The following is a 72089-nucleotide window of genomic DNA, read 5'->3' as shown; positions in this document are numbered from 1 at the left end:
CTTGAATTGACTTGTTCAATTCATATAATGGTGTAGAAACTTAGAACTTTAAAGATGGGTGGTAAACTGCAAATTTGTTCAGTGTAAATGGTGAAAGGAAAATGAAAATTCAAGCCAATTTTGAAACAAGAAATTGAAAGCAAAATGGGATCCTTTTACTATTCTTTAACTGGAATTCTACAAAAATGAATTGATCAGGGGTAGGAATTTTAAGCCCTGTTCCATGTCCTTTTAGACAATTCACTTTGCTGCCCGTGACCTAGTTTTACATTTGAAATAGTGACTTAAAAAAAAAAAAACCCACAAAACTTGTATTACTATTATCTACAGTGGTTTACGTCAATCAGCTAACATCGACCAGCCAATATAAAATCAAACTCAGAAGTCACAGGCTAAAGTTATACTTTGAGGAGACATTTCTCAAATTTGTACTATTTATCATGAGGACAGCAAACAAAGCATACATTTTTCTATGGCCCATCCAGAGAAATATCTTCATACAATAATTATATAATAATATGGGGTCTAAATGACATGTACTTTTCAAATACAATACCTTTCAGAAAGAAAACCCAGTACTTGTGTTCTTATAATTTTTAAAAAGACTGTTTCAATAGAAGATATTTCAAAATGATAACCATTTGTTTTTATCTTTTCAGCTGAAATAAATATTTGGTCTAATGTTATAAGAACGCTCAAGTGCCTTGCAAATATTTCTAACTGATAGTTTCCCTGTCATCAGATAGAAATTGTCCAGCTGTCTCAGCAGTTTCTGGGCAGCAAACATGACTGTTTTAACCCTGACTGGAAGTAGGAAAAGTATTTTTTTTTCTCAGATATTAATATACCATGCTGTTTCTCAACCAACTTAAAGTCTGCAAAGAATATTATTCCTTTTTCTACTGCAGGTACTAATGATGTCATGAAATGTTGCAGGAAAACACAAAACTCTATATCCCCAGTCTTGACAGGTACATGCCTCTTATGTAGCTGCGGTCCTTTTTTTCTCTAGAAATAATCTCTTTCAGTTGTCACATGAAAACTTTAGACAAACTGAGTAGCAAGAGTGTCCAGCTTCAGTTGGTAAGAACTTTAACAAACCATGGAACTCACAATCTAAAAAGTTTGTCAGGGGAAATAAAAGGAAGTGGTTGTCATCTTTTAATGTATATTTAGGTATTACATGTATATGCTATAAAGTAATAATTTAGGTTGCTCTTAGCAGAAATGGGAAATCCCAGGTGGGCCTGCTAGCTCTAGGGTAAAATGAAAATGAATGCTGCTCATGCAAAAATGTATTGGATGCAAAAGACAAATAAACACCAATGGTATCATGTATTGTTTTGCCTATCATATTATAATTAGACAACCATATGTTTTTAAAGATTTTATTTATTTATTTGACAGAGAGAGAAATCACAAGGAGGCAGAGAGGCAGGAAGAGAGAGACGGGGAAGCAGGCTGCCCGCCGACCAGAGAGCCCGACATGGGACTCAAGCTCAGGACCTTGAGATCATGATCTGAATGGAATGCGGTGTCTTAACCCACTGAGCCACCCAGTCGCCCTAGGCAACCATATTTTTAAGTTTTTATTAAAATACCTGGAGGGAAATATATATGGAAAAGAACAGCAAGAGTTCAACTTTTCTAAGAGACCCATTATATCTAATAAAATGTTCTTCATGACTATTAGTAATAAAGTAAAATGAAAAGATAATTACTGTTCCACTGTTTAATCATATACCACAAGATAAAGATAAACACTCCAACAGAGTACCTAGAAATTCCCAAATACTGCCAGGAGCTAACCAACTCTACCACACTAGAAACACTTATCCAGTATGCTAAAAAGAAACAAGTACAAGGTAGCATTTAATCCAGCTAGTCTATAGTGCAGCTCAGCCAGAAAACTTCACAGAGGAGTTTTAGGAAAGGTTTCTGTCCTTTTTGCAGCAGTTAATTCTATTGCACTCATGTTCAAACTGCAGTTTCTTTGGTGACTATCTTTTGGCTTACAATTTCTTAGGCTAGGCAGCAAGAGCCTTGATTTTTTCAGAATTTTAACTGTACCAAGTTAATCTAACAGCCAGAAATGCTTCTTGCACTTTTATGGAAATAAAGCATTGGGACAAAAAAAGATTAATTCTGTTCTCGTTAACAGCATTAGTAAAAATGCAAAGAGGCACAAAGCTTATCTAGTCTTCTGAAACTCAACCTATTCAATGTATTTCAATCATAATTCTTTTATTCTTTTCTAAGCTTTAACCCATATGAAAAGGGGGGTTGTTTAGCAAATCACTGTCTTAATATTTACAGAAGTAAAAAATAACTTATACGTGGTCCAACTCACTGTTTCCTGAGAAAATACATATATGTACATACATGTTATATACAATATACTTCATATATGATACATTAAAAAAACTTATTTTTAAAGATAATTGTCTAGGGACGCCTGGGTGGCTCAGTTGGTTAAGCAGTTGCCTTCGGCTCAGGTCATGATCCCAGCGTCCTGGGATCGAGTCCCACATCGGGCTCCTTGCTCGGCGGGGAGCCTGCTTCTCCCTCTGCCTCTGCCTGCCATTCTGTCTGCCTGTGCTCGCTCTCTCCCCCTCTCTCTCTCTGATGGATGAATAAAAAATCTTTAAAAAAAAAAAAAAGATAATTGTCTAGAGCTTTATCTTTGAAAGAACACACTTATTGCCATCTCTTTTAATCCACTGTATAATCATGAATGATACCTAAGTCAGGTATTTATAAGATTAAAGAAATACACAAAAAAACAGGCATAGAGAGATTATAATTTGCCTAATGTCTCAAAACCAATTAGTGACAAAGGCAAGCTATCTAGAATCCAGGTGTTCTGGCCTGTGGCTCTTCCCATTAAGTAAGAGATTAATGAGGTTCAGAGAAAATAGCATTTTTTTCAACACTTATCCCAAAATATCAAAGACGCTGACTTAGTAAAAATTTTTAAATTTAACACTGTTTACTAAAAATAATGTTCAAAACCATTTTGAAGAGAAAATTCAGACTCTAGATAAATCCAAGGTAAGTGTTAGAATTTTATTTAGACTGAACTTTATTATACATCTTGATCGTATAATAATGCTATTTAAATTCTTAAAATCAAATACTGCATCTCTTTCACCAGATTACAAATTCATGGTCATGAAGAATCATTTTATTCAGGATACCTTCCCCACAACAAATACACAAACTGACAAGAATGCTTCCTTGCACAGAGTAACAAACTCAATAAATATTTTTTGAGTACATGCATATCCCAAATAAATGACCAAATAATTCCAATAATTATCTGGAATAACAGTAGATAATTACATACTATTTCTGGGCTTATTCAGAATATACTTCACTTTCATCATTTTTTTATTCACAAACTCCCCAGATTGCTGGGGTAACTCCTTATCTAACAACTAAAACATGTAGCCCATATACTCATATGAGCTTTGATTACAAGCATCATTTACTAAACCAAACAAGACGTGTTGGGGACCATACTGGGTAATGGCTTCTCTCTGCGGGAATATCCCATGTTTCCTCTTCCCTTTCCTCTTACTCTCCTAAAAAAGGTCAGATTTGGACTGTGATACAATGGACCCTATATTGGTTCAAATTTTGTTAGAGAATATGAGAATCCCCTCTGATCCACCCAACCTCTCCAGCAACAGTCAACATCAACCTAAAGTCAGATAAACAACAGGGCAAGTCAACTAAAATAGCAATAAGGTATCATTGCATTATCAACATTACCAAAGTTGCATTGTCACCAATCCCTTCAGGATCATCACTGATATGTCTGCCAAATCCATATCCGTTGTTCTACCCATCTCCACTAACTGCACTCACTTATATAATCTCTCACCTAGACAACTCAAATAGTGTCTTAACTGATTTCCGTAGATCACCATGATGTTTCCAATATATTCATCACGGTACAGTCACAACAACCTTTTGAAAATGCAAATCAGATCTTCTGACATTGTCAAGGCTTGCCTTTACAGTTCCTAACATGGCTTTAAAAGGTTTGCATTACACGACCTCCCTCTATAGAATCCTCTCCCATGTTTGCAATTATCTAATGTTGTATAACGAGGCACCCAAAACCTTAGTGGTTGAAATAACATGATCATTGATTTGTTCATAATTTTTCAAAGTGATCAGAGCTTGAAAAGGACAGCTCATCTCTGATGCCTGAGCCATCAGCTGAGGCCATTCAACTGGGGTTGGAGGATGCACTACAGAGATGGTTCACTCACATGTCTGGAAAGCTGATTTTGTCTGTAGGCGGGGAGGTCAGCTATCACTGTAGGCAAGAGGCTTCACGTATCCTTCATATATCCCGCCTTGTTGTGCTTTGGGCTTCCTCACAGCATGGCATCTAGGCTTCAAGAGGCTGAAATTGAAGCTGTCTTTCTAAATTCTATCAGAACTGGTACAACATCATTCCTACCATACTTTGTTCACCAAACTTATGGGCAGAGCTCTGATTCAAGAGAGGCAATATTTAGGACTCACCTATCAGTGGCTGTAGTGAGAAAGAATGTGCAACAATATTTAATCCCTCAAGCCCATTCTCTTCCTTCTTTCTTTCTTTCTTCAATTTTTTAGCACCTATCAGCTTTTATATGTATAAACAGTATAAGAAAAATTTATCTGAATCCACATGTGTTCTCCATAATGGTTATTCAATTTCTTTAAAGCATCAATATTTTTATTTTATTTTTTTTAATTTTTAATTTTTAATTTTTTATAAACATATAATATATTTTTATCCCCAGGGATACAGGTCTGTGAATCGCCAGGTTTACACACTTCACAGCACTCACCAAAGCACATACCCTCCCCAATGTCCATAATCCTACCCCCCTTCTCCCAACCCCTCTCCCCACAGCAACCCTCAGTTTGTTTTGTGAGATTAAGAGTCACTTATGGTTTGTCTCCCTCCCAATCTCATCCCGTTTCATTTATTCTTCTCCTACCCCCTTAAGCCCCCATGTTGCATCACCACTTTTTTACATTGATACTGTGGCCATATCATGGATGACAGGGTTTGTAAAATGTATGATAGGTTAAATTATCAATCTTAACATTACTAATGAAGATTGATCTAAAAATATAGGCCTGAGGCATAACCTAGGCTTGCTCCTCCTGTTCTTTTTCTAACTTTCTTACGCCCCTGACACTCAGTTTGTAATGTACGTGACCTCACTTTTTCATCAGCTAAAAAATGTGGAAAGATGATATACAAATAGAGAGAGAGTGGGAGAGAGAAAAAGACACAGAGAGATAGAGACAGAAAGAACATATGGAGCCCTCAGTTAAATGTTACTAATTCTGCCAAATCTTTTTAGCTGTATAACCACTTTAGCTTAAATATATTAAATTAAATGTATTCATTTTATAAAATTTCTTCTTTAAAGAGAACTACTAGAAATATTTATATGCATAATAAAATCATAATAAATAATTTCAAAAAATAGAGCCAACAAAAATGACCAGTGAAAACTGTGAACATTTAGAAATTAATTGATAATACTTTGATAAAGAAATAATTAAGAAATAATCAATTATTTGCTTTGAAAGTAGATATTAATCATATAAATTAGGTAGATATTAATTAGATAGAAAACTAGGTTTTATTAAAAAGAGATTCAATTTGTCTTCTTTTTACTTAAGAGGGATCCATTTTAAGAAGTGCCTGGTAGCTCAGTTGATTAAGCAACCAACTCTTGGTTTTGGCTCAGGGTATGATCTCATGGATCACAGGATTGAACTCTAAATCTGGCTCCCCACTCAGTGGAGAGTCTGCTTGAAAGATTCTCTCCCTCTGCCCCTTCCCCACTTCCATGCTCCCTCTAATAAATAAATAAGTCTTAAAAAAAAAAAAAAAGGATCCATTTATCCATTTCAAGAAACAATATGTATGAAAATGTATCATGACTCAACATTGGGATTAGTAAAAATGTACATGGACTGGTCAAGCCTATACATATTCCTGCAGCAAATTTTGTACATTATAAGTTGGTTCTCAATAAAATGATATCATCTATGAGTGCCCAGTAAAGAATAAAAAATAAATGCAACATCAAGCTTTATTTTTTATACATAGTTTTCTTATCCTAGAAAGATAACCTGCCATACCATATTTCATGTGTATAACTTACATGTTACACAAAGATGAGCCAGAATCTAGTTGTGATATATAAAAAATATGCAATAAGGATTTGGAAAAACTTCTAAGAGTCAAACAATCAAAAAAAATTAAATAAAAAAAAGAGTCAAACAATCACTAATTGGTTTTAGCTCATTTTTAAGTCAAGTTTTATGCAGCCTATAAAAGCACTGACCAGGTTTAAAGAAAGAAGTATGAGGTTGCCTGTGTAAGAATATTTTTCTGGGCATTGGGAAAGTTATCTGATCTTAACTAATTTGGTCAACACAGTAGTACAATATAAGGGATGCCTGGGTGGCTCAGTTGCTTAAGCCGCTGCCTCTGGCTCAATTCATGATCCCAGGGGTCCTGGGATCTAGTCCCCGCATCCAACTCCTTGCTCAGCAGGGAGCCCTCTTCTCTCTCTGCCTCTGCCTGCCACTCTGCCTGCTTGCGCTCTCTCTCTCTCTCACAAATTAAGAACAACAACAACAAAACAACAATAAAAAAACTACAATATGAAAATTTCATTAGAAAACCATTACTTACATTTTTCTGTAAAGTTGATACTTCATATTAATCTACTGAAAATATCAGTGATTTGCCATCTGCTTTTCTTGGCCAGGGAGACTGAAGAGCTTGAGGTTAGTAATCCTACAGAAGATGATGAGAAAGAGAGTTTAAGGGATACAAAAGTATTTCACAAAGATGTGGAAGACTTGTAAGAAAATCTTTGTCTTTCTTACCATATTTCTAAAACAAGTCTCAAGATAAAGCCAGTGACAAATAATCTTTTTAGATGTTATAAGATTAAATAACAAGAAGTATCAGGAAAGAAGAAGAGCAAATATTTGGTAATAAAATAATGATGAAATTATTAAACAACTTACTAGATGGAATATTTTGGACTTCATTAAAATTAAGATATGAAAAAATAAGCTTGAAATAGAGTTCATTGAACAAGCTGTAGTCACACTGATTACAACTATTATACAAATATATATATTACACATATATACAACCATATATACAAAAATATGATTATATATATGATAACACTATGATAAGCTTTTTCTTCCCATATTTTAATTATTTCAAAGCTAAATTATATTTTTTATTGATAAGAAGGAATTATGAACACCCAAAGACCACTTTTAGAGAAACATAAACACTAAAACGAACACTTGTAGCAAAACAGAGCATGAAACTGTAAAGATAGTCAGTACTTATTCTTGTTCCATCTGAAGGAAAAGTAAGCATGTTCTGAAAGGAAAATGAAGCAAGGGGCTATTTAAATTATTTGTCAAAGAATTGGCCCAGGATACAGACTTAAAAAAATAAAAACTGATTTTAGCCATGACTGTCTGCATCAGCTGGTTTTCTTCAATATTTCCAAATCCACAATTGTTCAAAATATCACATGACATTTTCTATTCCACTAACATGAAACCCTGTGAGATTTCTTCTTCTCCTATCATCCTGTCTCCCGCCCCTGCCTGGATCTGAGTCTCAATTTCATGCCAAGGTGCTGACTTAGCAGAAATGCCATGCAGAGTGGCATGGTGACTTCTACCCCTAACCATGAGACATTTTTCATTTATATTCATCAAGGAAGTACTCCACAGGCATCAAACCATGTATCCAGATTTCAGTTTGTTATTTGATTATCCCACTTAATCCCATTAGATACTGATCTTTTAAATAGCACAAAAACTGCTGACAAAACGCCTCTGCAAACATAAAAAATTCCCTATGTGAGGAGTATTCAATTTCACAATTAGCCTTAGTAAACACTGATATTTACATTTATTCAAATATTAATTGGGGGAAATGTCAAGTGAAAATGAGAAGAGTTCAGTCTTTAAAGAAAATAAAATCTTACAAGATACAGTGATACTTGGTGAGATAAAATGACCTCTTTTCCTTCCCATTTAGAATTCTGGGGATTCTCCAGGAGCACTTTCTCCATATATGACTAAATAGTTCAGTTTCTTCAGAAACCTGTATTTAAAGTCTATTCCCACCTTACAGAGAATCTTTCATTTCTGTTTTTCATGAAACCTGCATTTTGGAGGGGATACATACTGTATATGGTGGTATACACTATATAAATAAAAAACATAGGCAGAAAATGGAGTATCTATTAATGTCTAAGAATTTAAAATACTTTGAGAAAAAAGTGACTCTAACATACATACAAAAAGGCAATATGAATATTTTTTGAATAAACAAAAACAGATGAAAGTTAGCAGTTTTTAAAAATCATGTACTTCTATATAGGGAAAATAATAGGGTGATTATAGGATACTAAGTAAAATCTTCATCTAGAGAAAGATACCAAAAAATCTTGGGTGACTGATATGAATAGAGTACCAGACCAAAGTCAGAAAATCCACATCATGAACAAATCATATTGCTTACTCATGCCTCCATTTCCTCATCAGCTAAATGGATCTAATGAGAGATCTCATTAGATCTTTCAACTCACCAGGAGTTTACAGGAATTATTTTATTAATATTATTATATAAGTGCACTTGTGGAAAGCACAGCTCTATAAACGCTGAGAATTTTCTTTTCTTAACTTCATTATATTCTTTACCAAAATGATCAGGAAACAGAATAAAACAATAATTTAGAAAGCATATTGCTACATAAAAGGTTTCTACACACTTAACAGGATCTTTTGGTTTTGGAAGATAACACAAAGATGAAAAGTTCCCAGAATCAAGATAGTGTAATACTGAGGACTTTTTCCATGTAAATTAGGAACTATTAAAAAGCAAACTCCTGGAGTGCCTGGGTGGCTCAGTATGTTACGTGTCTGCCTTCAGCTCAGGTCATGGTCCCAGAGTCCTTGAATCAAGCCTCATTTCAGGCTCCCTGATCAGTGGGAAGTCTGCTTCTCCCTCCCCCTGCTTGTGTGCTCGCTCTCTCTCTCTCACATAAATAAATAAAAGCTCATAAAAACCCAAAAGACAAAAAACAAACCAAGAAACAAAAACCCTCCTAAAAAGGCAAACACAATTTTTAGTTCTGGTCCAGTGGTTTGGGAACTATTTCATGGGAGAAGAAAAGAAAGGACGGCGGGTGCGAAACTGAAGTCATTCTGTAAGTTGAATAATTTCTTCAGTTGCCCTTACTATCCGTCTCTATTTTTTTGAGGTTTGTCTTAATTGGTACTTAAACTATTGCATATTTAATCACTTACTATATACTAAGCTCTGAGCTAGGTATCTGATAAGGGGGGAGTGAAATATAGTCCTTGACTTTGAGGGTTCACTGTTCATTGGAAAATGCTAGCATGTAAATTCTTTAGAGGAGGCAATGGCAACTGTTGATGAGAGTACAAGATGATACAAACATTTTGGGAACAACTTGTTTTTTTCTTCTAAAGTGAACAGGCATCTAGTCTATCGCCCAATAATTCCAACCCTAAATATATGCCCCAAAGTAATTCTTGCACATGTTCATTCATACAATGCTCAAGCATACTCATAACAACATAATATTTAAAAAGTGAGTACCCAAGCATTAATCTTTAAGAAAATACATAAATAAATGTAAAATTGTCTCAAAATGGAATGCAATTGTGAAAATAAATTACCCTCAGCCCATGGTCAATACCATGAAAGACTATTAGGAATATTGCATTGAGTGAGCAAAACAAACTGCATAGAGCATGATCTTATTTTAATAAGGCTCAAAAACAAGACATATATGCATTATATTTCTAAAAACAGATACACATCTGGTTACATGACTGTAAAATGCGAAAGAATTATAAGCCCCAAATTCAGCATAGTGGTTTTATTTAATGGGAGGCAGGCAGGAGCATTGGGGAAGTACATCCAGGTAACTCCAATGAACTGCCATAATCTAGTTCATAAATTGTTCAGTGGTCTTACTGTTCCATTTATTATTATGCTTTTAATTTCTTACATGTTAAGAATATTTTTGCTTAGGGGTGCCTGGGTGGCTCAGCGGGTTAAGCCTCTGCCTTTGGCTCAAGTCATAATCCCAGGGTCCTGGGATCAAGCCCCACATTGGGCTCTCTACTCAGTGGGGAGCCTGCTTCCTCCTCTCTCTCTCTGCCTGCCTCTCTGCCTACTTGTGATCTCTGTCTGACAAATAAATAAATAAAAATCTTTTTTTAAAAAAAGAATATTTTTGCTTACATCAAATTTCTTAAAATAAAAATTAGATAATTAAAAGAAAACTTGCCATGTCATGAAATTGCACTAATTCTGCCTAAAGAAGTTCAGGAAGGAAGCCATTGACATTTCAACAGAGCTAGAAAGTTAAATTCATTTTCCAAAAGGAAAAGGACATTAGAGATGTGAAAAAACAATGGGGTAAGTGAGAGAAATGTATTGGGGCTGGAGCACAGGACACGTGGGAGAAGAGGCAGGAGATGATACTGACAAAGGAACTCATCACTTTTGTGGAAAGCCTTATGTGCCAGAAAGGGAAGAAGTTTATCTTGTAAGCAAGGGAATGATCCTGATGTCTTACTGTAACGCAGGTAAGTTATAAGTTATAAGATCATTTTTTTTCTGAAGGATAACCATAGTGGCAGAATTGTGGAAAACAGTCAGTACGGGAAAGACAACTGATAGCACTTAAAGGGGTGATGCAGTAGTCTAGGTGGCACAAGATGTAGATTTCAACAAAGCTTTCAGTAGGGAAGAAAAGAGACAGACATAAGGGATTTAAGGGCCAATTACACTTCAGTAAAGCTGGAATTTTAAGAAAAGACGTTTAGAGGGTAGATTTGGTGATTAAAGAGATGTAGCAGGTTAGGAATAATTAAGAGCCACAGACAACCGTAAATTCTGATAGTCCTTCATAAGTTCATGGATGATGAGGCTTGTGCTCGCTTCGGCAGCACATATACTAAAATTGGATGATAAGGCTTTTACGCAGATAACATGACAGAAGAAATGGTTTGGCAAGGGAGATGACTTAAGTGTGGGACTTGCTGGGGTTGAAAAGGTTTGGGAAGTCTATTTGGATATGTTAGTAGGCACTTGAAAATACTGCAGAAAGTTAGTATAGAAACTCAAATTTGGGGCCCCTGGGTGGCTCAGTGGATTGGGCCTCTGCATTTGGCTCAAGTCATGATCTCGGGGTCCTGGGATCACGCCTCGCATCAGGCTCTCTGGTTGACAGGAAGCCTGCACCCCCTCTCTCTCTGCCTGCCTCTCTCCCTACTTGTGATCTCTGTCTTTCAAGTAAATAAATAAAATCTTAAAAAAAAAAAAAAGAAAGAAAGGAACTCAACTTTATGTATGTTAACTGATAGCTGTAACCAACAATTAAAATAATGTCCTTTTAAGGTAGAGCAACAAGAAAAACGTGAAGAGTACCAAGGATGGATGAAACTTTGGAAAAAAAGAAATAGAGAGATTTAAAGGAGTATAAGAAGAAGGAGACGCAGCAGCAGCAGCTGCAGTAGTAGTAGTAGTAGTAGTAGTAGTAGTAGTAGTAGTTAAGAGCACTAGACTCTAGAGCCAGAGTATTTCGTAATACTCCCCTACGATCCTTGGTCAAGCCACCTAACTCCTCTCTGCTTTAGCTTCCCAACTGTAAAACAGAAATAAAAACAGTATTTCCTCATAGGATTGCTCTGTGAGTTAAATTAGTTAATATATAAAGCATCTGGCATATATCTCTCATTCATTTAACAGAATGTACTATAGACTACGCAGCTAGGCCTGGTTATGCAGGACTATAATTATCTGCTACAGGAGAAACAATTATACATATGTTGTGAAATTCCTGAAAAGACACCTTGCTGCTACCACCACAATCCCAAAACTGCCCCATATCTCCCACCTCTTGATTGATATCAGAAACCCCCTTTACTGGGACACCTGGGTGGCTCAGTCCGTTACCTGTCTACTTTTGGCTCAAGTCGTGATCTCAGGGTCCTGGGATCAAGCCCCATATCAGGCTCCCTGCTCAGTGGGGAGTCCGCTTTTCTCCTCCTCCCCTTCTGCCCCTCCCCCAACTTGTGCGCACAATTGTGCGCTATCTCCCCCTCGCAAATAAATAAATGAAATCTTAAAAAAAAAGAAAGAAAGAAAGAAACCCTCTTTACTGATGGTGAGGCATTCAAATCCACTATACTAAGGAAGTTTTAAAATACAGAGTATGGGAAAAGTAACATATGCAATAAATTTATAGGAGAATAAAGGACTAAAGGAAGAGTCTTTCCTAAAAAAAGAAATGTAGAAGGCACCTGATATGGAGTGAGGGAACTAGGCAAGAACTAGGAGGAGGGGCAGAGAGAAAGGGAAGTGGGAGAGAATCTCAAGCAGGCTCCCCATTAGGCACAGAGCCCGACACAGGGCTGTGATCATGACCCAGGACCCTGAGATCATGACCAAAGCCGAAATCAAGAGTCAGATGCTTAACCTCAAGAGTCAGATGCTTAACCCACACAAGTGCCCCCAAACTGGTAAGGAATTTAACAGTAAATTTCAGACATTATAACGAGCTGCTTCATGGTAAAATAAGAACTCAAACCCAGCCAGGTCTTCGGACTTCCATTCCAAAATCTTTTCCAAAGGGCCGCCTGCCTCTCTTCTCTGAGTCCCACAGGACCATCAGCAGACACACAGGGTGACCTCTCAGTGTAATGCCGCAGGGAATTCTACAGAGAACTCGTTCTTGTCCACAAGGGGATTTTGGCTTCTTGGCTTGTCTCAGTGGGCCTGTGTTTGCCGTTCCTGCTGGAGCTCGCTGTTCGTTCCTGCCAGGATCCACGGAGGGGTGGAGGCCGCTGCCTTCAACTCCGCCGGCGGGTCTGCAAACAGCATAGGCGGCATGGAGCACAGCACCTCCTCTAAAGAGAGGAGGCTGGAGTGAACATTCAACTCTTATTTTGCATTGAACTAATTCCTCCTGACTTAAAAGTTTTGGAGATCAGTGCTTTTCTGTCATAATAAGGAGCAGCTCTACTATTGAACCTCAGTTTTCTTCCGTGTGGATTAAGTGGGAAACTTTGCATAACATACTTAGCATAGTGCCTGTCATAAAATACATATTCAATAAATGTTGTCTACAGCAACCTATGCTTCAGGCTGCAAAAACTTGTGCTAATTCACTGTAACCCTATCCCATTCTCTACCACTGATGTGACACATGATTGTCAAGAAATGCTCTGCAGATGACTTACAAAAGTGGATTTCTGGGCTGGAGGAAGAGATGATAGTTATAAAGGAATAATAACAAGAACAAAACAAGAACAAATCCAACAATAATCAGTATTAACAAGGAGTGTTTACAGTGTGCCAGATACTATGCCATCACATTCCACACAATACTTAGGGCATAAGGTATTTGGTTTATACATTTCCTTTTTCATTACCAAATATTACTAGTTAGTTTTGGCTAAAGACATAGTTACTAATGAAAGATGGTTCTAAAAATGTGTGAAAGTACCAAATAAAAAATTAAATCAACAAATGGAGTAATTAATATGTGAGAAATGTGTCACTTCATTAACATTACCACGAAAAACTGCACAGATTACATAGGAAGAGAGTAAACTTCAGCACAATACTCTCCCTTTTACATCTTTATTCCTTCTGTTCCTCCTGAAGGTGGTAGTCATTGACTGTAAAATTCATGTTGCTTCTCAGAAAGTCAAGGATAATTGACATTTTTAGGCATTCTGCTGTTCTCTTCCTGTTTCTCATTAGTTTCAATCCCAAGATTTTCAAACTATCTAAACACATGCTTGATATTTTTAAGATTAATCATTCTACAGTAAAATGAAAGGACCATTTTTTCAAATGGCTAAAGAACAGAGATTTGAGTCTAAGAAGCTGTGTATAAAGAAGGAATAAGAAAGGGGAAAAAACAGCAGTCAGCCGCTTCCTCATTTGGTCTCAGTTCATGACTGAATTTTTCTTAAGGAGAAATGAAGATGAATAGGCACACTTCAAATGACCATTATTAGACCAGTTATTAAACACACCTAAACAGTTTGCCTAAAATCATATCTAATTTCTTAGCCAAAAGGTTTTTCTCATTTTTTTTTAATATTTTATTTATTTATAAAATAAATAAATTGAGGGAAGGAAAGAGAGAGAGAGAGCACACAAGCAGGCAGAGAGGCAGGCAGAGGCAGAGAGAGAAGCAGGCTCCCTGCTGAGCAAGGGGCCCATGTGGGACTCGATCCCAGGACCCTGGGATCATGACCTGAGCCAAAGCCAGCCGCTTAACCCACTGAGCCACCCAAGCGTCCCTTCTTCATTTTTTAGTGCCAAAATTTTGTTAAAAATTATATTCACATATTTTCTTCTAAAAATCCACATTTTATGGGGTACCTGGATGGTTCAGTCAGTTAAGTGCCCAATTCTTGGTTTCAGCTCAGGTCATGATCTCAGGGTCCTGAGATGGGCCCTCATCATCTCCACATGGGGCATGGATCCTGCTTAAGATTCTCTCTCTTCCTTTACCCTTTCCTCCCTCCAAAACCCACATTTTTTAATAGACTTTTGATGCTTTATGTACAACTGATGTATTTTTTTCAACAATTATGTATTATAATGATGGGAACATAAAATAAATGAGACAGAAAATGGTTTTACTCTGTTTTTAATTGAATTTGACAAGAATGAAACAAAGAAATCATGTCATTAAAGAGACTTCTCTCTTTTGACGTCTTAAATTACCTGCTTTAGGTAAGGTCATGTTTTTTTTATTTTCTTCTAAATATTTTTCACAATACACTTGCTTTTATTTCCTGATATTCATTTTCATTTCGTACTTTGCATAGGAAAAATCAATATCTGACTTTAAAATAAAAATGGGTTACTCAGAAATAACCACTGAGCAGAAGGTATCAGCATAAAGCAAAGAACAGATATAAAATAGACTTCTGCTGCCCTCTTTTGGAATAAATAAATGAACAAAACCGCTTCTATGTATTTTACTATTGTCTGTGTCCTACCACTGCCACATTGCTTAGGAAACAAAGGGCTAAGACACAGTTACCAAATACTCTGTTATTTAAAAATTGAAGATTTAATTTTATGGATACAAAAAATGTTACTTAGCAAAGGATTACTTAGGAGCATACTCTATATAACTGATTTAAATATATTAAACCCAATTCAATGATAACCTCACAACCTAAAATAGCAATCTTATGATCAATATTTTAGATATCAAGTAGCCTTATAAAAGGTTAAAATTTTCAGTATAAAGTTTAAAAAATAATGGATTTAATTATGAAAAACATTAGGAAAGTCTTTAGTCTACCACAATTAAGAAAAAGGTCTAGGTATATTTTATTTTCTAATATATTTATACCCATTAGGGCAATAATATTGAAACCTGACAATGATATCACTATCATTCAAAGATAGTTCCCAAATGTTTGGTACGCCTGTAGAAATTTTTAGAATTAGAAACACTCAGACAAAGCTGAGATCCGATCCTACAATTCATTACCCTTCCCTTCTACCAGAAAAACTACCAAAAAAAGGTATGAGCCCTGATATTAAACTTCAGTAGTAACTACAAATTACCTCTGATACCAAGCAAAACAAAACAAAAACTAACAAAATTAAATATATGCATATGCTTGAAATCTGAAATCTGACAACATTCCTCAGCAGTGTGAGCTCCTTTGGAAAGATGTACCTTGAAAATGTGACAAAATAAGTGACTATTATAATAATTCTAGGCAGGGACAACCTTCTATTTCAGGACATTAGAATAGACCACCAACAAGCAGAACTTAAAACAACAGCAAACAAAACAAATAAGTACACTTGGGGCAAGATAAATACGTGGCCAAAACACTCATGATAAAGAAGGAATTTCCTTGAGAAAAATTTGTCTTTGAACGCATTAAAATGGAGTTTCAGAGGAAATATTCACAAAACTAAATTCTTCCACTGCGGCCTACAAGCACCTGCCATTAGCTCCAGGTTTGGACAAAAGCCCTGCTGTCCTCATTCCAGGCAAAGAGAAAATGTCATTTCTTGGTTACAATCGAACACATCAAGAGCTAAGATCAAGAGTTTCAGATATTAGCAGAGACTAGTGTATTTTAATATATAGTTTGATGTAAATAAATGAAAATCTATAAAATATCCATGTAATATATGGAATCCTATAATCAATAGCCTTCTTCCCTTTTTAGATATTTTTGTAATCCTGCTATTATTCCATGATATTTAGATGCCTAAATCAAAACACACACTAACTGAAGTAATAATTATAACTATGGGTCACCAAACTTCCATCTTACTTTAAAATTACATGAATTTGAATTCTGTTATCATTCAAAAGTGACAGGATATTTTAACACAGATGGCAAATAAAAATTATCAACTGATTAACAAAGATTATATTATTAGTAGTAAGATTTCTGGATAAACTTTTGACTAGAAGATGGTCATGGCAATGGTATAAATGAAGCTAAATTATGTACAAACACCCAGGTGCAACTAGCCATAGTGGATACTGTAGAGTAAGCCTAGATCTATAGATAAGTAATTTGCCTGATTTGGGGTAAGAAAATTAAATAGACTTTGTCTAGACAGAATGACCTCACTGCATACATTTGCTCCCACAGAAGCCAGAATCTAATGAAAATTCTAAATTACTTTATTAAATAAATGTCTTTAGCTATGCATATATGTGGCTTTCTATTGAGGTCCTAGAGATTCTACTGTGGCAGTAGTAAGTTTCATACTGCATAAAAATTGTAGAAAATTTCTGTGACATGAACATAACAAATTGTACAGAATTCACTATACTATGATTACATTTTTGTAGTGTGGGTTTCTATTTAAATTTACTACTCTCAGCAAATAACTATGCAGTCTTAATAGGATCCTACAGACTAAATTTGGCAATTTTAGGATATATTACATAATTATTAAACAAATAAGAACTGGCAGAAATGAGATCATAAAGAAAATCCCAATTTGCTTGCATTGCCTATTTCTAATACAGCGGGTGTCTCTGTGTATGCATGCATGTTGCTTTTTTAAAAATTTAATTTAGGTTTTTGTTATTATTCTTTTGATTGTGGATTACTAGGTTGGGGAAATTTAATATTTAATTGAAGGAAGATATAGGTAAAGGTATGGATGGAACATTACAATTAGGGGTGATACTTCTCTGATTGGCTGAAGATGTCAATAACATAACTTTTTTAAAAAAGATTTTTATTTATTAATTTATTTATTTGACAGAGAGAGTGAGAAAGCACAAGCAGGCAGAACAGCAGAGGGAGAAGCAGGCTTCCCACTGACCAGGGACCCCAATGTGGGGCTCGATCCCAGGACCCTGGGATCATGACCTGATCCAAAGGCAGTCACTTAACCAACTGAGCCACCTAGGCACCCCAATAACATAACTTTCATGAGAGGTTAGCTATTTTAGAGGAGTAGGTTGGCAGCAAAACTAAACTTTGTATTTGGACCTCTCATGTTATCTTTTTATATAAGTAATATTTATTGACTCATATTCTATTAAAGGATCACATCCTTAAAAACCAAGTTCAAGTGCTGACAATTATTTGGGCTACTTTAAAATACAAATACAGCAATGAACAAATGACCATGATGAATAACTTAAAGGAGATAAAGTAATTAGTGTAGCTATTGGAGTTCTGAGAAAGATACATGGTAAAATAAATGTCTTGCAATTTTATAAGTTATAAGGATTAGGTATCGTGTTTATGAAGTGGTTGCAGTTTCTCAGAGCAGCAGTAAAGCAGTTTCCACTGTTCCATAGTTTGTAAAATAAGAATGAAAGCTGAAAAACAGCTGGCAAGATAGAAGTATGCAGGTCCCTTTATTTTAAAACAAAAAATTCTGCTGATTTTGCTACTTTCAGCAGAGCTGAAAAGTCTGTGAGTGATCAGCGTTTCAGCATTCCTCAATACTACAACTACTTAGTCTTTGTGTTGTTTTTTTTTTTTTTTCCCCTCAGTTATTGACCGCTGGCTACAATCATTTTCGATTGCCACTGGCAAGTCAAACTTACAATGCATCCATCTTTCAAGGCTTGGCATAAAAACCCAATTCTGACTTGGTACAGAGTGACTCAATCAGTTCCAATTCTCTGTCTAGCTACTTACGTTGAGAAGTTCAGAGACAAGCACAGGGAACCAGAAGCCAGGCTGGGGATGATGTGGGAAAAGGTTGTCTCTTTGGTGCCAGAGGAAATAGATTCTCACCCAAAGGGAAGTAATGTGAATGGCTGAAAAGGGGTAAGTATTATATACCATGATTTCCACACCAATACATACATGAAGCCACCAAAATTTAGCTCCTTTCTTTTGAGAACTTGGGTTTCCCCATCATGCGGCATCAGATTGATTACATCACTTTACGATTAAAAAGCAGGGTTTTAGTGGGAAACATGAGTGTCTAAAAGAGAGGTTATAATGCACCAAGGATAGCAGTTATAGAAGAGACTAACAGCAAAAAGGAGCTCATGGAGCTTCACAGTGTGAAGAAATTACAGTAACAGTCCTCCAGTCCTAGCATGGGCTAGTGGACTTTTTGGGTCAGGAAAAGGGTAAAAAATACCAGTGGTTTTTAGGTCACTCTTTATGCTGCATGATGCAGAAGAGTGTACTGGCAGCCTCGTTACCCCAAACAAATTTTGCCCAGGCAATGACTAACTACAAGTATCTGGCAGGCACTCAATCACTACGCAAAAAGCATTATCCCTTCCTTCCTTGCTAAGAAAACTCCAGTCCAGTTTGTGAGATGATGTCATCAGCCCCAAGGATAAATCATGTTAGTAATTCTATTCTCTTTTCCCTGAAGATTTGTGCAGGGTTATGTGTAAAACCTAAGTATAATCAGTTAACCTACGAAGAAAGTTGGCTGGATGTACAGGATAATAGATGGAATGAAGAATACATTCTTTTTTTTCCATTTTTACCTTCACTTTTTTGTTTTCTACCTAGGATACTGCTATAGGAAATTATGATGCTTAGAACTCTGGCCACCACTGTGACCATGGGTGGACCATTGTGATGCTGATCCACTCAGTTAGAAAGAGTAGAAAGACGAAATAATCTGGATCATTGTAACATCACTGAGCTGTTGCAATCATCTTGTACACCAGACCTTTAGTTACTTACAATAATTAAATGGCATTATTGTCTAGCCATTATTATTAGAGCATTCTGTTACTAAAGCAAAATTTAATCCTTACGGTTACATAACAGTGGTGCTGGAAGCTCAGATAAGGTAGCTTAAGTTACTGTTGGGAATGTGGGTATTACGGTTTGGGCAAACAACAAGGTTGCTGCAAGCCAAGTCCTCAGCAAATAATTGGCAGAACTGGGTGTGTTATTCTTAATGAGTCTAGAACATTGTCTCCTAACACCAGAATGCAAGTTCAAGTCTATGAAAGGAAACTAAGTGTTAGGGCAATCTGTGGATATGGACTGTGTCGTAAGCAAAGTAGTAGTGATAGGACACAAGGAAGCCCAGGTATAAGATGAAATCTGCCACTCTGATAAGGAATCCACCATTATCTACTGACAGATTCATCGGGAGATAAAGTCAGCAAGTTATTGCCCAGGCCAAGTTTTAGTGAACTAAATTTTCTCATGTCAAAGGGTTTACCAAGATGAAGAAGCCTCCACAGACTTCTCATGTTTTAGCCTTGGGAATAATAATAGGAAAAAAATAAAAACAACAATAGTCACTTCTTCTATTTGTTGAATAACTAGTATTTTCCAGACATTAGATTAATTATTATCTTGATTAACTCTAATAACAGCCACTACCCAGGAAAACACTAGGCATATAATAGGTCTTCAATAAACTTATGTTCACCGTAAAAATGAACATACGGACAAATGATATAACTCATTAATTCCATTTAACACATGAGGAAATTAAGACTAAGAAAAGTTAAGTAAATAATCCCAAGACTATATGGATAGTAAGTGGAAAGACTAAAATTTAAGATCACATCTTCCTAATCCCCAAACACATACCCTTAAGAATCTGGTCCATAGTGTCACTTCCAAGGTGCTCAGTTGATGACCAATTTTCACATTTAAAAGTAGTCAGTGCACTTATTTTGTTGTCGGTTTTCTTGGCTTTGTATTAAATGTCAAGTCTCTGAGGTTCTGAGCACTCATTTATCTGCATTATGGATGACTGAATGTTGGACAACATTATTTTCTTGATATTTTCTTTCTTCCACTTGGGTAGAGCAGGTTTCTTAAATGGCATGATCTCCAAGAGAGCTATTATGTGGGAAATGCCCTCTGCCATAATGATGTCCATTTGTTACATGGATACTGTAGTCACAGTCAACTGACCATGGCTTTGCCCATAGAAATTCTGGAAATTACAGCCTCAAATTGGAAGCAAGAGTCCACCAGCCCCAATTCCTTAGAAATAGAATATGGCCCCCTGTTCCATACTTCTAATCATGGCCATTAGGAGTAAGATTATAGAGTTTTGTGGGCCCTGATTTGTCCCCTAATATCCTGCTAGCTTGGATGGGTTCCTACAACTAGAGTTAACATCAACTGTGGCCTGATAACCAGTTTCAGAGGGGTCAATACTATTACGTGCAAGGTCACCGGGCTTCTATCTACTCTAAGATACTTATTGGGAGTACTTACTTATGATTAGCTATTTTATAACTAACTGAGTGACAAGTCTTACTGGAAAATAATTGACATGTGAAACACACAAATAATTAATATTATCCTAGCTCTGTAATGTGAAATGCACTTAATGTAGTTGCTAATAATTTTGTACTAGAATATTATATAATCTTTGATATGTAGAATACATAAATGTTCTTCCCTGTGGAATATCTTTGGTAAAGCTTCATTGTTGTCTGAGAAAAAAATCATATTCATTATAGAAATAACAATCTTTATTAGTTATTAATGGTTAATTAGTCATTAAATAATTTTAATTAAAAATGAAATACTATTAATAGTGACCAATAACCCACTATTAACTACTGGTATGAAAGATTCCAAGAACTAATAATTCTTACCTACTTAATATGAAGTTCATTTAATATAATTGTTGATTAAATATTTTCTGGAACAATCGTGTGGTCTTTAATTTCTTTATGGCATAAATTGCTTCCTTATCACACAGTATATATTCATAAAATTATTGCTTTATTCTGAAGGAAAATCCTGCTAATCATCAAATGGTAACCAGTGAGTCACTTTTCATTGAGTGGAAGCTGTGTGTGTGTGTTGAGCTTACTTAGTAGATTAGTGCTAGATTTTGGTCTATTTATCTACCTAAAGACTAACTGAAGACTCCTTTGATTCAGAATTGCTGAGAATGGAGAATTTGAAACAATTTCCAACTCTGCAAAGTTATGCAGTGGTTTCACCCATTATGGCAGTTTGAAGAATTACTCCTTTCGAGTGACCTGAATTTATGTAATGATACTGATTGGGCAATCAGCAATGCTTTTATTTTAAATTAAACAAGTATTTATTGAAAACCTTCTAGACACCAGGCACTATACTAGATCCTAGACATGTAAGGACAAATCATGGACCCTGGTATGGAGACAAAGATGTGATGTTTAGTAGGGGACAATTTTTTAAGTATTTTTTTTAAATTAAGTACAAAGTTTATATAGAAAAATGCAAAACTCACATATGATGAGTTTTTACAAACTGGACAAACTAATATAAACAGCACCTGGGACACAAAATGGATCGTTATCAGGAATAAATACATCCCTCATGTTTCCTTTCACTCGTTGTACATTCAAGGATAAACACTATTCAGACTTTCCACACCTCAGATTGCTTTTACGTCATTTTAAACTTTATATAAGTGAAATCATATAGTATATGTTTGATTTTTTTTAAATATTTTGCTTTTAAGACTCATCACATCCTTGCATGTAGTTGTAATTCAGTTCTTACTCTTGTATGGTATTTCATTAAACAATACACCACAGTTTGTTTTTATATTTTACTGTAGACAGAAATTTGGGTTGTTTCAAGTTTAGGGTCATTATAAATTGTAAGGCTGTGAAAATTCCTGTTTGTGTCTTTTGATGAACATCTTATATATTCTGAGGGAATATATATACCTAAAAGTAGGCCATAAAGTCCACACATGCTTAGTTTTAGTAAATATTACCAAACATTTCTCCAAGGTGATTGTATCAATTGGCAATCCTACCAATAATTTATGAGATTTCAACTAACTTCAGATCCTCAACATTAATATCATTGATCATTTCCATTTTAGGCATTCTAGTATATAACAGCATCTTTTTTTTTTTTTAAGATTTTTTTTAATTTATTTGTCAGAGACAGAGAGAGAGAGAGAGAGAGAGAGCGCACAGACAGACAGAGTGGAAGAGGGAGAAGCAGGCACCCTGCAGAGCAAGGAGCCCGATGTGGGACTCGATCCCAGGATGCTGGGATCATGACCTGAGCTGAAGGCAGCTGCTTAACCAACTGAGCCACCCAGGCGTCCCGGTATATAACAGCATCTTAATCAAGTTTTAATTTTCATTTTCTGGTGATTAATGTTGTAGAGCATTTTTTAACATGTTAATGGATCATTTTATTTCATAAGTACCTGTTCAAGTTCTTTGCCCATGTACCCCTCCTTCCTGACCTTATTTCTATTGAATTTTAGGAGTTCTTTATATTTTGCTGATATGAACCTTGCATCAAATATATTCTTCACACCTATCACACCCTCAATTTGGCAGCTTGCTTTTTCACTCTCTTAATTGTGTCTTGTGAAAAGAAATTACTAAGTACTTCTTAATTTTATAAATATTCCAATTTTTCAAAACTTCCTCTATAGTTAGCAACTTAAAGTCTTACTAAATACATTTTTGTCTATCCCAAGGTCAGGAAGATATTTTATTTTTCTTCTAAAAGTTTTATCTTTAAAAAATTTTATATTTAGGTCTGGAGTAGATTTTGAATACAGTTTAAGGTCAAGATAGATTTATTTAGTATTGTATTCAGTGGCCAAACACCACTTCTTAAAAATACCATTTTCCCCTCTATGGTAACAGAGTCACTTTTGGCATAAACTAGGTGCCTAATTTGTGGGTGTGTTTCTACACTCCTTATTTGTTCCATTTGTCTATTCATTTAACCTTACAGCAATACCTCACTGCCTTCAATACTATAACTTTATAATAGGTTTTTTTTATTGAATTATAATTGACATACAATATTATATTAGTTTCAGGTATACCACACAGTGATTTGATCTTTGTATACATTATAAAGTGATCAACATGATTGGCTAGTTACCATCTGTCATCATACAAAGTTATTACAGTATTACTGCCTACATTCCCTATACTGAACATCACATCCTCATGATTTATTTATTTTGTAAATGGAAGTCTATACCTCTTAATACCCCTTACCTATTTCACCAAACTGCCCTTCTCTCTGGAAACTACCAGTTTCTTCTCTGTAACTATGAATCTGTGTCTATTTTATTTTGTTTGTTCATTTGTTTTCTTTTTTTAGATTCCATGTAAGTGAAATCTTATGGTAGTTGTCCTTCTCTGACTTATTTCACTTAACATAATACCCTCTAGGTCCATCCATGTTGTCATAAATAGCATGATTAGATTCTTTTTAATGGCTAAGTAATATTCCATTGTATACATAAACTGCATCTTCTTTATCTATTCCTCTATCCATGTATACTTAGGTTGCTTCATAACTTGGCTATTGTAAATGATATTGCAATGAACACAGAGGTGCATATATCTTTACAAATTAGTGTTTTCCTTTTCTTCACATAAATACCCAGAAGTGGAATTGCTGGATCATACATATGGTAGTACTACTTGATTAGTTCTTGTCTAATTAGTTCTGGTCTGGTGGTATAAGGTATAAAATTCAAACTCTGTTATTCTTCTTGAGAGTTTTCTCAGTTCTTCTGGGCATATTATACAGCAGAGATTTTATTTAAATACTTTGACAGCAGTTTAGAGGAATTAATTAACTGCCTTTAGGTTACATGAAGGTGACACAAAAGTGATATCTAAGATGGGACTTGAAGGTTGAGTAGCATTTTGATAGATGGTGGATTTTTCAAAAAGAATAAATACATAATTGTGGGGTGCCTGGGTGACTCAGTAGGTTAAAGCCTCTACCTTCAGCTCAGGTCATGATCATGGGGTCCTGGGATCGAGCCCCGCATCAGGCTCTCTGCTCAGCAGGGAGCCTGCTTCCCCCTTCTCTCATCTGTCTGCCTCTCTGCCTACTTGTGATCTCTGTCAAATAAATAAATTTTAAAAAAAAATCTTTAAAAAAAGTATAAATACATAATTGCAAATTTAAAGAAACTCTCATTGAAGAGAGAAATTTCATTCATTTTCAAATAATGCTCCCAAACAGAGTTTGCCCTGTCGACCTCCTCTAATATTAACCAAACTGAAAACTAGAATCGGAATGATCATTAGAAATATGCCAAATGATATATTCTGCAAATGTGAAGAGATACTTCCTCTGACCTCACCATTCTTTCTTAGAATTGATAGTCATTAGACACTTATGGCTATTAATTTCCTAAAACTGACATAGTCTAGAAAAATGTGGGTGAACTAGCAGTTACTTAGTGACTAGGAGAACATATTTTATCTAGTCCTGCACTCTCATTGGTTTGCTTAGACATGGAGGAGGTGATCACTGAGTGTGAAAGATACAGAGCCTACATAGTTACACTTTGTTCCTACTTACACACAAATAAATTAAGCAAATGCAGGTGAGATTACAAAAACATCAAATCTGAGATTTCAGATTATTTGTAGATGGGGTGATAAATAGAAGAGTCAAGATAATGCTGAAAACAAACAAACAAACAACAAAAACAAATCCTTGGGGCGCCTGGGTGGGTCAGTGGGTTAAAGCCTCTGCCTTCAGCTCATGTCATGATCTCAGGGTCCTGGGATAGAGCCCCACTTCGGGCTCTCTGCTCTGCAGGGAGCCTGCTTCCTCCTCTCTCTCTGCCTGCCTCTGCCTACTTGTGATCTCTGTCTGTCAAATAAATAAATAAAATCCTTAAAAAAAAAAAAATCCTCTCCTGGAAAATATGCAGTAAACATTATCCCATTGTCAGGACCTTTAACCAGTCCTCCTGTATAGGTCCTATTTAGAAAGACTCATTAGATTCTGATTTGGGCTCTGACTTCGGCTCTGTCCAAGACCTGATTTATATCACAGCCCTTAACCAAGACGGTTTCTAGGAGTTGGAGGGAAGGTGATCAGTATATCATCTACCATTCAATGACATTTCAATTATCTACAGTTCAGGGATTGGAGGACCACTCAAACGCACATCAAGTCCCGCACAATTTAAAAAGCACAAGAAGGTCTATTAAGAGCTTTAGAGAGCAAAGTTCAGACGTATGTAAAAATCTGAAAGCCGATGTTTTTTGTAATACCTACAATGCTCGGAATGTATTCAACTTTTGTAAATAAAAGATCTAAAACTCTCACTAACCTGATCATAAATTATATGATTCATTTAAAGCCATTCTACTTTAAATATACTATAAAATAATGGATTGGAGAAAGTAAATTAATATACTATATAGTTAAAAATTGGAGCAAGGTTGTTATAAACTTTGTTGTTATAAAATTGTTATAAACTTTTTATGAACAGTAAGAAAATGAAAGCTTTTCCATGTTATTCATTTAGAAGAATTCCCTTTAACAGGATAAATTGCAGTTTAGATAATGGGTATGTTCATGTACAAAAATAACATTTAGAGTTGTTATATTATAATATATTATATATTTTGTATATTATATCACATTATATATTAACATTTTTGAGCTTAGGACTAGAACTGTACTTAATATGGCAAATTTAATTATCCTTAGAATCTGAATTCCATTTTTATGATAAAAATATTAATAAAAAAGCATAAAATAGATTCTAAGCCTAGAAAAGATGCACATAAATAAGAAAAAGTTCTCAGAATAATTTTCCACATCATGAAAATTCTGTATTTTAATGTTCTCCTATAACTTTGCTGAAATGTTCTTTAAAAAGCAGATTACTTGGTGTGAGGCAGTAATGATATCACATATACACTGTTGAATTAGAAATTTAACTTTCCACATTGTAGATATATTTTAAAGGTAAAGCATGAACACACACATACACACACACTCCACTTTGCTAGAATTATTAAATAGCTTTCTAGGCATTCATATTCTGAATAAGCTTTCAAAAGCTATACCAAATTTCTAGAGATCAAAGAAATTATATGTTCCTTGTGTCTTTAAGGCAGAAGTTTAAGAACTAGGATTTTGGATACTTCTTTGCCATGGATTCATTTTATAAATAATACACTAGCATGGTATTAGGCATCGAGTACTTAGAAATGAACAGAGCATATTTTCTATCTTCAAAAACTCTCAAGTGAGTAAGATAAGTAGAGATAAATTACTAGGCCTAGTGGCAAGGGCTTTAACAGAACGTAAACCAAATTTGCTTTAACAGACACAGAAACACTAATTCAGCTTGGAGAGTTCAGGGACCATTCCACAGAGCAAGAGTCAGTTGAGCTGTGGTTTCAATGGTAAATAATACTTGCAAAAATAAAGAAAAGAGGTGATAACTTCTGGTTCATGATGGAGACTGAGGGTATGAGTTTGCTTCATTTCCCTCCCAATATCTTATTAAATGGCAGTAAAATGACTTTTAAAAATCAGCAGGTGAAAATTTTTTATGTATTTCTGAATGGTGGAAAGTTATTCCACTTATATTTAAAAGTAACATAGAATAAAGGAAACAATGTTAGTAACATCGAATAAAGGAAACATAGAATAAAAGAAACAACCTAACATTGTTTTGAAAATTTGATATTTTCAAATATCAGCGATATTTGAAAAAAAATATATTCTTGGCAGAAGACTTCTCCACAAGTAAGTCCTACCCTGGACTATTCTAGAAAATATCCACATCTTAAACTGGCAAGCGTGGTACAAAAAAATTTGTTTTTGGACATCAATGATAGTAGTTAGTTAGGAAACGGTTTAGACAAGGGCTATGTTAGGCACCCATTCTCTTCTAACAGAGAAATTGACTGCAGTATTTATTCCTGTTGGGAAACAGGAAACAGTGATCTCATGGTGGGTACCTGGCTGATGAGAGAGACAACAGAGCCTGAAATAACTTTAGACTTCTGCAATGTACCCAGAGGAATAAAAGGAGAGACATACCCAATTAGTAGTGGAAATCTGTAAGATACTTTAACCCCAGAGAAAAGGTGTCCCTACTGTGAACTAGTTTCCCTCTGCTTTATTATTTTATTTATTATTTAGTAACCATGCACTTTATAGAGTCTACTACCTCTTCTTTAGGAGAATGGTATTTTAGGTAAACAGATCTCCCAACTAATACTTTGCTAACTAACAAGCCCTTCGTACATTATTTTCTTTTAAATTGGAAATAAGAAAGAAAAAAATGAATGGAAAGAACATAAAAAGAAAAAAGGACAATAAATTTACAAATCCCAGCTGAGGAAAAGTCAATAAATGAAAGAAATGAACAAACAAAATCACTCACTATAGAGGAAATAGACTTAATGCAAGAAGGAGATAATACCTTAAAAAATAGTTTTAACTGATATCCTCAAAGACATGTGAAAGGATAATGTATACAAAAAGAACAATAGGCTGGAAAGGAAGCCACTATAGAAAAGAAAGCCTTCCTAAATATTAAAAAAAAAAATGATATTTTTTAAAGGGGCATTTTAGCTTGGGCACATTGGAAAATACTTCAGAAAGCAAATCCAATTCATGTTAAATAACACTAAAAAGATAGTGATGGGCTTTTTTAAGACATAAACTCTCAAGAGATAATAAAAGAAGACATAAAAAATATTTTAGAATTTGGGAAAGTCTATACATGAGTTGTGACAGATTTAAAAGATCTGATACCTAAGCAAGCAATATGGGGAGCGCAGAGGCAACACTTTTGTCCTGCAGGACCCCCAGAAACACAGGAATTAGCAACAAAGTCGGGTTGAAGGTGAGGCTAAAAATGGGCATTAGATGTAATTCTAAAGAGCAGGAACTAATGATGTATTTTATGTTGGCTAAGATGAATTAAAAAAAAAAGAGAGAGAGAGAGCAGTTAAATCTCAAACTTTCTAACCTATGCAACTGTGAGATTTTCCCTGCTTCCCTCTTTAAAACTCAAAGTTTTAAAGTTTACCCCTTAGGGTGGATAAAGCAGAGAAATTCTTATTGAATGAATTCTTAGTTCATTCAAATAAAGACAGTGCCAGGAAATGAGGCTTTCCAGGTTGCTACCAGACAGGTCAAATAGTAACAATTGTCTCAGTATGTGGTTTTGACGGGCCCTCCAAATCCATTCTGTCCTCTCCAATGGCTGCTAGATTGAAAACAAGGGTTCCCAATCAAAGAAAAAGATTGGGATACCTCTATAAATTGGTCTGCATAAGTCTCCAAAAATCTTCAAGATTTCAGAATAGCTGCATTAAAAGATTCAGTGCAAAAGGCTAATGCAAAATTAAAGACACAAGAATTACCTGCAACAGAAAACTTTAAGGATGACATGACTCCTAGTCACCTCTATATTCCGCGAGTATTGACAGTCTACTAACCCTCTATCCTAATTGCCTTTCCGTTCTGAAGAGGCTGCAAGCCCATAAACAAAGTCCACCAAGTCAGTGGCCTCGAACTGTAACATCTCCGAGGCCAGAAGCCTAAAACAACACCTACGCCCCTGACCCCTCCACGGTCCCACCCATTGCATCCTCCTACGGGTCCATTATCAAAACACTGGCCCAGAAATGGATGTCTCCTTTGCAATCGACCAGCACAGTGGGGGAAAAAAATGTCCTTCAAGGTTTTGTACAAAATCCTTTGCACCAACTGCAAAGGCCCCGTATCTATCCTCAGAGGAGAGCCCATCCCGGGTTGGGGAGACTCCCGGGAGTTCTCTGGTTCTCTGCTAGGAGGTATTTATTCCCTTCAACACACCAGGGGAAACTAAAGTTAAAATTAATTTTAAAACGTTGCCTAATTCTGGTAGATACCAGGACTCCACTCTCTACTTTACACACCGCTCACTCCGGAGCCTTCACACGGGATTCTGGGGAAAGTGGAAGTAGCCAGCGATGGGAGATAATTCTTACCTAAGCCGGCTCTCCCAAATTTCGGTAGTGTCTGCTTGAGAAAGGAAGGTAAAGTGTCATGCTGTTGTTCCTTATTGGTTATCTATGCTTTTCTCTCCCTCAGACATATATATAGTGCCTTCTTGTTTGTCTCGATTTGTTTTCGAGAACTTGGCTTGGCTTTCTGCCTGCCCGGGGCACTCAGGTGGTCGTGCTTGCTAAGGCAGGCGACCTCCTGTTGGGGCACAAAAACATGGCCGGACGGAAGTGTGGGTTGCACCTCATTTGCCGCTAGATGTGGCCGGACAGAAAGGTGGGTTGCACCTCATTGGCAGCTAGATGTGGCCGGACGGCAATGTGGGTTGCACCTCTTTGCGGATGATTCTGTTACAGTAACTTTCTCAGCTCAACGTGGAGCTGCTCCTGGCCGGTAAGTCACCGCAGGAAACCGAAATTGGGTTAACATCGTGTCCCCGTAAATGCCCTCCTTGACCAGAACTGCAGTGTACTAAGTCTGCCAGTCCCCAAATGCCAAGCCAGCAGCGGGGCCTTCTCACCCGCGAATAGGTCGCGAGGTCGTTTTGCGGGTTCCTGCCAATCAGATATTTTCCATTTTTCTCATTTTTTTTTTCCTTAACCCCTGTAAAAGCTGCCTGCCTTCTGCCCCATTGTACGGTTCTCCACAGGAGACTGCCCACTACGTGAAGTGTCGAACATAGTCTGTTGGTACCACCTAAATTGTGTTTTTAAAATCATTTGTTAACAGTTTTTGGTGACTGATGGACTCTAACGCTGACTGCTCGGCCTGCGAGACAACCAGAGGCACCGGCGAGGCGCCTCCTGAACCCTCTGTGTTCACGCGCCTCTCATCCTTGGCCAGGGCTGTGGGTAAGTCTGGGCTCTGCTCTTGCCTGTAGCTTTCCGATCCAAGCAAACTTTATGTATCATAATTATATTGTATTATACTTACATCTACACATATACATATAGTTCTCAGAAAGGTTCTGGGGTTTCGGGAAGGTTCCAAAGGTTTATTAAAATTCCCCCCAAATCTTATGCATCCCAGAAAGATTCTGGGGTTTATTAATATTCCCAGAAAGGTCCTGGGTCCTGGAAACTCACCAGTGTGGTCATATAGAAAGTCAACAATGGGTGGCAGCCAGTAGGGGACTCACAAGGTATAAACTTCTTGTATTCCCTTCCTTTCCAAAGCCAGACTCTTGGGAATTTGGCGTTGGATGCCCATTGGTTATCAATTATTTCTCACTCAGTGATAGCTGTTGCCTTCTTGTTTTGTGTCTGAGACCCTGGTTTTCTTGCCTGCCTGGGGCATACAGTTGTCGGTTTTTGCCTATGCAGGCAGCTTAATCATGAGGTTGGCAGTACAAAATTATTGCCAGGCAGAAATGTGGGTTGTGCTCCACCTGTGACTAGGGTCTACGGACCGTTACCAGCTCTCTGGGAAATCTTTCTGTCTGCCTTTCTTTTCTGCCTTTGAGAGTGGCTCTGGATCTTGGGATGATGGTATCTTTTGCACCCTCTTTGGGGACACTTCTTTAATCCATGGTGTCATTCAGTACTATCTCTAGTTCTCTTTGTTTACAGGCATTTAAACACGGTCACAAAACTAGGTCTGAGAAATAGGCTGTGGGTAGAAATGACATGAATTCCAAAGCAAAGCATAGAAAAAAGCAAGGCAAGACCACCCTGACTCTTCAGGTAAGAAGGCCACAGATTCAGGGTGGTCCACTACGCTTGTATGTACAGGGACAGGAGTTGGGGGAGACAGAGAAAGGAAAGAGCCCTCCTCAGGAGTAACTAGTTGCTCTGGACAGTTACCTAGTTTGATAGCAGACTTTGCATGAGTAAGATCTCACCTGCCATGTTGAGCAACTTAGATCTGGAGGTTTGTCTAAAACAGCAACGGGCTCTAGCCTCTTCTGATATAACAACTAATTGTGCAACATGATCTGCGTGACTAATTTTTATAAATAAATAAATTCCCTTCAGTACTGGGTGAAGACCAACAAGGCCATTTCCAGTTATGTGAAGTTTAATTTGGCCGAGCTACACCAATGTTAAAATACTAGTGAACTGAATCTATATAAATTCTAAAACATAATGTAATTGAAAAATAGGATTTTAGAATGTCTCATATATACATTATAATTCTCTACTGTTTGTCAGTCAAAAAAACATTTAATGCTATTTTTGCCAACATTTAACAAAGGAGAAAATGATCAAGATTTTTAATTTTCTGCAACATTTTTTATAAAGGACGAAGTATTTCCTTCATAAGGAAGAGAATGCAGAATAAGGGTGACATTTTCATATTGAGTAGCATTACAGGTTTTTAAATCGGGGCAAATTGTAAGTGTGGACTCGGAGCCTGTCTATTTGGTGCCAATGGCAGAGTGAAAGCTTAACAGAAACTTGTAACTTTCTATACAGGGTTTCTAAATGCCTATCACTTCATCACACTGTGTAGTATATGCTCAGTTGATGTTCAGTAATGCTCAAGGGGTTAGCATAATAGGAAGGTAAGAGTCAAAGTCTGGGTTAGGGGTGGGTGGTGATCCCTGGCCATCAAGCTATTTTACTATCAATTCTAGTATCCTTAAGGGGTTTAAAACTGACACTCTATTCAAAGGTTTAAGCACTTACGACAGCCTTGGGCAGGAGAAGCTCGATTTTCTGCTATAATATTAAAATAGCACTTGTGTTGTAGTGAGCTGTACTCACATGAATTTCTGGATCTAGTGGAGTTTAATTCCCAGTGTGGCAGCTTTACAGTGACTGTTTCTAGCCTTGCCAGACTTATGATATATGTTTTTCAATATTTAAAAATTAGTCTTTTCCCCATCCCTTACAGTGATGGCTTTTTGTTTGTTTCTTTTTGTTTTAAATGAAAGCAAATAGAACAGTTGCCTTTCTGAAATGTTTTAACACTACTTAAGCAATTGATGAATGATGAAGGTCTGTATATGAAGCTAATAAACATGTCATGAGATACTCTGAAAGTTTATATATTCTAAAATGTTATTTTTTATTCTAAAAGAGTTATTGATTCCGACTTTTTCATTAAAGTATAAAAATGTCTTTATATATAGATTGAATAAAATATACTTACCTAATTATTTGCATTTGCTTTCATGGAGTTTTATTTTTTCAAATACAAATTATTATATACTTAGAGCTAAGTTTCTGCTTTGATTTAATAATTATAAGCAATAAGCATTAATCATATCATATTTTCTGATTTAATCTATACTTCCCTGATAGGTATCAAAGCTAAAAAGGAGGACAGGTATTTATAGAATTGTAGCACATATTAAAACAAAGGTGAAATATACTGCGAATTGGAAAAATTTAACTTTCTCCAATAACTGGTATAATCTACAAGGATAAAGCATTGTGAAATTATAAAACCTTGTCTGATAGTCCGTTAAATCAATAAGGTTTATAATTACAGAAATGTTTGCCAAACAAAACAAAGACATGTGGGAAATAATGTCATTATAGAAAGCTGTATCTTTAAGTTATAAGATGAATTACTTGCGGGAATCTAATATACAGCATGGTGATTATAGTTAATAATATTATATTACTGTATAATATGCTTAAAATTTGCTAAGAGAGTAGATCTTACGTGTTCTCAACAACAGAAAGAGAGACTATCTATGAACTAATAGAAGTGTGGTTAACTTGATTGTGGTAATCATTTCACAATGTATACATATATTAAATCTTCAGATTGTACACCTATAAAAATCATGTTGTATAACCTAAATATACAAGCTTTCTACTTCTCAGTCATACCTCAGTAAAGCTGGAAAAGCTAAACTGAAGAAAAAGAAGATTATATATATCTATATCTATATATAGATATAGATATATCATGAACATTTGTGAAGTTTCACCTGTTATAAAAAATAAGTTTTTACTGGCATAAAAAAATAAATCAGTTATTTACACTGCTTTTTTTGCTGCTAAAATGAAAAAAAAATTAAAACATACTAACCTTTCTTTTGTCTAACTTTAGCCAACATTGCTTCACTCTAATATACTTTTCCAAGACCATATCTTAAAAAATTATTATACTGAATATTAGCATTTCCTTTAGATAACAGTGGCAATTCTGTGGAATAGGGTGATGGTTTTGTGTGTAAAAGTTTTTGTTTCATAAACTTAGCTAAAATGCTCCTCTATTTAAATCAGGCTATTTGAAAGGACAGTCTGTGTAAGATTGGCAAGGGTGTTAACTAGGAGGAAATATATTTATGACTCATACAATGACTATATTTATCAAATCTGGAAAGTTGAAAGCAGGACAAAAGGAAGCAAGATGTGGCTTATAAAAAATGCATAAATTATCATAGCTACTTTTTCAAGCATTTAACTAGTTCCCAGACACTAGACAAAACCCTTTATGAAAATCATCTCATTTAATCCTTACCCTGTAAATAAGGTACTCGTAATCATTTTATAGCTGATATTTATAAAACATGATACATTTTTTTAAATAACATCTGTTATGTATTTCTCACAATCATACCATAAAACAAGTGCAATCACTTCATAAAGAATCTGAGAGCCATTTAGCCAGTTCATTTACCCACAATTGCTACTCTCCAAATAGAGGACTTTGCACCAACATTTTACATTGTTATTTCTATCAAATGAAAAATAATTTGAGAGCTGAAATCCTGGTGACCAAATAGGTCCCTGTGATTATTCGTCATACTGAATTTAGTGGTAATTCAGCTTCTGGTTCATAAGACTTAAATTGTATTTTTCTTCATGAGTCCAGTGACTATGTGATAATATAAAAAATAATTAGTCAATAAGTGGGGAAGTACATGGTTACATCTAATAATCCCTAGGGATATATACTAATTAAGGGAAAAGCAGTGTGGGGGTCGAGGGCCTGACCTCCAGGGTCAGAATCCCAGTCGTTAACACTTCCTCCATGTGACTTTAGGAGTAACTTACTTGGTTGAACCTCAGTTTTAACAGTACCTACTTCATAGGATTCTTATAAGGATTAAAAGGATTAATCCATTCAAAATCTTAGAACAGTGCATTTCCAAGCAGTTTTGCAATAATTCTTAAGGAGTACTTTGCAAGAAGGTGCATACATCTACACATCAATCCATGTGCTCAACTTCTGCTCTCAAGGATATAAGGAGGCAAGATTGGCTTATAAAACAATTTCTTAAAACACTATGGTTAAAATTTTTAGTGCTTCAGAGAAACCACGAAGAAAATGAAAAGATAATCCACACACTGGGAGAAAATATTTCAAATAATATATCTGATGAACAATTTGTATTTAGAATATGTAAAGAACACTTGCAACTCTGTAATAAGATGACAAACAACTCAAAAAATGAACAAAGATATAAAGATACCTTACCAAAGAATACCTAGTAAGAACATGAAAATAATGTTCAACAACATTATCTATTAAGGAAATGCATGTTTAAAACACAGTGACATACAACTTCACTCCAACTAGAAGGGTTATAATTAAAAGACAGACTAACAACTATTGTCAAAGATGTGAAAACTGAAATTGCCACACATTGCTTGTGAAAATGTAAAATAATACAACCATTTTGCAAAATAATTTGACAATTTCTTACAAAGTTAAACAGAAACTTACCATCTAACCCAACAATTCAACTCCACCCAAGAGAAATGAAAACTCATATCAACCCAAAGATTGTATGTAAATGTTCATAGCAGTATTATTCACAGTAGCCTCAAAGTGGAAATATATGTCCATCGTCTGGTGATTTGATAAAGAAAAATGTGATATAATTATTTAATGGGATACTATACAGCAACAAAAAAGAACAGACTACTCATATACATTACAACATGAGTGAACACCAAAAAATGTCAAGTGAAATAAGAAAAATGCAAAAAGTTTCATTTTGTGTATGAAATGCAGGGGGTGATGTCAAATCTATAGAGACAGAAAGAGATCAATCTAGACCTGGAGGTGTGCCCAGAAATTAACAGAAAATGAGACAAAGGAATTGGCAGGGGAGGGGGAGATGGTAGAAACTTTCTAAACTGGATTGCAGTGATAGGCGCACAGCTCTATAATCTACTAAAAAATCATTGAACTATATACTTTAAATAGGTGAATTTTATAGAAGGTAAAATATACCCCACACACACACACACATACACAGCTATAAGAAATGTGGTAAGTGAGAAGTTATGTAAAGGATATTACAAGTAGGTTATTAGAAAAGTGTTGAGGCATATCATCTCACCCTGTCAGGCGTTTTGCATAAGATGGTACCAGCACTGATCGTACAAGTGACCAAGAATTAGCAGCTGGATTTGAAGAAAATCTCGGCAAGCAGACAGCCTGAGAAAAGGCATGAGGGTTAGAAATGGAGATTGAGGCCAGAGATCAGAGACCAGAGAGAGAGCCAGAGCATGGTGTGAAATGCTCCCTGTTAGGAGTGTGCATCTTAGGCTGTTAGGTGAACTGAGAAATAATGAAGTTATTTTTCTTTGTGTTCAAGTTTGAAAGTGCATCTATTAATAACGAGACCAAAGAAACTCAACTCTGCCTTCAAATGTTGGAAAGTTTAGTGCTATACTCAAGACTCAAACACATACTGTTTGCAGCCAAGGTACTTGTGGTAGCCTACTCACAAATTAGTGAAGAGCTAAGGCTTCATTCTTAGCTTTTATGACTTTATTTTTTATGTTGCAAGAACTACCAAATCAAAATGGCCTTACTAAAAAAAAGTGAGAAATGACTACCAATATGTTGACATTCTAGGAATTTTTTATAGGCATTTGAAAACTCTTGTTGAATATACTAATGGTGTTTCAGATGACACTTATTACCTGGGTAATAATTCCGAATAATTCAGAATTATTTAGAGATATGCCAGAAATAACTACTAAGTAGAGATAGGCCTTGAGCACATTTTCCCTGGCCTTACAATACCTCAGTCACTATTATTTCACCAAAGACCTCATGAGAACTGGCAAACCACCAAGAATCTTGGAGAATATTTGTTTTTACTGTTGTTATTGTGTGTCTAGCTCCCCAAAATATATCTGTCACATAAATATGGTCCACTCAGTGCAGTGGATTTTTGTTGGAAATATATTTAAATTAAAATATATAGGACATTTTCTGCCTTCTTTTTAATAAGTACTTTTGAAAAAGCGTAAGACAAGTGAAACATTTGCTTCGTAATACAATAAACAAGTCTTGAGTATCTTCTGTGTGTCACCTCTCAAGCCTCCCATTAGGTCCTAGTATGATAAACAAAAAAAATCCATAAGATTTGGCCCATCAGTCTGTTTCCCTACTGGAATGTAGATGCAGTAAAAGGGGTCAGGAAATGGAAAGACTGACACTAAATTATGACAAAATGTGATAAGACACTCAGTGCTATGGACCTGAATTTTAGAAGTATGTCATGGAGTGTCAAATGTAGGAAAGACTAATTTTACTTAGAGTAGGTGAAAGAGGGCATCAAGGGATAGATGATAGATGCTATTTGAGTTGGGCCTTAAGTAATTAAGTCCCTGGGAATAGGGAATAAAGGCAGTCTCTGTCTCTGCAGTCACTTGTATGTTTGGCAGAAAAATCATTCTCAAGAAGCAACAATAGGATATTTTCCCTAAAACTGCTTTCAGACCCTACATGTTTTAGCATATTCTCTCCCTCCCATTTTTCCCCCTTGAAACTCACCTTTATGTACATACCGTCAGTTTCTTAACTATACATACAGGACTCTGTCTGAAGACTTTCTCTGAGCTTAGGAACACACTAGGCCTACAAGTAGAATGAGCAGGAATGCCAACTCCACCCCGCCAAGAGCCCTAAACCCTGAGCTGAATTCCACTTAGGGTACTGACGTTCAGTTACCCACAGAACCTGTTCATTGATGGATTCTATATATTGACTTCCTTCCTTCCCCTGTCCCACTTCCCTGTGCCCCCACCAGTACTTCCTTTGATCATCACCACCTGTTTGAGTTACCAATAATCATGTAACATATTACCTCAAAATGCAGTGACTTAAAATCATCACCACTTCATTTTGCTCACAATTTTGTAGATCAAAACTTTAAGCAGGACCCACTTGGATGATTCTTCTGTTTTGTTGCACCCAGTCAGTAGTCAGCTGGTAGACTGGCTGGTCTGTGGTATCTGAGATCATTCCACATGCTTAATGAATGGGTAGGGATGACTGAAAGGCTGGACGTCCCTGGGGCTGTCAACTAAAATGCTAATTTTTGATCTCTCCAAAGGGATGGTCTCAGGTTATTCAGGCTTCTTACCTAACATTGTAGAGCTCCCAAGGAAGTGCTCTGAGATTCAGCTAGTAGAAGCTGCTGATCTCTGACTTAATATATGGGCTCAGAAACTTACACAGAGTTACGTCTGCAATATTGAGTTGACACAGAAATCCCTGATTCAAGGGGGCAGCCATGGATGCCATCTAGAAATGAGAGGGGTAACAAAAATTTAAGACCAACTTCTAAGGCAACACAACCTAAAACATGGGTGTTTAGTTACTGTAAAAGTACCATGTCTCAGTGTTCATAGTTCACATAATAGTCATATACAATCCTATTTGAAAGCACGTGGGCAAGCAAGCATGCAGATGGAAATTATACGCTTCCCAGAGGAGTCCTGCTCAGTGGGAGAGATCCCACTTCTTTCTAATCCCACACCAACCCTCTTGAGAAGAGAATGCACACGCGTTGCCTGATGTTGTACCCGTTAGCATGCCAGGACCTTGCCCAACCACGGCCCAGGCATGTCTTAAGGCCATTTCTCTCACTAGCCAACCGGTGACATTGAGAAACTCAATTCTCTCTCCTACCTCAACTGTACACCTGACGTTGTCATCTCATTTTGATGTTGCCATTTGTCTCTGCTTGCGATTACTATGATGTGGGTGATCTGGGGTGTGGGGAAGTGGATGAAAGTACGGGCAGATGGTTCAAAGCTTGTCTAGGCAGGGCTCATGATTCAGTTTCTTCTAGTACATTTCTCCTAATCCTTCTACTACCTATCTCACTGGGGTGTGAAAAGATGAAATGGAGTAAGATAAGTGGAAGTGATGTGAAAACCACAGTGCACCTTAAATGTCTAAATTGTTTGAGAGCAAATATCAGTACTATGCCTGGATCATAATAAATATGCAATAACTATTTGTTGAAATAAATAAATACATTGTTATTAGTTCTGCAAAAAAAAAATAGTAGCTTATAAAAATTATACAGAAAAGATGCTTTGATCTCACAGGATAAAAACCAGCAGGTAATTAGAACCAGTAAGTAATTAACTTCAGCAAGAAGTATTATCAATTGTCTCAAACTCACAAATTCAAAGAAATTGCAACTGTACAACTCTGAAAAATACAAAGGATCCTAACATGTGCATTTCTCAGAAGGAAAATTTTGGTTGCATGGAAATAGGAAATAGTAAGGAGAGGGAATTTTTCTGTGAACCAGATGGATTATTTTTTAGCTCTTAGGAAATACTGTAGCCAGCCACCATAAAAGCCTCCGGCTGAGATGTTTAAAGGTGAGCAGTTCCAGCCTTCAGCCAGGCAGTCTGGGGGAGGGGTGAGTCACTGTGCAAAAAGAACAGGGAGTCATGTGGTCCAACTATAAAATAGAAAAATTGCATGTAATTATTTTACAAGCAGAGTGCGATGATGTGAAAGGAAGAACTAATGATGATGCACTCAGCTTGTTAGAGGCTTTTCCTTCTGGGGAACTCAAGGTTACAAGAAGTGCTGCTCACTGGAATTTTTTTCTTTTCTTCCCCTGGATGCATAATGTTACAATAAACCCTGCACACAGAGGGTTAATGCTACAAGGATGTTTTTAAATAATTTCTGTGACCAAAGCCGGAGATACAAGCCTAGCAATAATTCTCCCTGACTTCAAGCATCCTGTATTGATTGATTAATTATTCCACCAATGAACTAACAGGTATTGACCTTATCTGGTTGAGTAGCATTTAGCCAAAAGTCAGTAATCTACATCGATCACTTAATGGAACATCAAAGCTCAGCATTCTGACAGGTTTGTGTCATTCAGCAAAAATCTGTCTATGTTTTGCTGATACCTTGACCTTTTGTATCAGGCAGTCTTTACAGAAAACGAAAAGCAAAATTAAATCTTGGAAATAATGCTTTGTTATGTAAAAGGAATTTCTTCTTGGACTATTGCAAATAGCTTCTGCTAAGATCTCATTGAGGGGTTTCTTTGCAAATTGAAAAGCTTTTCTGCATGTTTGCAATGCATGGTATTCTGCTGAAGCGTGAAATTATCAAAACAATGAACTCTGAGATAATTAACAGTATAGCAGAGCTTCACAGAGGTAACACTGAACAAATCGGGTTCTCTCAGGAGAGGTCCATGTGAAGAAAACTTGGGACAGTGAATCAGAATAGGCAGGATGGAGTGCTGTCTGTCCTTGCACATTCTGAGTATCAGAATCCTGATTCAAATACTCAGTGCACTGATCCAATCAAATACCTATGTATCTGTCTCGAAGATGAGAAGTTTGTTATAAAAACAACAGAAGGATCAGTTGATAATATCTCAACCCACTTTCACAATGAGAATTATATACGTTGAGGTATCTATGTATGGTGAATATGACAAAACACAGTAGATTCTTTTTAGAGTTCCATTTCTTCTTCTCTAAAGGAGTGGTGATGAAATCCTTAACAAGCATGGCTCAGGCAGTGTTCTCTGGAGTGGCCCCTCTTGAATCTTCTTCTGTAATTCCAATACTAATATTGTTCCACCAGGCCTGGCTATGTAAGGATGCCTGCTTTTTGCTTCAAACTCTTATTATTAATTATAGCTCATGCACTTGACTGAAGCATAGTTCACTTAGTACTAAGGCTTGCCTTCTAGGAAGAGTCAGCTACTCTCTGATATGTTAAGATGGTAGTTCTTCCCATGCAGCGCTGTGTCACAGAGCAATGTACTCTCTCTGCATCTCTGCTCTAAAGGCTGCCTTGGGTCTGGAGCATTCAGCTTCTCATATCTGCTATGATCCTTCCTAAATAGGCCTCTTGGGTTTAAACCGCTTTTAGTGTGAAGCAGCTACTGCTTCTTGGAGTCTCACTTAAAATGCTTCTTATAATTGCCAGGCACCATTTTAATTCATCATTTGCAGAGCCCAATATGCCTTTTCTGTCTGCACTTGAAGACAAGTCATGCACAGTGGCTCTCCTAGTTTGATAAGCTTGGTTTGTGTTCTTGACTTGTTAATTACTTAAAACTAAAATTTCCGTTTACCCGTAATGTTTTCAATGAATGTTGACTATTTTCTACAACTAAGCTAATAATAAGTATCTATAATAAAATGGTAAACAGATTTTAGGCTGGGTTCTTATCTTTCTATTCTATATATTATTTCTGTGGCACTGAGTAAATAGTGTGCCATCAGTTTCATTATCAAAAAAATATGGGTGTTAGAACAAATTTAAGGTCCATTATATCACAGTCTATTATGCTTTTTTGAATATTAATCAAAAACTTATTTCTGGATATGTTGGAGGAAAGTTCACCAAAAAAGAAATATAATATACTAAAGTAGCTTTTCCTAAAGCTAAAATGATATCAGAAAAGCCATGAGTAGGAGAGATACTGCACTAACCTTAAATGACCACATGGAGTATTTTGATTTCTAGATAAAGTTCAATGCCTTTTGAACTAAAATTAGTTCCATTAAGAATATGACCCAATAGGCACATCTCATGTGGTGTCACAATCATTCAAGAAAAAAAATGGCATAAGACATACAGGTTCTCTGAGGAAGGAAAAAGAACTCAGACTTTCACCTGGGACTCAGGTGCTTTTGTGGTTATTAACAATGACAAGGTTCAGAGAATCATTGAAAATCTTAAATGGATAGTTTTTACATTATACTTATGTTCCCTTTAAATATGAAATGATTAAATGAAAATGGCTAGAAAAAACAAAACATCTTTTGTTGTGATTTAGAGTGTATGATGTATTTTGTCTAGAAATTGTTCTTACTTCTGACCAAGGCACATATTAATACTGACTGTTGACTGACATCTTAGTCACGTATTTGGATTTCATGTCGACTTTGTATAAACTGGAGAATTTTGTCTCCTTATATATTTTGCTCCACAATATAAACCAGTCAACTGAATTTACATTAATGCTTATTTATCTTTATAATATTCATAGAGTCCCTATATGCTAAGTGGAAAATACATTATCCTCCCAGAGAAATAAATGTTAATTTATTTTTTTCAAAAGCATTAACCCTTGAATTTCATATTTAAAAAAGAAAAACGTGTATCTTCTTGACAAAACAAATTAACAGGATAAAGAGCCATACAATTGGTCAGATCTTGTTTCAGGCAGCTTGGAAAACAAGTGTATAAAACATTAATCAGCATAAGTACATTAGGTGAACTCATACTAATTGTTAAATTTCTAGAAGTTCAGTCTTTGAAGGGAATGAGGAGCAAGGAATCTAAATATATGATGTTCAATGAATAATATACACATTTTTGACTAACACAAGAGACATTACTGCAGTTCAAGGTTTCCCAAATGTTTTGGTCTCAGGACACTTTCATACTCTTGAATTATTATTGAGGACTCCAGAGAGCTTTGGTTTATGTGGGTTCTAATCAATTGATATTTACCACATTAAAATCTAAAATTAAGACATTTTAAATTTTTTTGCATTAATTTTAAGTGATGATAGCATTTTACATGTAAAGCTAGTAATAGTTGTAAGAAAAAAAAAAAACTTCAAAAAATAATGAAAAGAATGGCATTGTTTGTGGCACCTGGGTGGCTCAGTGGGTTAAAGCCTCTGCTTTCGGCTCAGGTCATGGTCCCAGGGTCCTGGGATCGAGCCCCGCATTGGGCTCTCTGCTTGGCGGGGAGCCTGCTCCCCTCTCTCTCTGCCTGCCCCTCTGCCTACTTGTGATCTCTGTCTATCAAATAAGTAAAATCTTAAAAAATAAAAAAAAAGAATGGCATTGTTTAAAAAAAAAAAGAATGGCATCGTTTTACTTTTTTTTTTTTTTAATTTAACGTATCTTAACTGAGGAAAGCTGGAATCTCACATATGCATTTACATTTAATCTGTTGAGTATGTCATTTTGGTTGAGATAAATGAAGAAAATCAGACCTCACAGTGACTTGTAGATGGAGAAGTATTTTAATAGATTTTCACATAATTGTGGATGTTCTTCCTTAATTCTATAGCAAAACTCAGTAACTGGTAGTTAACTAAAGTTTCTTTGTTATGTGGACTCTGTAACCACATCAGTGAACTTTTTTGTACACTGTTCCATTAAAATTCTTTATTATCTGTGTAGAATTTTTTATTAGGTATAGGATTTTATATGAGATTTTTACCCATAAATGATTTTTATTAGACTTTATCTTTTAGAGAAGTTTTAGGTTTATAGCAGAATTAAGCAGAAAGTACTGAGTTCCCATTTAAGTTCACCCTTGAATAACATGGGTTTGAGCTCTCTGGGTCCACTTAAACGTGGATTTTTTCAATAAATACGGTACAGTACTATAAAGGTATTTTCTCTTGTGATTTTCTTAATGACACTGTCTTTTCTCTAGCTTACTTTGTTGTAAGAATACATCATATAATGCATATAACGTACAAAATATGTGTCAGTTGAGTGTTTATGTTACCAATAAGGCGTTCAGTTATTAGTAAGAGTAGTTATGTTTTGTAGGAGTCAAAAGTTATACACAGATTTTCAAGTGCTCAGGGCTTCAGCACCCCTAACCCATACATTGTCCAAATCAACTGTACCTCCTACCCTAAATAAGCATAGTGTCCCCAACTACCAACATCCTGCATCAAAATGGTATGTATTATAATTGATGTACGACTTTTGTCACACCATTATCACACAAAGTCCATCATTTAAACATTAAGGTTTATTCTTGGCATTGTACATTGTATATTTTGACAAATGTACAGTGACATTTAGTATCATACAAAGTAGTTTTATTGTCCTTTAGGACAATTGTCCCTTGTGCTATGCCTATTTATCCCTCTCTCCATCCCCCATAACCTCTGACAGCCACTGATCTTTTTACTGACCTCATAGTTTTGCCTTTTACAGAATTCTATGAAGTTGGAATCATATGATTTGTAGCCTTTTCAGATTAATTTCTTTCACTTAGTAATATTCATTTAAGTTCCTCCATATCTTTACATGCCCTGATAGCTCATTTCTTTTTAGCACTAGTTAGTATTCCATTGCCTAAGATGGACCACAGTTTATTTATCCATTCATCTACTGAAGGACATCTTAGTTGCCTCTAAGTTTTGGCAATTAGGAATAAAGCTGCTGTGAATACCCAAATGCAGCCTTTTGTGTAAACATAAATTTTCAACTTTTTCGGATAAATACCAAGGAGAGCAATTGCTAGTTCAAAGTGTAACTGAACAGGGCCACCTGTTCAGCACAGTCAGATAAGTGACCTACTCTTGATTTTGGCTCAGGTAGCAATCTCAGGGTCGTGAGATAGAACCCTGCATGGGGCTCCTCACTCAGCATGGTGTCTGTTTAAGACTCTCTCTCCTTCTGCCCCTCCCCTGTGAAAGCTCTCTCTCTAAGATAAATAAGTCTTTAAAAAGAAAAAGAGAAGCAAATGAACTTCAAAAAATAAAGCATAACTAAACATTGTTCAGTTTTGTAAGGAACTGCCAAACTGTCTTCCAAAGTGGCTGTGCCATTTTACATTCCACAGATATGAATGAGAGTTCCTGCTGCTCCCCATCCTTGTGAGCATTTGATGGTATCAGTGCTTTGGATTTTCATCAACATAATATGTGTGTAGAAGTATCTCATTAGTTTAATTTGCGATTCTGTAATGGCATATGACATAAGCATCTTTTCGTATACTTACTTACCATCTCTATATCTTCTTTGATGAGGTGCATCCATGTTTTTTTACATTATGAATTTGTAATTTAGAAGCTATTGGTTCCCAGAGTCATACAGATCTTCCAAATGTTGACACATTTCATAATGTCATATCAAAAATTTATATTCAATAATATCACTACCAGTCTCATCAGAAAAATTTTTACATATTGTCAAGTTCATTGTGGCAAATGCAAGGCCCTAAAGATTCTAGGTTTCTTTTAAATTCTCATATATTATCATTGGCAACATATACCATCAATTGCTTTCCTGTAATAAGATCATTTAATTCACTTACAGGAAACTGTGGTCAGATACCTAAATCCAAATAATCATTCTTTTTTTTTTTTTAAGATTGTATTTATTTATTTATTTATTTTTTAATTTGACAGACAGAGAGAGAGACCAAAAGCAATGGGAGCATCAGAGAAAAAGGGAGAAGCAGACTCTCCACTGAGCAGGGAGCCCTTTGTGGGGCTCAATCCCAAGACCCTGAGATCACAACTGAGCCACCTAGGTGCCCCTCATTCATTCTTTAGAATAAAAATGATGCTTTGGGGAGGAGAAAAAAACATCTAGTTAAGACCTCTTCACCAGTAACTGCAGAAGTGTTTTCCTTGAGATAACCATCATGTTTCTAAATGCAGCACAACTGTTTTACACGTACTTCCCACTTTAGCATGTGGAATATTAAAAAGACACATAGCTAGTGGTTAAAATTCAATATAGTTAATTTTTATGCTTCATTATTTACAAGTTAAAACTTTTTTTCTTTAATTTTGAGTGTACTGCAGTGAAAACTATACTGACCATAGTAGAGTTTTATGTAAATGCTTTGATTTTGTACTAAAGGACCATTTACCCACTGTCAATTTTGTGTCATGCCATAGTGGAAGACAAATAATGTGTTGGTGTTATTATATAGATAGTTTTGAACTTTGGACCCTCCCCCACCCCAGGAATCTTAAGGACCCCTAAGGTTTCATGAACAAGCCTTGAAAAACTGCTGCTGTGTGTTTTTACCTACCGGTTACAGGAGTCTTGAGGAATTACTGAAATTTGTTCATCCTCATTCTAGACAAAAGTATGTATACAAAGACTGCATATGGTTTTAGGGATTCATGGACAATCATGAAGCCACCCATGGACAACTAGATATAATTAATGAACCCTACTTAACAGCCATGGGTTTTATCAGTTGCCTGTGTAGAATTTTCTATTAAAAAACTCTGAGAACCTTTAAAATATAAGTGCTTCTTTTCAAATATAAGATTAGAATCTTATATTTCAGGAATCATGTGTGCCACATTCAATGTCATAAATAATTAAAAGGAAAATCATTTAAATAATAATAATGATGTTTCTATAACCAAGTTTACAGATGACATTTATAAAAATCCTCAGTTCTGTCCCTTTAATGTCTTCACTGTTAGGAAAACTAAAATAAATTATTTATAAAGATTATTTAAATTTTCATGGGCATGATCTTAAATGAACTGACTGGCTACTTATTTTCTAGTGATTTCAGGTTTATTTTGTTTTTTGTTTTTTCCCACCATACTCACAGATAAGGAAATTAAATAAAGGTTTTCTACATTTGAACTTGTTGCTACCAGTGAACTCAGAAGAGTATCCCAGTTTATACCCAACCTCAAGTCAGTTTCAAATGTATCACAGAATAGGCACATTGATGCTGTACCCATGGATCCAGTGATGTAGTAAACCATTATTGGTATCTACAATTTTTAAAAACTGTCAGTTTGGCATTATTTTTCTCATACAAATAGACACACATACTCACACCTTAATAGATGCATTTTCTGGGGAAAGGGAAAGTAGCCTTTTAGTACCTTATTGCACATAAACCCGGCTTTATGTACAGAAAGTTACTTTACATGGATAATAAACCTCACGTAAAATAGTTATTTCTGGCAGCTAATTTACCTTTATAGTTTATAGAGGTGCCTTCTTCATAATGGTACCTTCTGATTCTACTTTCCCTGAGTTCAGCAATCAGTGTCAATTACTGCTGGTTTCCATAGAAACAAGACAACTAACGGTTTTAAAATCTTCATTCATGAACTAGTTTTACAAATAATGTAGAGTTTGGAATGACTGCTTACTAAAGACATATTGCTTGAAACAGAAGCCAATAAACTTAACCCTTCAAATGATGTTTAAAGTTTTTCATGTAGTTTTCAATAATAGTAGACCTACATATTTAAATATTGTGATCTATACATCAAACACTAAGAAGGGATTAAGTGAACTTCCCCTGAAGGGACTTGAATGAATTGCATAATATGGAGGCAGCTGTTGAGCAGTCACTAAACTGACTTGTTAGTGCACATTGGCTTCCGTTTGTCAGGAGCTTACTTATTTTTATCGATGTTAAGGAAAAATCCAGATTTTCCTTTAAAAAATTGGTATTTAGAAAGACTTTCTATACCCCTCCAAAAATTAGAGAAAGATATGCAATATGATTAAATTAATAATATTAATTACATAGCTTTAAAATGCATTCTTATTATTAAGTAATGACACCAATTGTTGATCTTTGACAAGTATGCTTTGTATGCTATCTTAGAACTTTATGTATTTGTAATACAAACTTAATGGTGTGAAACTCTTTTAGTAATCTTTTTATGCATGCTATGGTTGTACATGGATAACGCATTCACAACCCATTTATAGTACTTTTTAATTTAGTAACTAAAATACAATCACGAAGAGCAATACAAATCAGAGATCCATCAATTAGTGTGTGTCATTAAAGCTAGGATCATTTTTCATGTCTATAGTTTCCTTTAAACTATTTGCCAGTTTCTAATTTTGTTCTGTTGGCATTGCTTCACATTGTTGAGATCACAGCAAAATGTGAGGTTTTCATACTGTCTTTTCTGTTCATGTGATATAGCAGTAGAGCACTAATTCATCTCAAACTGTTCAAGGAACTATGAGATAAGGCATTATCTAGTCTTAAGGTACACTAGCAAGGAGAAAGAGTACTGGTTTCCTGATTCTTTGAACTCCATATACATCTTGACTTAGCAGTAAAGTTTCATATTCCTCCTCTTAAACGCATGTTACCACTCTCTTTTCAGAACCAAATGTACTGGGGGTCCTCTGAAAGGATGGCGCCTCACACTTCTTTGCAGGATATCATTTACAGTCAAAAAGGATGCTTTATCTGTGACACTAAAGTTAATCCAAATCTCATTGACCTTAGAGCAGATTATGCCTCTGTTTTAGGTTTGGTCTTGGGTGTTTGCATCTCCGTTATATGCCTTGGTGGGGTTACTTGTCCTACATTTGTTAATGTCAGGAGTTTGCCATAGCTAGAGCTTACTTATCTAGCATTTCAAAGGCAAGTTAAAAAAACCCAGCAGGGCCCTGCTGAAATATTTTCTTTCAATACAACGAAGCTGCAGGCATAAAACACAATAGTAAAATATACAATAGAACCAAGTAAAAGGCCTTTATAACAGATCTTTGTCATAACATCAGCTACTGTTTTTCTCAATTGACATCATACAGATCTCAGTTAATGAAAAGAGACATGGAGCATATTGCATCAAATAGATGCTGGACAGGAAACAGAAAATGGATCATGAATCTGGGCCCCCTAGCTAAAGCAGTCAAACATCTGAATAGCAAAAGGACTAATGTGTTTTAGCTGTCCTCCCTTTCAGCCATAAACCCAAGAGCAACACTGAAAGCGGTTTCTTTTCGAGGCTGCTCACCAACCCCCTACCCACCTCACCTACCATGAAAGCCAGTCAGCAAGGATCAAAAACATTTCCTTTTAAATGAATCATGGCAATCCAATAAAGATGCAGCACGCAGATTATGTTCAAATCAATGATGGAACCATAGCCAGTATCAGCAGGCCTCAAGGAACAAAACTTGCTCACAGTCAGGGGGTGTCTGTCCAATAATGAGCTGTGAAACTAAACACAGAGCACATGCTTTGCTCTGGGCAAAACCCCTCAAGCTGCTACTGTTCTGGCTTCTTTCAGCAATTTTGGGGTGTTGTAGCATTGTCCTCTTTCTTGCCCTCCCCAGAAGGACTATGAGGGTTTGGCTTAGTTTAGCCTTTGGAAGGGAGCCTTCAATGACACAGTTATATCTGGGAAGTACAAGCAGACAACTGTAATGTTACTATCTAAAAATAAATGTTCACATCAATAGGGAGCAGGACTGACTTAAGAGTGAATTACTAGTCATGGTTATTTAGAACCCTGACAAATGAATACAAAAAAGATTCTTAAATATTCAGTTATTAACATTGCCAATAATTACCTATCAGTTATTTTTTAATTGCAAATATCTGAGGGGAAAGGAGATATTTTTCTGTTTGAAAGGAACAAACTTATTTTTTTGCTAGATATCTATCACACTTTCATTTTTTTAAAATATTTTAATGGCATCAACCAATCTGCAGAGCTCTCTAATTTCTTTATACATCTCTTCCCTGACACTTGCTATTGTTCTTTTCATGTAACACTTAAAGCGTGTTTTAATATTGTCAGGGCAAGGAGACAATGATGACACTAGGTTTAGTATGCTAAGGTAAGAACAAAAAGAGAAAAAGATGATCAAGGATCAGCCCACAGAATTATAGATCAGGTTTCAGAAGACCCAAGTTTTCATTCCGGAGTTACACCAACTAAACTTCGGGTGAGCCATTTATCCCTCCGGAGCTTTAGTTTCTTCATCAGCCACATCTTTTCAGCTTTAATTTTTTTTATTTTTAGATCCGAAAGTGTCCTTTCAATGAAGAGAAAAGCAATCCTGAGTCTTTCAAATTTAATCAAAAGAAAGTTTATGGCCTTAAGACCCTTTTAAGAGCATTCCATGTGTAATATAAAGATTTGACAAAAGTTGGTCTATGGACTATTTTTCTTTTTTCATATCAAAGAAATTTTTACAAATATGAGCTACCTTATTTAATCCATTACCTGCTAATAGCTTCCTTTATGGTTAGCTCAAAGGTCTAAAATAATAACTAATGATCAGCTGCTTGTGAGAAAACTCTCTGCTTCTGAGGACACTTCTATTTTCTCTAAATTCAATAGCCTATTGTATTTCATGTTCATATTCCCAGGGCTTACTGGTTTCTGTGAACAGTCAGGGCATATGGTCCTGTTATCCTCTCTTAAGAGGAAACAACCAGTTTTTTTCTAAATAGGAGGAACTTATCAGATCTAGACAGATCTCTAAAACACCTGTAAGATAATTTGGATTCATAGCAGTGATAAAATAGCAAACAAATTTTCCTCTCCTAAAAATGATAAATTATTTTATTTCATTGAGCAGACCTTTCCTTATCTGATTTGTTTTTAAAATGATAAATATGTCTCCATAAATCTGAAGGCAACCCAGGAGTCACCATCTACCTAATTGAATCAGAGCTTATAGGATTCAAAGAGATAAGAACACATTAAACAAATGAGGGTATTTTATATTGCAAAAGTGGATATAAAATTCACCTTTGAAGAATACAGGGTGAAACAAATACTCAAAGCAGATGAAGTATCAAAATTGAAGTGTCATTACTGGAAACTGTCTCCATTTATGAATAAAACCCTGCTCAAAATCTCAACTGCTCCTCTGAAAATATTCTGGCCAGTGTTCTTGTGATTTCCTTATGGATTTACCTGTTGATCACTTAGTTTCTTGAATTTTTTTTTAAGATTTTATTTATTTATTTGACAGACAGAGATCACAAGTAGACAGAGAATTGGCAGAGAGAGAGAGAAAGGGAAACAGGGTCCCTGCTGAGCAGAGAGCTCAATGCGGGGTTCAATCCCAGGACCCTGAGATCATGACCTGAGCTGAAGGCAGAGGCTTTAACCTACTGAGCCACCCAGGTACCCAGTTTCTTGAAGTTTATAATGAAATCTTTTGTCCATAAACTTCCTTTTTTGTTCATGACCTTAGTGTTTCCATTTCCAACTACTAAATGTTCCATGGCTTTGATTTTCATCTTTTCAAGAAAAGAAAATCCTCTTTGAGATACACAATGGTTTTTCAGTATTTGCTATCAGCATTTAGCTTGCTTCCTGTCTTATTTTGCTCTCTTCTTGGGCTATGCCCTCTTCCCCCTTCTGGCTTCCGCCTAATTGACAGTTGCTTCACTTCCTCTGAACTCTTTGTCATTATTTTTTATTTTCTACTTTCTCTTCAGTTCTTTTCAAAGTAAGATTCTAACTCCTGTGACCACTACTGGAAAAATGTCTGGCTTTGGAATTCTGCTTCTGACTCACTGTCCCTGCCACATGGCTGGAGGAAATCTGAAAACTCAGGGTGACTTAAAAGAGAAGAGCTTGGTCTCTCTAGGCAAGCAAAAAATGAGCTTCCAATTGATTTTTATGAACAATGACACTAATACCATTTGGAATCAGGGATCTTTGACACAGTCTTTTAAGATAGAAAAACAAAATCTATTTTTGGCATCAGAGTGGCAGGTAATTGTTTCATTTCATATCTGGAGACTTTTCAAAACTAAATGAAAAATTTTCTTCTGAATTGGCTTAAGTGAATACCACATGAAATTAGTGAATCTTTTTCAGTTTAAAAATATGTTCACGTATCTCTTTAATTTAACATAAATAAGGAAAAGAAAGAAAAATAATAATGAGGTGAAGAAATGAAGTCTGAAAAACTAAGACGTGTAATATACTGGAAAGGAGAGTAACCTCAGGATAACCAGAAAAAACTTTAGAAAATATAGGTGAGATCACAATACTCTCTAGATCAAAATTCTCTAAGGGCTTCCTATCATATTTAGAATAAAATCCTAACTTCTTATTATCATCTAATCAGTTCTACATTATCTGATCCTTGTTAATAACGTCAACCTTCTACTTCTTCACTCTCTCCATTCCATAATCCAAAACCTTGCTCCCCAATGATTCCACTGGAGATTCAGATGTGTTTCTCAGTTTCTTAAGCAAGCTCATTTTCACCTCAGTATGGTAGCACTTCCTTTTCCTTTTCTGGAATGTTCTACCTCCAAATCTACTCAAGCATTTTTTCTTCTACTAATATAAAACATCTTCAGAGACACTTTCCCTAGTTCTCCTATTAAAACAAAAACAAAACCACTTTTCCTTACCATTGTCCCCTTTTATGCTTCATTTTCTCCTATAACACTATAGAAAAGAGTGCCAAGCATAAAATGTATTACCAAAAGTTATTTGTTAAATAAATGGATGGGACTAATATGTCTAAGAGTAAAATGAAGTAATATACATAGAGTACTTAATACAGTGTCTGGCACAAAACAACCTCTCAAAAGTTATCTTCTCCTGTGATTACAACTTATGATATCTATCTTTTCCCATTAGATTACTAGGTTTTTCTTATAGCGATGACTGTGCCTTTTTCCTTTTTTCTTATCATTCTATTATCAGAATCTAGGACAGTTCCCAACTCATAAGGAAGTACCCACTAAATATTTTTTGGTTGAATGGATGAAAGAAAGAATATTATATGCTAGGCAACACCCTAACATAGTTACTAATAAAACCAACAATTAAGATCTGAATACTCCCAGCTCAAAAACCTAATGTGTGAAATTAAACAAGCATTTAAGTTCCCCTCCTTCAGTTATACTTATTGAGAAACTGCTGTACACAAAATGTGTTGCTAAATACAGCAGAAAAAGTGAAGATGAATATAATAGATGCAGCTTCCACAAAGCTCAAGATAAGGCTATGAATACCTTAGCTGGTGTGGAAATGAGGAAGCACAGTTAGACAAAATTATCACAATTTTGCATTTGGATACCTTGGAGAATTGCAGTATATTAATTCAGTGAAGAAACAAAAATGAAACAAGTAGATATTGAAATATAATGTAAACAAGAGAGAAATCATTTAAAGCCCATAGATTATATTTAATTTTATAGTTTAATTAAGACCCATCTACAGTTTTGGATGCAGTTACTACCACATACCAAGAAAAGTAGCCATGCCATTTTCACTAAACTATTGTTTCCAAGAGTGTATGTCACACCTTCATTAAAATCTTCTAAATAATCAAATTTAATAACAAATTTCCAGATCATAAAAGATAAAAGATTAAGTATTTTAACTAAAAATTCTAAAAATAAAACCCACAATGTAAGAGACAAAAATATATGAAAAGAATGATTTTAGGGCACTAAGAATAAAATCTTCAGGCAGACATCATAACATACTTAAAGCCAGAGAGAAGAATTTTAAAGCATTTTTTGTATGTTTTATTTTTAAAAGCTTGCTACATGAATTTATATAGTTTATATGATGAATCCTAGGACAATAATGAATCCTAGTTTTCAAAGTGTATGTGCTGAATTCATGATTTTGAAGAAAGCTACATCTGCAAAATTATTCCAGAAGCATACACCAAATTTTCCCTTCAACTACATTAAAAACAAATAATTTTGTCTTATACTTAACAATCTTTTCTAAATGTGCAAAAACTTGAGAAAATTTTTACATTAATTACATTAATTAAAAAACAGAAATTACCTTCTCATGAAATCAGGATAAATTAACTTTCTAAACAGCTTTTATTAAAATAAGCTCCCCAGAAATTACTACAATAGTTTCTTTTCAAATAGTTCTCTCTGAATTATCATATCAAATTATATTCATTCAATAAATATTACATAATTTATAAATGTATTCACAGGACCTAAATTAACAACTTCTGTAATTAACTTGGAATTGATATTTTCTGCAGATAAGGAGCTAACTTGCAGCACCTCACTCTCTACAACTCAAGTTTAATGGTGAATTAAAGATGTTAATAAAAAGTAGTGCTTTTATTTTGAAAAAAGTAGAATTGCATACTTCTACATAGCTCATTTACCTTACAGATAACTCTTATATCTGATATTAAACTTCTATATTCAGTTCTGCAAAAAAAATGCACTAGAAAAACTAAAAAGAGGGGAAAAAATTATTGTAGGTAGTATGATCAGTCCTAGATTTTATGCTACATTTGAAGCACAAAAGTCTGATTCCTTTACCATGTTGGTCACCAAGGTAGTGAAAGGAAATGAGTGTGGGTCATCAGTGCTGCTCACATGGGCAAGGGATGTCATGTACTGCTAAGTTCATTCTCATGGAGTAGACCAATACTTAAAAGTACTTGAATTTGAATACAATATTTTGCTTTTCGTGATCTGAACTTTGCCATGAGTTCACTGTACTAAAGCAAAGGGGAAAATACTTTGATGGGAATAACTTATTTTTTAAAAGGAGAAATGATAACTCCCACAGACTCGGGAACGCATGCATTAATAAAAATTAAAGATTTATGAATAAATCAGCAAATCAAAATAATTGGGATGTCCTAAATGAGAGAACCACCTCCTTCCTAAATGTGTATGGATGATATTTGCAAAAGCAGGATAGTGCTTCTGTAAACAAAAGGACATGGTGGACCTCCTCATTAACCTGCAATTCCTCTTTGACAGTGATTCTTCTGGCCTCATAAATAACATAGAACAGAAAGAACTTGAGTATGAATACGTACATTTTAGCATATATTTTATGACTCATTTAAAAATATATATTATCAGAATACTAAAATGCATCATGTCAAGTTATGTAATTACTGCATTTTTAGTTATGATCTGATTATCTCTCACACAACTTTAATTGAATGTTCCATGAAATATTAAAGAAATTGAACTGATGGAATTGTAATTCAAATCCCAGAATTCTATCTGTTGAAGGTATTTCAATAATGAGTGTAATCAATATGTTAAATAAGTATGCTGTGGAACTGCCATCAAAATGCTTCAAATTCTTTCTCTAATCATTTCTTTAAACTTTCCTCTGTCCCTGTAAGAAAACTCTTCAAGATCTGTAAATGTTCTACTCTCTCTTATGTAATAGATAATCCTACAATTGATTTTGATTGCAAATGGACTCCAGTCAGAAATTAGATTTTTCGGGGTGCCTGGGTGGCTCAGTGGGTTAGGCCACTGCCCTCGGCTCAGGTCATGATCTCAGGGTCCTGGGATTGAGCCCTGCCTCGGGCTCTCTGCTCAGTGGGGAGGCTGCTTCCCTCTCTCTCTCTCTGCCTGCCTCTCCATCTGCTTGTGATTTCTCTCTGTCAAATAAATAAATAAAATCTTTAAAAAAAAAAAAGAAATTAGATTTTTCATCCCTCTGCAAAAACAAAAACAAAAACAAAAACACCTAATCTCAATTTGATCCTTCTCTTCTGAAGTGTTGAAACGTGAAGTGTGAAAGGGATTCCTGGTTGCCTTCTTTTCTCATTTCCCTGCGTGCTATCGTACCCCTCCTCCCAATACTTTTGTACTTCCTCTAGATGAAAAGTGGGAAATTTTGGAGAGATAAGGATAGCACAGGTCATACTGAGCTTGATGAGGTCTTTTTTTCCAGTTCGGAACGTATTTAGAGTTAAGCTAATTTGATGGTAAGCTTTCAAGTCTTCTTGGAGGTTCCCTGTTAAAACTCTTTCATATTCCCTTTGACTAAGATGGATGCTTCCTTAGATCCTGGGTATCCAGGAAATCCAGCCTCCTTCTGCTGAGACTTTCGTGCCTCTTGCAGACTTTATGGAAGAGAGTTCAAGTTGATTTCTTTCTGGTTGTCTGTAGTATGGCCCACATCTGCATGAGGAACACTCATGCATTCTTTGATTCGACAAACTCTTAGACTGTTCTCAATGCTACACCAACTGACTGTCTTGGTTCTTTCCAACAAAACAGCTAAGTCAACCCTTCCCTTGCTTTTGGATTTCCCAGGAAGATATCATCCTCCATGTCTCCCAGTTTTCAGGAAGCCCCTTAAAGCCCTTATCTCTAAGGTCAGAGTTAGTATAACTACACCCTACCCATTCCCAAAGGTGGGTCAGGAGTCTCACAATACCACAACTGCTCATTAAAAAAAAAAAAAAAATTATACACACACACACACACACACACACACATACATATATACTTACTTACTAGGCTCCCTTTTCACAAATCCTCTGTCTGGCCTCCCTTTGAAAAACTTTTGATCTTGCTAAGAGTCTGAGAGTTATGGATCAGAATCTCTCCATTCCTTTTGTAAACTCTGCTTATGTGGGTGGTGGGTAGAAGGGGGTCATGCCTGACAACACTTTGGTATCTTGATGTCTGTTACACTGTAACCTAAAATGAAACTGAAGTTACTCCATATTGTGAGTTATGGTAATAGCTTAGTTACTCCATACCTGGGAAAATGAAAAAATAAAATAAAATAAACAGGAAAATAACAAACTCTCATATGTTTATTAAACAACTGAAGCTGAATGGAGCTGCCCAGTTTAGACCAGGCATGGATTTCTAGTCTGCCACAGTTGCCACCACTCCCTCTTGTCTCCCTGAGGCTGGGACTGAGAATCATTGCTATACTTGTGCTATTTTTCCCCACACTAAACCTGTTCCAGGCTTTTAAGCACAAACCTGTCCCCTAAAAATTTGAAATTTGCAACCTCTTGTATAACATATCCCTAGGTGAAGGTATATCTGTATCGGTTGTCAGACATTTTTCTGTGGAAGGATTCTTTAGAACCTAGACTTCTAGTATGAGCAGGGACTTTGTGAGCCTCTGCTCACTGCTCTAGCTACTAAATTTTGCAATTTCAGTCAGCAAACACCAGGCCCACATATGAATTACTTCTTATGTGCCCCGAATTATATGACTCTAGAATATCTGTGTCAACAAAATCTATCCATGAAGACTTTGATAGTGCTCTAGAAATGACAGTGTGGGACTGGGTCACAATAAGAATTTAGTCTTACCTTCCTCTTACAGTTTCCTCATCAACCTGAGCCTCTCTCCCCATCTTTTGATGAAGATTGCCACAAGGGTAGAAAGGTCTCTAAAATGCTTCGGAAAATACACCTTGCAGTATATACTTACCTTTATCTTAATTTGAGAACTTCTATATTGTAGAAGATAAAATCCATGTCCTTTGGACAGATTCTATATGAAAGCCCATTTGGGCCTTTGCAGACTTTGAAAGATGAACGTGGATTGATCTGTTTGCAATGCAAAACCTCAGGCTCACCATGGATAAAATTTCATAGATGAAAACCAAATCAAATCAATTTTTGCCTGTTCCTTAGCTAATCTTGCTAATAGCAAGTTTTTCATATGCTCTCAGCTCCCTCAGTTACTTTTGAGATTTTTGCATACCAAAGCAGAAAAAAAAGTAAAAACAATTCCATAAGCAATAATAATCAAATAATTCAAAATGAAAGCCATTCCCTCCCCAACGTGAGAAAAGAGGTTGGGGGAGATAGAAGGAGGGCAGTGAAAATGCAGCATGTTGGCGTAACTGGATGCGATATAATTAGTTTTTCAAGAACTTACCAAGTTGTCATCAAAGGAACAATGTTTCAGGGCACCTGGGTGGCTCAGTGGGTTAAAGCCTCTGCCTTCAGCTCGGGTCATGATCCCAGGGTCCTGGGATCGAGCCCCGCTTCGGGCTCTCTGCTCAGCAGGGAGCTTGCTTCCTCCTCTCTCTGCCTGCTTCTCTGTGATCTCCGTCTGTCAAATAAATAAATACAATCTTTAAAACAACAACAAAAGGAACAATGTTTCCCCTCCTTTTGTGTGAACATTGGATTGTACTTAAAATGGTGTACACATCACATAAATTACAAAGTTTTCCAGATGGTAACAATAGTTAGAACAAAAGACTTAGCACAAAGTTTACGATGAAATAAGATAGTTGTCTAAATGTACTATTTTAATGATTTGTATAGCTTGTTCTTCAACTGGTAGAGAAAATATTAGTCTCATAACTTGATAGCAGCATAGGTCAAAAAACTGAGTTTTAAAACCACTGAAAGGGTATTTGACTTCATCAATATTCCTTTAACCTTTGCTGGGAAAGCTACATGATTCATCATAATCTAGAGAGTTTCCATTATAATCAGCCTTTACCTTGAGACTTTAGACTTCTAGAATGTACCTGACTTTCTCTCTTTGAAATAAATTTTGCTGATAAGAAAGATAATAAAGAGAATCTGTATTTGCTATTGTAATAAAAAATTCAACTTGGTCTAAAAATTCCCGACTCAAATATCAGCTGTTCACAGTAGTGTTCCATTAGTCAAGTTACCATTGTGTTAATTTTAATTACTCTGTGTGTCACAAATACAAAATGTTTGTTCAGCCCCATCTTTCATTTTATTTTATTTTATTTTTTCAGTGTTCCAAGATTCATTGTTTATGCACCACACCCAGTGTCCATGCAGTACATGCCCTCCTTAATACCCACCACCAGGCCCTCCCAACTCCTTAGCCCCCTCCCCTCCAAAACCCTCAGTTTGTTTCTCAGAGTACACAGTCTCTCATGGTTCATCCCCCCCACCCCCATCTTAAAAAAATAAAAAACAGTAAACATATATTAAACTCTAGTTAATGGTGTATGTGCAGAAGTACTTGAGGGTGAAGTCTGAAACTTCTAAGAATATCAAAAAATAAGATGGATTGATGGATGGCTGGAGGGATGATGGATACATGTGTGATATGCAATGTTAATTACAGAATCTAGTTAGTAGGTATATAGAGGTACAATATACTATTTTTAAACAATCTTTAAACATGTAAATATAAACATATATTTTAAAATTATCATAATAAAAGATTTTATTGACATGATATTAAAATATTTAACCACTGAAGTAGTATGGGAACTGACCAATCTGAACAAATGCTGGCATTTTAAACTGGCAGGAACAGGCCAATTATCTGCATTAAATCCTCCCTACTATTGTTCTGAAAAACAAGAACAGTGAAGGATATAAGAGGTAGAAGATGCTGGGCCCTGACTTCTGAGCCCTGACACTTTTATGGGTATGAAGATTTGTACAGTAGTATGATCAAAAATAAAATTAGCACAACATGAGTATATGAGCTAGGGTTCTCCAGAGAGAACCAATAGCAGATAGATAAGATGATAGATAGGTAGGTAGATAGATAGATAGATTTGTATGAGGAGATTTATTGTAGGAATTAGCTCATGAGATAATGGAGCCCAAGAAGTCCCATAATCTGTTGTATGCAAACTAAAGAACTAGGAAAGCCAGCTGTGTAATTCAGTCTAAGTCCAAATGCCTGAGAACCAAGAGGCTATTGGTGTTAAGTCTGACTTGAATCCAACATCTGAAAACCAGGGTAACTGATATCCAAAAACATGAAGAGATGGATGCCCCACTTCAGAGAGTAAATTCTCCCTTCCTCCACCTTTTTGTTCTACTCAGGTATTCAACGATTGGATAATGCCCACCTGCATTGTTTAGGATGATCTTCTTCAGTCTGCTGATTCAAATGCTAGTCTCTTCCAGGGACATCTTCATGGACATACCCAGAAACAACAATTTACCAGATATTGGGCATCCTTTAAATCAATCACATTAACACATAAAAATTAATCATCATAATGAGAAAGTAAAATTACTTTGTTTTTAATTAATTTGTTCTCCCTTCTGAGTCCCCAGTTATTGGTAGCAGAATGGAAACAACTTCTGTCAGGTTTTTAACTTCATTGTGATTTGATTATTTAAATGAATCCTTTAGGATGATAAAGACTTTTCTTCAAAAAAAAAAAAAAAAAAAAGGCTTGACTCCGATTTCTCAAGTATTTTCTCCATCTCTCTGGCTCCTCTACAAAATTATTCTGAATGTATGTGCCAAAGAGAAGGAAATGTGTGTTTCCTACCACCTCACAGAAGAAAGAATAAGGAAGGTAATCTACTCTGAGCACTGCCCTCTGGCACTCTGTCCCTCTGGGCTCCAAAGCAATGCTACCTGCTTTATTTGCATTTACATCTGAATTCCACAACTATGATAGTTCATTGTCTCTGCTCTCTTTGTTCAGAACTCCAAAAAGGTTCCTGTGCCAGTGAGCCCCATGTTGGTCTGCCCCACAAACCCTGCAGTAGAACTTGAAATACTTGGTTTCACCTATGAGCATAGGAACCAACCACTGCCCAGCAAAATTCAACTTCAGGGACTCCTCCTTCCTAAGCAAATGGCACTATTAAGTTGCCTTTACCAAGAGGTAATTCACTGAGACCCCACTTGGTAGATTACCCTTTGCAGAGACTTCCTTCCAAGGGCCCTCCCTTTCCCAGCACATGTCCCCTTTTACAGTCTTCAACCTCTGAGGACTTGGGAGGGTGAGGAAGATAGGTATCAGAGCCGTATGCTTTGTTACCTCCTTCAATTTTGTTTTCCCCCAGCAATCGAATTATACAAATTTCTATCACTGCTGTGACAGCTTACCCCAAACCTAGTGGTTTAAAACAATACCCATTAATTATCTCACAGTTATATAGATCAGAAGTTTTGGCACAGTGTGGCTCAGTGGGTGGTTCTGCTTAGAGTCTTACAAAGACTACATCAAGGTTTCTTTCTGGAGACTCTAGAGAAAAATTTACTTCTAAGCCCTTTCAGGTCATTGAACAAATTTAGCTCCTTGTCGTTGTAAGACTGAGGATCTCATTTCCTTGCTGGCTGTCAGCAGGAACAGGTCTTTGCTTCTATAGGCTCCCCGTGTTCCAACTCATGTATTCTATGTGACCTCCCTTCAGCAACAACAGTGTGAGTTTCTCTGTGGCTTCACATCTCTTAGCCTTCTGCTGCATCTTTCCACTTTCTTATTTTTCTAGTCAGGGTAAGTTCTCTGCCTTTAAAGGTTCATGTGATGAAATTGAGCCCACTTGGATACCCCAGGATAATCTCCTTATTTTTATGTCTGCACATATTCACATTTCCAGGGATTAGTGTTTGGATGTCTTTGTCAGGGGAGAGTGTTCCACCTACGATAGAGGGTTATTAATGAGTTTCCTCTTCCTGTATGAACCTATCTTAGGTAAAACACTTTGACCTAATTAAATAAGCCTACAATTGATATATTACATGAAAGTCAAACAAATTGGTATAACAGGTTTGACCTATTGTACAGAGAAGAAAATTGAGGCTCACAGAATTTGATTGCCCTGCTTTCACACTCTGCATATTTACAGTGTAGAGTGATGAGTCATATAAACAAATACAGGCTTCCCCCCGCCACCAACATCCTCCCTCTTTCAACATGTGGAGTCTAAGCTCTGATGACATTCCATAGAGATACCTAGGAACCAGTGATATCTATTTTTAACACCAAGATCAGTTTAGTTGAGCAACATGGGCTTATGGCAGACAATGACTTTCCAGGCTCCCCCTTCACCTGTGGCCTTAAGATATTTAGAGACCCAGAAGATTTCTGTCTATGATAGGCATAAAGATCAAAAAGTAAAGAGAAGTAAAAAGAGTATAGTGCAGGCAGGAAAGTTTGTCACAAATCCTACTAACTGCATCCCGAGTTTCCTCTTTCTTTAAGAGACAGGTGTGCTATCAACCAAGAGGCTGAATTCTAGAGCATGAGTTCTGGTTTATATAATTCATCTCCTAACCTATTTTACAATATTAGAGGAGTCAGGCAATATGTAGAAAAATGTGACCAATTTAGACAGTATAGCAAAACATGCCATTTGGTCTCATTTATCATAATAGGGATTTAAAAGGATACTCATGAACCATTTAGAACCTATGAGTTAGTTGAGCAGAAAAAGTGGTTTTGCATAAAATCTACCCTTAAATCATTTAGTGCCTTGATGCATCATTAAAAGCATTTTTTTTTAACTGCAAGAGTCATAACAATTAACTTCTCAGAAAAACAATTTCACCACTTCTTAAACAGCTTGCAAGGGTCAAGAGGACCACCTTTATTCTAACTCCTAATCCCTTTGAAACACCTCAGTGCATTTTTCTCCCGTCTGTATGACAGGGAAATGGAATCTGCTTGGCCACCTCCCACTTCCTTTGTAACAACCTCCAGCTATAGTGTATTAACGGATTCTAGTACTCTGTCCAGCAGAAGAAAATCCTGCAGCCAATTCTGAGAAAAGAACATTGAAGACAGAGCAAGAACAAAAGCATCAGCTTTGTGCAGTGGGCTGGTCCACACACTTGGACATACTGGAACCAGATCCAGCCCCCTGTACACAAGCCCTGTGCCCTTTCATGGAAGTATACAGTGTGAAGTGATTCACATCTCCCACACACTGCCCAGTTGATATCAGAGCAACAGACTGTGTTCTCTTAGTGGGTCATGAAACAATGTTCTTCTGTGAGTGTAGGAGACTGACACCCACAGTGAATGGACTATTCTGAACACCAAGCACAGTCTGTCAGACCTCTCCTATAAGGCAGAGACCCTACTAATGAAACTTCTCAAACCAGTAAAGACAGTGCCAGCATCCTACTTCAGGATCTATGTACTCATATTATGAAACAGGGGTACAGGAGATACTGATGGTACATGAGAATTTTCACTGGAGTACATCATCATAGCTACCAAAATATCACTTTTGTTGACTGCTGTTGCTTATCACAATATATTAAAATTATCTACATAAATAATAATTGTAATAAGTTAACCTTTATATGTGTTATCTCAGTTGGTCCATATAGTAACCTAAAGAAGGAGACACCATGACTGTCCTATGTGATAGATGAGGAAACTGAGCAGAGATGAGATTATATCATTACCCTTAGATCACACAGCAGCTGCTAACCCAGGTTTGACTCCAGAGCCTAGCCCTTGAATCCTGTACAAATACTCTGTGCAATGGCCTGCCTTACCTGTTGGACAAAAAGCTCCCTGAGAGCATAGGTTGCTTATTACACATCCCTATATTTCCTGATGACTAACATACATCAGCTACTTAGAAAATGATAAATAAATGTCACATTTAGTCCACATCTTGTCCAATACACTCTACTGATAACTTGGCTAAAACATATTTTATTTATGGTCATGGACAAAGACTCATTCACCGGAAAACAGATTAAGGACAGGTAGATATGGAAGCTGTTCAAGTGGTATATAACACTCCTTGAATTGGCTATACTACTGGTTACTTGTAATTTTAAGTTATTGGAGACCATACTGACAAATTCATTCGTCAAAGTTTTTTTGACTCAATATTATTCTAGTATATATATCTTAAAAGTTATAAACTAAAATTTATTCACTTTTATAGTAAAACAGATAAGACCCACATAACCAGTGTCTAATAATTATTAATGTTCTCTTTATTACCCAACCAGGAGATGAATTTTGAAAAAAAAAATAAAATTTAGAAGTATATATAGAAAAAGATCAAATCCCCCCTACAGCCTTTCAGTCGGGTTTCCCTTCCACAGGTACTTACTGTAGACAGTTGAGTATGTATCTTTCTTTGCATTTGTATACAACTTTTCTCCTAAATAAATTATATTGGGTAAATTGTTCCTAGATCTTATCCACTAAAACTAGATTAAGCCCTGTAATAAAATAAGAAAGAGGATGGAGGCTCAGCAAAGATTGCTTCTAGAGTAAGTGGGTAGGTCTTTGGGGCTTATGCTCCCACCCACCATCTTCATCATTTTTTTCCTATCCTATGAGATTCCCCATTTCCCATAAATTTTGGGGATCTCCAAGGTTTGTGTAAGCATCTATTAGAAAATTAAGAGCAGATTCATTCACTAATATCCTCAATCTCTGGAGCACCCTCCATAGTGCTCAGCTGTTGCTTGGGTAGTAAAAGTGAGAGTAATTTTAAGTGAGTAAATCCACAAATTCAGAATTGAGACCAGCCCTTATGGACTGCCCTACCTTGAGATCACATGGTACTTGTTTTTTAAACCAAGTAAATCTTGGACATATTTTTCTACCTTTTTTTTTTGAGTTTTTAATTTTAACTCCAATTAGTTAACATACAATGTTATGTTAGTTTCAGGTGTACAATATAGTGATTCAACACTTCCATACATGGTCTTGGACATATTTCCATTCTTCCTAAATAGACTAGTATTTTCTGATAAGATTGTTCCATACTACAGTTAGCTATTTCCCTTTTGTTGAAGGAGATTTAGGCTCTGTTCTTTTGCTATTGAAAACACGACTGCAATACATTTTCTATGAAGGTAGCTGGACCTAATACAGAAAAAAGTGTGAAGTGTGTATAAAAATATGCCCCGAAGGTAACTGTAGTGGTTTGCATAGTTGCATTCCCCCAGAAATTCATATGTTGAAACCAGATGAGATAGTGTTAGCAGATGGGGCCTTTGGGAACTAAATAAGTTTCGATGAAGTCATGAAGGTAGAGCCTCCTGTGATGGTATTGGTGTCCTTATAAGAAAGAAAAGAAGCTAGGAGAAGTTAAGATGGTGGAGGAATAATAGGCTGAGATGGCATTAGGTAGCAGGAGATCAGATGGTTTATCAAACTATTCCGAACACTTACAAATACAACAGGAGATCGAAGAGAAGAAGAGCAACAATTCTAGAAACAGAAAATTGACCACTTTCTGAAAGTTTCTCTTAACAATACCTTTCATTCAAAAAAAATCTTTTTGAACCTTCATAATTATAGTCATATTTTATCCTTCATTGTATCTAACTTTATTTTTTGTATTCACATAGGGTTTTTTCTTCTAAAAATATTTGGGATACAACTTCTTCTAATAGATCAAAATATACCCTAAATCTAGCACAGGGTTTTGTTCTAGTCTCCAGGCTGAGCAAATTCTCTCTCCACTTTATTTTTCTTTATTCTCCCAACCAACTTGTCTTATCAACTCCTTTTTTAGAAAAATTTTTTAAAATTTTTCATCTTTATAATCATATTCCATCCCTTCATCACGTTTACTCTTATTGTGTGTGTGTATAATGTTTTTCATTCTTTAAAATTTTGGGAGGTAGTTTCTTCTGAGACCAAAATACTCCCAAAATTAAGTGGGTGACTCTGTTCTATTCACCAGCCATATATATATATATATATATATATATATATATATATATATATATATATATTTTCTTTTTTTATATTTTTTTCTTTATTTTTTTTCATTTAAAAATTTTTTTCTTTTTTAAATTTTTTTCTCTGAACCTCTTTTTACCCCCATTCTTCCCCCCGTGATTTGGGGTCTCTTCTGATTTGGTTAAAGCACATTTTCCTGGGGTCTTTGCCTCCCTTTTAGTATTTTATTCCCTCCTTCATGTATTCTTATCTGAATAAAATGACAAGGCGGAAAAACTCACCACAAAAAAAAAGAACAAGTGGCAGTACCAAAGGCTAGGGACCTAATCAGTATGGACATTGGTAATATGTCAGATTTAGAGTTCGGAATGATGATTCACAAGGTGCTACTGGGCTCAAAAAAGGCATGGAAGATATTAGAGAAACCCTGTCTGGAGAAATAAAAGCCCTTTCTGGAGAAATAAAAGAACTAAAATCTAACCAAGCTGAATGCAAAAAAGCTATTAATGAGGTGCAATAAAAAATGGAGGCTCTTACTGCTAGGATAAATGAGACAGAAGAGAGAATCAGTGACATAGAAGACCAAATGACAGATATTAAAGAAGCTGAGCAAAAAAGAGACAAACAACTATTGGACCACGAGGGGAGAATTCAAGAGATTATTGATACCATAAGACAAAGCAACATTAGAACAACTGGGATTCCAGAAGAAGAAGAAAGAGAGAGGGGAGCAGAAGGTATTTTGGAGAGAATTATTTTAGAGAATTTCCCTGATATGGCAAAGGGAACAAGCATCAAAATCCAGGAGGCACAGAGAATCCCCCTCAAAATCAATAAGAATAGGTCCACACGCCATCATCTAATAGTAAAACTTAAAAGTCTTAGTGACAAAGAGAAAATCCTAAAAGCAGCCCAGGACAAGAAGTCTGTAACATACAATGGTAAAAATATTAGATTGGCAGCAGACTTATCCACAGAGACCTGGCAGACCAGAAAGAACTGGCATGATACATTCAGAGCACTAAATGAGAAAAACATGCAGCCAAGAATACTATATCCATCTAGGCTATCACCAAAAATAGAAGGAGAGATAGAAAGTTTCCAGGGGCACCTGGGTGGCTCAGTGGGTTAAGCCTCTGCCTTCGGCTCATGTCGTATCTCAGGGTCCTGGGATTGAGTCCCGCATTGGGCTCTCTGCTCAGTGGAGAGCCTGCTTCCCCCTCTCTCTCTGCCTGCCTCTCTGCCTACTTGTGATTTCTCTCTGTGTGTGTCAAATAAATAAATAAAATCTGTTTAAAAAAAAAGCTTCCAGGACAAACAAAAACTAAAAGAATTTGTGAACACCAAACCAGCTCTATAGGAAATATTGAAAGGGGTCCTCTAAGCAAAGAGAGAGCCTAAAAGTAGTAAACCAGAAGGGAACAGAGACAATATACAGTAATAGTCACCTTACAGGCATACAATGGCACTAAATTCATATCTCTCAATAGTTACCCTGAATGTAAATGGGCTAAGTGCCCCAATTAAAAGACACAGGGTATCAGAATGGATAAAAAACAAAACCCATCAATATGCTGTCTACAAGAAACTCATTTGAGACCCAAAGACCCCTCCAGATTTAAAGTGAAGTGGTGGAAAACAATTTACCAGACTAATGGACATCAAAAGAAAGCTGGGGTGGCAATCCTTGTATCAGATCAATTGGATTTTAAGCCAAAGACTATGATAAGAGATGAGGAAGGACACTATATCATACTCAAAGGATCTATCCAACAAGAAGATCTAACAATTTTAAATATCTATGCCCCTAACATGGGAGCAGCCAACTCTATAAACCAATTAATAACAAAATCAAAGAAACACATCAACAGTAATACAATAATAGTAGGGGACTTTAACACTCCCCTCACTGAAAGGGACAGATCATCCAAGCAAAAGATCAACAAGGAAATAAAAGCCTTAAATGACACACTGGACCAGATGGACATCACAGATATATTAAGAACATTCCATCCCAAAGCAACAGAATACATATTCTTCTCTAGAGCACATGGAACATTCTCCAGAATAGATCACATCCTGGGTCATAAATCAGGTCTCAACCAGTAGCAAAATATTGGGATCATTCCCTGCATATTTTCAGACCACAGTACTCTGAAGCTAGAACTCAATCACAAGCAGAAATTTGGAAAGAACCCAAATACATGGAGACTAAAGAGCATCTTTAAAAAGAATGAATGAGTCAACCAGGAGATTAAAGAAGAATTGAAAAAATTCATGGAAACAAATGATAATGAAAACGCAACAGTTCAAAATCTGTGGCACACAGCAAAGGCAGTCCTGAGAGGAAAATATATAGTAATACAAGCCTTTCTCAAGAAACAAGAAAGGTTTCAAATACACAACCTAACCCTACACCTAAAGGAGCTGGAGAAAGAACAACAAAGAAAGGCTACACCCAGCAGAAGAGAAATAATAAAGATCAGAGCAGAAATCAATGAAATAAAAACTAAAAAAACAATAGAACAGATCAACGAAACTAGGAGCTGGTTCTTTGAAAGAATTAATAAGATTGATAAGCCCCCGGCCAAACTTATTAAAAAGAAAAGAGAAAGGGCCCAAATAAATAAAACCATGAAGGAAAGAGGAGAGATCACAATCAACACCAAAGAAATACAAATGATTGTAAGAACATATTATGACCAACTATATACCAGCAAATTTGACAATCTGGAAGAAATGGATGCACTCCTAGAGATGTATAAACTACCACAACTGAACCAGGAAGAAATAGAAAACCTGAACAGACACATAACCAGTAAGGAGATTGAAGCAGTCATCAAAAATCTCCCAAATACAAGAGTCCAGGGCCAGACAGCTTCCTAGGGTAATTCTACCAAATATTTAAAGAAGAATTAATTCCTATTCTCCTGAAACTGTTCCAAAAAATAGAAATGGAAAGAAAATTTCCAAACTCATTTTATGAGGCCAGCATCACCTTGATCCCTAAACCAGACAAAGATCCCATCAAAAAAGAGAATTACAGACCAGTATCTTTGATGAACACAGATGCAAAAATTCTCACCAAAATATGCCAGTAAGATTCAACAGTACATTGAAAGGATTATTCACCACAACCAAGTCGGATTTATCCCAGGACTACAAGATTGGTTCAACATCTGCAAATCAATCAATGTGATACAATACATTAATAAAAGAAAGAACAAGAAGCATATGGTACTCTCAATAGATGCTGAAAAAGCATTTGACAAAATACAGGATCCTTTCTTGATTAAAACGCTTTGAAGTGTAGGGAGAGAGGGTTCATACCTCAATATCATCAAAGCCATCTATGAAAAACCACCAGGAATATCATTATCGATGGAGAAAAACTGAGAGCTTTTCTGCTAAGGTCTGGATCACGGCCGGGATGTCCATTATCACCATGCTGTTCAACGTACTACTAGAAGTCCTAGCCTCAGCAATTAGACAACAAAAAGAAATTAAAGGCATCCAGATCAGCAAAGAAGAAGTCAAACTATCACTCTTTGCAGATGACATGATACAATATGTGGAAAACCCAAAAGACTCCACTCCAAATCTGCTAGAACTCATACAGGAATTCAGTAAAGTGTAAGGATATAAAATCAATGCACAGAAATCAGTTGCATTTCTTTACACCAACAACAGGACAGAAGAAAGAGAAATTAAGGAGTCAATCCCATTTACCATTGCACCCCAAGCCATAAGATACCTAGGAATAAACCTAACCAAAGAGGCAAAGAATTTATACTCAGAAAATTGTAAAGTACTCATGAAAGAAATTGAGGAAGACACAAAGAAATGGGAAAATGTCCCATGCTCATGGATTAGAAGAACAAATATTGTGAAAATGTCTCTCCTACCTAAAGCAATCTACATGTTTAGTGTAATCCCTATCAAAATCCCATCCATTTTTTTCAAAGAAATGGAACAAATAATCCTAAAATTTATATGGAACCAGAAAAGACCTCAGATAGCCAAAGGAATATTGAAAAAGAAAGCCAAAGTTGGTGGCATCACAATTCCAGACTTCAAGCTCTATTACAAAGCTATAATCATCAAGACAGTATGGTACTGGCACAAAAACAAACACATAGATCAATGGAACAGAATGGAGAGCCCAGAAATCGACCCTCAACTCTATGGTCAACTAATCTTCGACAAAGCAGGAAAGAATGTCCAATGGATAAAAGACAGTCTCTTCAACAAATGGTGTTGGGAAAATTGGACAGCCACATGCAGAAAAATGAATCTGGACTATTTCCTTACACCACACATGAAAATAGACTCAAAATGGATGAAGGACCTCAGTGTGAGAAAGGAATCCATCAAAATCCTTGAGGAGAACACAGGCAGCAACCTCTTCGACCTCAGCCGCAGCAACTTCTTCCTAGGAACATCACCAAAGGCAAGGGAAGCAAAGGCAAAAATGGACTATTGGGACTTCGTCAAGATCAAGATCAAAAGCTTTTGCACAGCCAAGGCAACAATTAACAAAACCAAAAGACAACTGACAGAATGGAAGAAGATATTTGCAAATGATGTATCAGATGAAGGGTTAGTATCCAAAATCTCTAAAGAACTTATCAAACGCAACCCCCAAAGAACAAAGAATCCAATCAAGAAATGGGCAGAGGACATGATCAGACATTTCTGCAAAGAAGACATCCATATGGCCAACCAACACATGAGAAAGTGCTCCTCATCACTCAGCATCAGGGAAATACAAATCAAAACCACAATGAGAGGGGCGCCTGGGTGGCTCAGTGGATTAAGCCGCTGCCTTCGGCTCAGGTCATGATCTCAGTGTCCTGGGATCGAGCCCCACATCGGGCTCTTTGCTCAGCGGGAGCCTGCTTCTCTCTCTCTCTCTCTGCCTGACTCTCCGCCTACTTGTGATCTCTCTCTCTGTCAAATAAATAAATAAAATCTTTAAAAAAAAAAAAAACACAATGAGATACCACCTCACACCAGTCAGAATGGCTAAAATTAACAAGTCAGGAAATGACAGATGCTGGTGAGGATGCGGAGAAAGGGGAACCCTCTTACACTGTTGGTGGGAATGCAAGATGGTGCAACCACTCTGGAAAACAGCATGGAGGTTCCTCAAAAAGTTGAAAATAAACCCAGCAATTGCACTACTGGGTATTTACCCTAAAGATACAAACATAGTGATCCAAAGGGGCATGTGCACCTGAATGTTTATAGCAGCAATGTCCACAATAGCCAAACTATGGAAAGAACCTAGATGTCCATCAATAGATGAATGGATAAAGAAGAGGTCATATATATATACACACACACACACAATGGAATACTATGCAGCCATCAAAAGAAATGAAATATTGCCATTTGCGATGACATGGATGGAACTAGAGGGTATTATGCTTAGTGAAATAAGTCAATCAGAGAAAGAATTATCATATGTTCTCCCTGATTTGAAGAAGCTGAGAGGCAACCGTGGGGGGTTTGAGGGGTAGGAAAAGAATAAATGAAACAAGATGGGATCGGGAGGGAGGCAAACTACAAGAGACTCTTAATCTCACAAAACAAACTGAGGGTTGCTGGGGGGAGAGGGATAGGGAGAGAGTGGTGAGGTTATGGACATTGGAGAAGGTATGAGCTATGGTGAGTGCTGTGAAGTGTGTAAACCTGGCAATTGACAGACCTGTACTCCTGGAGCTAATAATACATTGTATGTTAGTTTAAAAAAAGATAAAAGAAAGAAAAGAAAAGAAAGAAAGAAAGAAAGAAGCTAGAGTTCTCTCTCTTTCTCTCCAACATATGAGGATACACTGAGAAAGCGTTCTTCTTTAAACCAGGAAGAGAGCTTTTGCCAGGAACCAAATGGATGGACATTTCCAGTCTCTAGAACTGTGAGGAACAAATTTCTGTTGTTTAAGTCACTTAGTGTATGGTATTTTAGTTTTAGCAGCCTCAATTAAGAAATGAATCACTCCCGGTGCCTGGGTGGCTCAGTGGTTTAAGCCTCTGCCTTCAGCTCAGGTCATGGTCCCAGGGTCTGGGATCGAGCCCCGCATCGGGTTCTCTGCTCAGCAGGGAGCCTGCTTTCTCCTCTCTCTCTGCCTGCCTCTCTGCCTACTTGTGATCTCTCTGTCAAATAAATAAATAAAATTAAAAAAAAAAAGAAAAGAAAAGAAAAAGAAATGAATCACTCCTTAAAAACTCAATCTCTAGGGCGCCTGGGTGGCTCAGTGGGTTAAAGCCTCTGCATTCAGCTCAGGTCATGATCCCAGGGTCCTGAGATTGAGCTCCACATCGGGCTCTCTGCTCAGCAGGGAGCCTGCTTCCTTTTCTCTCTCTGCCTGCCTCTCTGCCTACTTGTGATCTCTCTGTCAAATAATAAAATCTTTAAAAGGAATCATAAAAAAATCTCTGATACTATTTTGTAATATATACTTATTTTGGATAATTTTCCCAAGTGTATAAAATATTATATAATTTGGCTAATGCCATATATTTCATTGTGTTTCTTATTTTGTATTACACTTAATCTTATAATATTATCTCAATCCATTATTTTTTTTAAATGATTTTAAAGGTTGTCTACTGCATCACATGTATGTACCAAAATTTGTTTACATATTCCTCTATTTTGGCCGTTTACATGGTTTCAAATTTTCAGTTGTAAATGATCAAATGAATATTATAGAAAATACATTAATGAAGTAGGTAACGTTATAATGAAGATTTTACAGTTAGTGATCCTGAGCCACAGGAAGGTTAAAAAGCTTGCTGAACAGAAGTACACAGAATAAAGAAAAAGAAGAAAGAATAGTAATTGTTGTTTCACACATTATTTGCCTTCTCTGTTTCAGTTATCTTACTACCTTACCTTAACACCTTAGTACTACAACAGTTATTAGGATCAAATAAAAAAATGTTGAAATTACTTTGAAAAAATACTATCATGCAAATAAAAAGGGCACTTATAATGTCCAGATATTAAGTAAAAAATGCAGATGAAACTCAACTCTGGGAAAAGAGTTAAATATAATGTAACTGTTACTTAGCCAATTTCTATTTTGTGGCAATTTGCCTGAAGATGACAAAAATGTGTCTTATCATGTGAAAAAAAAAATCCACAGAAATTTGTATTGGATAGTCAGAAAATTGACTGTTCTTACTCTAATTTCATATTCCTTAGTGACTATTTTTTTTTTTTGCATTTGAGTTGATTCCCTGGAAAAAATTATGTTCTATTAATTGCTTACTTAAAAAAATAAAATTCATATTTATATCAGTGTCAATGAGCTCTATGACTTTTAAATCTACTTGAATCATTTACGAAAAATAAGTCTAAGGCTATGTGCATATCGCACATAGATATGAGAACACAAACCACCAAAAACATGTTTCTTGTAAATAAAAAAGAAATTACCATGGAATTAATATACAATGAAATTTCTTGCCCCTTACTAATAGTAATACTAGGTAACACCTGTGCCAGCCACCCATGGGCACTATTGTCTGGTAAATTAAAATAAACAGGATAAAAAGAAAAAGGAAGGAGAAAAACTGTAGTAAAAGAAAATTAACTCTCAATGAGGAGGATTAGGGAGGTAAACACATGAACGAGATACTGCAAAAAAATAAATTGCAGCAAGTAACAATGTAACAAGGATTATACGTTACCTATATTTTTCAGTAAAGATATTAAGAAAAATGTCATTTTGCATTCAAAATTATAAAGCATCATAATAAACTATATCATATCTCTGTCATGATCAGTACTAGGTCTTACATACGTTTTATAATCAGTATCTCAGCCCCACCTACTGTAGCCTTTATAGATCTTTCCTCAATTCTAAGGGTCTTTAGTAAGGAGTCAGATTAAAAGTGGTTAACTCCTGGGCACCTGGGTGGCTCCGTTGTTA

Source organism: Mustela erminea, chromosome 3, assembly GCF_009829155.1.
Source record: "Mustela erminea isolate mMusErm1 chromosome 3, mMusErm1.Pri, whole genome shotgun sequence".
Lineage (NCBI taxonomy): Eukaryota > Metazoa > Chordata > Mammalia > Carnivora > Mustelidae > Mustela > Mustela erminea.
The sequence above is the reverse complement of the archived record's forward strand: the minus strand, read 5'-3'. Positions refer to the sequence as shown.